This window comes from Lygodium microphyllum, chromosome 23, assembly GCF_053477565.2.
Source record: "Lygodium microphyllum isolate KBCC chromosome 23, Lygodium_microphyllum_v1.1.10, whole genome shotgun sequence".
Taxonomy (NCBI): Eukaryota; Viridiplantae; Streptophyta; class Polypodiopsida; order Schizaeales; family Lygodiaceae; genus Lygodium; species Lygodium microphyllum.
This window is the reverse complement of record NC_141157.1, coordinates 58,370,486-58,442,574: the sequence shown is the minus strand read 5'-3', so window position 1 is coordinate 58,442,574 and position 72,089 is coordinate 58,370,486. Positions and strand designations below refer to the sequence as shown.

At 41.0% G+C, this 72,089-nt stretch overlaps 1 protein-coding gene across 1 annotated transcript; it reads left to right on the top strand.

Annotated features, from left to right (window-relative positions):
- The first annotated feature begins 17,840 nt into the window (after positions 1-17,840).
- Positions 17,841-36,564, top strand: LOC148016225 (uncharacterized). Its single transcript, XM_087663801.1, has 2 exons — positions 17,841-19,683; positions 35,715-36,564. The coding sequence occupies exons 1-2, from the start codon at positions 17,893-17,895 to the stop codon at positions 36,030-36,032; spliced, it is 2,109 nt and encodes a 702-aa protein (XP_087519927.1). The 5' UTR covers positions 17,841-17,892; the 3' UTR covers positions 36,033-36,564.
- Positions 36,565-72,089: the final 35,525 nt, after the last annotated feature.

Here is a 72,089-nt window from a genome sequence, read left to right as displayed (position 1 = left end):
AGGTACTCGCATAAATAGTACAATAAACTGCAATTACAACATGTTGAAGATAAAGTACATCAGTAAGAAATCAATGCGAAAGAGAGGCAATCATTGATATAAGACAAACTATGAGTTCTAGCAGTAGGGAATAGCTGCAACTAGCAGTGAATGAATATGTGACTAGCATTGAGAATTGTCAAAGAATCAATGTGTTATATTGAGACACATCCCATAGGCATAACCATCATGCATAGAGTGGGTCTCACAGGTAACGAAAGAGACCAATCAAAGGCACAATGGATTGAGCAATGTAACAAAAGCACAACACATAACCAACCAAGATGCATACATCACTGACAACATCGTGATAGAGATAGGTGCCGGCCCCAAAGTAATGTTAAATCATCCCACTAAGCATCAACTGCATACATAAAGCATGACAAGAGCATGTCCAAGTCCCATAGTCTCACTGTAAGCCCATCAAGCTCAATTGCATAACCAAATGCTCAATGTAACATCCAAGTGTCAAGAAGTGGCTCCCACTAGAACAAAAGTCGAATGCCAAATAAGTAAACAAAACTCAAAACATCATGTGGAAGGAATCCATATATCCAATATCCAAGTAGCATATATTTGGGAGCATCCAACCCAAGTAACTTGCAAATTGCTTATTGGAGCATCAAATAGCCATACATAATAGTGAATGACTATCAATGTCAAGCTTCAAAGCTCTGATCTCAGCTCAAAGGCAATCCAAAATCATAACAAAGCATGTAGCATAAACCATAAGCATCATATATCAAACCCAAGTAGTCGGTAAGAAATTGAGAGCAATAGGCACGTATTTCAGTAAAAATGAGCTTCAGTCTCCTTAGCTATTCCAATACATTGGCATAACATCCCCAAATGATCCGGCAACAAATAGACATCCCAAAAAGCATAAGTGACCTCCAGACAATAAATGAAGTGATGTCTTGAACTGTATGACAATAAATTGTCACAAATTGTGAATCAATGGCTAATCCCAAGAGCTCCAACTGATGCCCAATGTTAAATACAAGTGCCAAGAGGTTTTGCCAATGATTACGGGGGATGCGAAGAGTGTCAGGAGCTTGGGGGATGGGGCAGACTGATTAGGGAGTAGGCAATAGCAATAGACGCAATTCACATTGTTGCTGCTACTCCTGCTAATGGTAATGAGGCTTTGGAAGCAATCTAGCATGCTCAAATGAACTGAGTAATGCCCTGGAACAAGCTTCAAAAGGAGAGAATAAGCCGGGTAGAAGAGAGGGCTCAATGCATGTCTCAGGGTGAGGACTCCATGGATTCCATTGAAACTGCGAACTAAAGCTTTTCTCCACAATCTCAAGTGGGCTAAACTCCTCAATGCCAATGCAATGGCTCTAATACCAGTTGAAGGGAGTGAGCATGAAGTGGAAGCACAAAGCGAAAGTAAGAGCTATGTGGAAGGAGCAAGGGCAATAGAGAGAGAGAGAGAGAAAGACCCACACAATGTAGGAACTCCAACAGTCACAAGACCCACACAATGGTGGAAGGAGCAAGGGCAATAGAGAAAGACCCACACAATGTAGGAACTCCAACAGTCACAATGTGTGACCAACCTTCCCTTTATTCAAATCTCACTAAAAGAATGAAAAATAAAGTGACAATTATGGGCGCTTGATCACCACTTGCAGTGTATAGGTGTGCGAGTATGCAAGTATTGTCAGTGTAATTAATACATGGGTGGCTAGGCACATGCGCCTTTACCCCCAACAAAAGAGAGAGAGAGAGAGAGAGAGAGAGAGAGAGAGAGAGAATGGTGTCTATACATGTGTGTGTGTATCTGTGTTTATGTGAGGGACCAAGCTTGAAGAGCTCTTCTTACTTTTATTCTCTTCCTCTTCTTTACCTTTCCTCCATTGTATATTTGTGGTATATCCAAGGCTTCCATGCTCACTTTAGTGTGTGTGAGAGAAAAAATGATGGAGTGAAGGACCAACCAAATGAAGCTTTGTTCCTATATTGCTTTGCTACTTCTATTTTGTGACTTGGAGTGAAGCGGAGTGATTATGAACAAGTGGTTGGAGCACAAGAGGAGACACGTTCAAATTATGAGACCATCAAGCTCTCTTTCATCAACCATATTACGGTTATGAGGGGTGAGTTTGGTGAGTCTACTACAAATTTCAAATATTTTATGCTTTCTTACATTCATGGGATTAAGTGGAAAAGCATAGATGGTTCAAAAGCTAGAGTATAAGCTAACTATGTAAGTGATACACTTAGGCTATTTCAAGAAGAGGTGCTCTTAGATGAATAAGAGTTTGTCCAAAGTCCCAGTCATTTGTACATAAGCCCAATGAAGAGTCTAACACCCCTTGTAAAGAGATGACTTGGTAGTCTCTCAAGGACGAGTAACCAAAGCTATATTCGGCTCAAAGAGAGTGTGAACCAATGCATAGTTCTCTCAAGGATGAGTAACCAAAGCTATATTCGGCTCAAAGAGAGTGTGAACCAAAGCTATATTCGGCTCAAAGAGAGCGTGAACCAATGTATCAACCCCTTTGCTATAGCATAGTTACTAGCTATCAATGAATCCTTTTCTCACAAAAGAAAGTTAGTTGTCAACTACAATAGGCAATCATTAGCTCTTGTTTTTTAAACTTATACCCACTTTTATAGCCACATCATCAAGAATGTCCATTCACATAATCAAGAATGCTTATCCTAGGATACACCTAAGGGTATACCTAAGCTTTGCCTACCATACAACTAAGCCTACGCTTAGCTTAACCTACACGTAAGCATATGTGATTATGTAGGTGTCAAGGCCAACTAACCCTAATTCTAAATAAGAATGGAGAAAGCCACCTAACTAATTGGGTCTGCTTGTCATACAACACATTAATCAATCAATAGGGCACAAATATTATTTCACTGGCAAGAACAACCTTAAATTATATATTTCTAAAAGACATTTCCTAATTGGAAGTTTAGTTCACCCCATTGGCAATCGATTCTTATTTTAGTCAATAATCTAGGACTTGACCTTTTAGTCCCATCAACTATGTATGCCCTAAGAGACCATACACCTTGTCCTAAGCTAAGGCATCGAGTTGGATGATACCCACTTCAAACTCACACTTGACCCTTCTACTCCTCAAATTGATGACACATGTTAGGGTGAGCTCTAATCACCACCTAGCTCATACCCACAATGCTAGGCAACTTTATTCTCAAGAATGCTACCCAAATGGCATTTCAGTCCACCCCGCATATGATCTATTCTTATTTTCACTATCCAACCAATATATTGGTTCACCCCATTAGCAAATAATCATTATCCTCAGAGGCACAAGGGCACATTGAGTACTTCCTAATCTTAATAGATCTGTAACAACCCTTCCTAGCTCCACCAACAAAGGGGAGGAAGTTAATAAACGAAGAGGAATATTCACAAATGCACTTTTAAGCATGTTGTGAAAAGAAATAAACAATGTGTTTTGTTGCTTTTCTTGAAAGCATCATTTTCTCTAAATCTTGTTTTAATTCAACTATTATAAAGATAATCCATGCTATCAATAATCATCACAAATTTATTCATTAACATTATGAGGATAATCTCCATTGACAACCACTCAACAAACATGAGAACAAGCCTTACATACTATTTGTAAGACTTGATAGAACCATGAACATCTATATGATATTTCTCTATGATTTTAACATTAACATAATGCACAATAAGTCTCCCTTAGAGCACCTTCAAATGTTTCTCATGAAATATGGCTTTCAATATGCTTTATCAAAAAGTTGCAACAAGAACAACCACTACTACTATATTCAACTCCCACTTTGACTAGACACATGCCAACCTCTCAAAAACCGTCTATACATCCAACATATATGAAATCCATTGCTCTATTTGCATAATGATTTCCAATTTAACTTTTGACAATTTGCTTGAGGTGACCATCGAGTCTTATGGCAAAAAATAAGTAAGCCCCATAATTTCTTGAATGCAAATAGATTGATGAATAAATTTTTAATCAAGGCAAAAAGTAAAATTTGGGTGGATTATTGTTAAAAAACCTTGAGTGTTTGTTTGGGGCTAATGCTTGATCAAAATGTTTACTTTTTGAAATGTTTAGGCTATTTATTAATTTTGCAAGCCCAAAACTTTAGCCTTGGACCTTAAGAAACACCCCCCCCCCCCCAACGTGGCAAATGGTCTTAAATTAGCCCCTAAATTTTCCAATGTCATCAAATGACATGACCATTGATGCGCATGACTTGTTATACTCTAATGAAGTTCATTTAGGGAGAGCCAATGGGGTCATAACTCAATTGGATTGATTGTGGGTTGGGTATTATCCATGCATGAGTTCAATCCTATGGTTGTAGTTTGTGGATGATACCAATCTATTGGCATCTAAGTCCATCTAAGGAGATCTCATTGCATATGTGGCTAATTTTGAGTGGTATATGTAGGCATATTACCCCAAATTCCTTACATGGCTCAAATGGATACCTCATGCACATGACTTACGTGTCACATGCATCTCTTGCTTCCTGGTTCTAGATGGGCTTCCCACCTCCTATCTCCTCTAAAGACATTGCTCCTCCTCCTCCTCTCACCACCAAATAGTGGCTTGGAGAAGACAACAGCTCCTCTCCCAGTCCTCCTCCTCCTCCTCCTTCTCTTGCCACCAAACAATGGCTTGGAGATCTTCTCTGAGCAACAACTCCTCTCTTAGTTCTCCTCCCCCTCCTCCTCCTCCTTCTCCTCCCCCTAGCAAACACCCATCTCCTCTTGTTTGCAAACACCTAGCTCTTCTACTCCACCTAGCAGCAACTCCTCTTCTCTTACTCCTGCCACTAACCTATTAACAGCACTTCTTATTCATCTATGGACCCTTTGATAGCTTTCTTCTTGTTGAATTTGATGATGGAGATGGAGGACCCCTAATCCCAATTCTTTATTATAGGTTACAACGTGATGGTGGTTATGTTATTGCAAATCTTCCCTTCCCTTCTTCAAAGCCTTGTTGAGTTGTGCAGATCTCGAGAATGGTGGGTTTTCCCATAGCAACATTTATTTTGGATTAGAGTGCAACAATCTATCTAGCTACGAGAGATAGCTATGCGAGACAATTTGTATCACAAAAGATATAGGGTGAGCTTCTGTAGCTTCCAACAACTCCTTCAAGAGCTTAAACCTTTGGGCCATCCTCGGATCAACCTCAATTTTTAGTGTTGTCTCCACTCAAACCAAAGAAGTCATTGAGCTTCACATTGCTTCGGGTTGCTCAGATGACTCCACTCATCATATAGCTAACACTCATGGCGTTGGGGAGTCTAGGGTCAGAAAATATTGTTATCTTAACATGCAAATCCTTATAATGAAACCCAAACCTTGTAACGTGTCCGTTTGTCTGATTGCGGGACACGTCTTAGCAGCCCCTTGGGAGGAGGGTCTAGAAGGCTCCGCCTGGCACTCACAGGGAATGACACAGGGTTTGCGATCTAGGTCTTCTCGAGTATGCCCCGAGCGGAAGAGTCCAACCGTTCCCACTTGGGATCGACCTGAGGTCAGGGGTTCCTTTCCTATCGGCAAGTCTCTAGGTTCTCATTATCTTATCATCTCATCATTTGAGAAAAGTTCCCAGCTAACCGGGACCACCCTTTCGTAGGATAGACCTGAGTCACGTCCAACGCACTTTTCTCAGTTTGCTTTAGTTATCTAATTACCTAACACATTATGTTTTGACATGCAAAATTAGCTCCCTTAATTAAACAATTTAATCACGGGTTCCTTCACGTAACTTAGGCACTGACACAAAAACAATGTCAAGCAAAATTAGCTCCCTTAATTAAACAATTTAATCACGGGTTCCTTCACATAACTTAGGCACTGACACAAAAACAATGTCAAGCAAGTTCCTTTTTCTCAAGCATCTGTTCTTTATTTATCAAAATTCCGGATTACATCCAACATCATACCCGAAGGCCATCCCAGCAATCTACAAGATCGTTGTTCCAAGTTCCGCCCGTAGACTAGTACACGGGCCTCAAGATCCCATCTTGAATCACATTGGCCTCTTGCAGGGATCCGGAGGCAAGGGATTTACAACCAGAGCCTCCCGTGGCACTCAAGCGTCCTCCCGGTCCAAGCAGTACCCACGGAGAGACCTCTTGCGGCGGGTTAGGTCTATATACCTGGCGCAGTTAACAACCCCCTTGGATAGGGCCAGGTAGACAGCCGGAGGTAACTATTCATGCCTCTCCCTCCAGGCTTTCAATCTGAAGCATTAAGTGTTTTCCTTGAATTAGTTCATTGAGCAAAGAAATCAAATAATGTATCTAAGTACAAGCACGAACATTTCGGAGGTTGTTTGTGAGACCGACTGCTAAGCTGTGACTCCTTTTTCCCGGATGCCCAGCACTTGATCTTGGGTCTTTCCGCGACTTGGCGAAATCCCAATAATTTCAACAAGACCAAATGGTCTTGGTAAGTTGACTTATACTTGCTTAGGGTATCCTAGTCCCTAACTGAAGCACTAGCGGGTCAGTCAAGGCAATGGACATGCCTTATTCGCAACCCAACCAAGGGTCTTATAATCTCTAATTCTAGCCAAGCTCAGTTGCACACATGGCAAGACATGATTTGTCATTTAAATTTTCAAGATGCGGTCTAGATGCATGCGATCCTTCCAATTTTCTTAGGGCGGTTCTATGCAGGAGTTCCCAACCATCATGCACGTTGTGCGTTTAGTATAGTTGACCCCTAAACAGCTTTTATCTCTCTTTATTCCTGGCAATGAGTACTTATGTCTAATGCACCGGGATCGCATGTGGCTTGCGTCTATGAAAGTCCTAGGGTTTTGTTCCTAACGAAGCAAATGTATCTTATGAACAGAAATTAACATTTCATGTGTTTCTTTTAACCATAATTGCGCAATGTGAATTCTAAATGACTATTCATGCACTGAACTTGTTAAAAAGCTATCATTTTATGTGAAATAAGGCGATAACCCTATCATTTTATGTGTGTAGAAGTTATCATTTCATATGAGGTAAGGTGATAACCTTATCATTTTAGGTGAGTAAAAACTTATGCGAGTTCAACCCTACCATTGCATGCAACTTAGTTGTTTGTATAAACAAAACCTTATGCACTACATTAATCCTTCCCTGAGAACTAAGTCCTAAATTAACTTTTTTAATGCTTGGAACCTAGGCTTGATTCGTGTGTGCTGCGTTGGTTCTTCCGCTCGTCCCTCCAGCATTACTAGTGGCTTGGGCACCTATGCTTCCCACGACTTTCTTCTTGGGAGCCATTCGCCTCGCGGGGGGTTGGGCAGTCCGGTCCTTGATGGGTTTCGGGTAGATATGTTTGGGCAGTCCGGTCGGGTTTCAAGTAGATATGTTTGGTTGGGAAAAACCCACTGAATGGGGTTCGTTGTCGAGAGAGTGGTTCGGGTGACTTGTAGCGGCTACCCTCTGTCTCTCTCCTTCTTCTTTCTCTCTCCCTCTTTTCTTCTTCCTTGTTTTTCTTACTCCCCTACTCTCTCTCCCTCTCCTTCTCCCTCTCTTCTTCTTCTTCTCCCACTTTCTTTCACCTTCTGCTCCTCCCTCTTTTCCTTCTACTACTTCTCTCCTCTCTCCCTTTACCTCTTCTTCTTTTTCCTCTACCTCTTTTCCTCTTCCTGCTCTCCCTCTACTTCCTCTTCCTCCACATCTCTCCTACTCCTTCTCTTCTTCAACTACTCTCCCTCTTCTTTTCATTCTTTTTTTTCTACTAACTCCTTCTCTCCCTCTCCTCACTCCTTCTTATCCTCTCCTTCTCCTTCTCTCTCTCTCCTCCCTTCTCTTACTCCTTTTCACCTCCTCCCTCTCTCTCTCTCCTCCCTTCTCTTACTCCTTTTCACCTCCTTCTTTCTCCCTCCTCCCTCCCTTACTCCTTTTCACCTCCTCCTTCTCTCTCCCTCCTCCCTTCTTTCTCTTCCCTCACCCTTTACTTCTTATCCCCTCCTTCTTCCCTTTCTCCCCACAGCAAAAAAAACAACCGGGGGGGAACAGCTTGTCTGGGCCCAGCGGGGCAGAAGGCTGTTTATCTGGAGGGCCCAGGGGGGGTCCCGCGTCTGCAATGAAAAAGGGGGGGTTGACCAGGACCAAAGACCCCAGATGGCCTGCGCGAAGTTGACGAAGGGAAAAGTGTCACGTGGGGGAAAATTGGGTGGCGGAGCGACCGCCGCAAAGCTGCTGTTGCAGTCCTCACATGGAGAAAAAGACCCCGTTCGAAAGGACACAGGGAGGTGGCGAATGCCTGCAGTCTAGGTGATGGGGGTTGGCTGCGAACAAGGCCCCAGGGGGGGGTTTGGGGCGTAGCCTTCCTCCTGGGGAGGGGAGAAGCCCTCTCCTATATGAGGGGGGGGGGATGGTTGGCATGGCCACTCTCCACCTGGAGGGTGCATTTCTCCCCTGTCAATCCACCACTCCCACTCCCTCTCTCCTTCCCCGACTGCTGTCGGCGAGGAGAGAGGGGAGGGGAGTAAAAAAATTTGTGTTTAATGAAAGAAAAAAAATCATTTTCCTTTAATATTTAAGGGGAGGGTTCCTATGTCCCTTACATTCTCTCCCCCTTAGAGGAATCGAGATGTCCTCATCTCGAGAGGACCTAGGGGTATTGTTGGTTGAGAGTAACTTCGTCCATCCAGGTGGCATCCTCTTTAGGATAATCTTTCCACTAGATGAGGTATTCAAGGTCCTTGACCTCAAATGCCTCTCCCTGACATCTAGGACTTTATTAAGCCGTAGCTCAAGGACTCCTTGGCTAGGCATTACAACTTGCTGATCATCAAGTACATGATTTGGATTAGGTAGATACTTTTATAGGCTAACATGGAATACATTATGAACCTTTAGGGTTGCGGGCAGCTGTAGTCTATAAGCATTAGGTCCTAGGCACTTAGTGATCTTATAAGGTCCACAATACCCGGGACTTAGCTTCTTGTACTCTCCCAAGGATAGTGAACTCTTTTTAGGGCATATGCGGATAAAGACCATATCACCTTCAACGAAGGATCTGTCTTGCCGTTTCAAGTCCGCGTAAGCCTTCTATCTGTCCTGGGCGGCTTGGATGTCTTGTCTTATTGATTTGATTTGGTCATCTATGTCTTCCAGCATCTGCTTTGAAGCTTCAACCCTCAAGGTTGGATCCGAGAAGCTTTAAGGAGTACGACAATCGTGCCCATACAATGCTTGGAAGGGGGTCATCTGAATACTTTGTTGGTAAGAAGCATTGTAGGCAAACTCAACCAGTGGAAAATATTGAATCCACTTTTTGGGTTCACGGCAGTGTGCCCTAAGCATATCTTCAACGACTTGGTTGACTTGTTCCGTTTGACCATCGGCTTGGGGATGGTGGGCTGTACTGAAACAGAGTTGAGTCCCAATGCTTCCTGACTGCATTAAGGGTCTTGGCATAGCCAGGATGTCCTAAGAAAGGGGAGTCACGGGCTTTCCAAAGTATCTTCTGCTTGAGAGATTGGCTTGCGAGGATACATAATCTTGTCCTAAAGTAGACAAGTCCACTACTTTTTACAGAGAATTCTTGATACTTCATCTTTTGCTTCGGGTCTTGATCTTTGATGGGAATCTCCCTTAGTAATTTCTGATAAACTGGGTCATGACATGCCTCTTCTCTAGCTAGCTCAAGAATTGGGTTGTTTGGCATTGATACCTTTGTGGCTAGAGATCTTGCTATTGATGGATCTTGCAAAATTAGAGAATTCAGAAATGCCTTGCGAGACTAAGTGCATTGGCAACTACATTCTCCTTTCAAGGCCGGTATTTGATTTCAAAATCATATTCTTCCAGCACTTCGATCCATCGACGTTGCCTCATATTGAGCTCATTCTGAGTGAAAATCCATTTAAGACTAGTCCGTCACTAAGGCAAATTTACTACCCAACAAGTAATGTCTCCAAAGTTTGAGAGCATGGATGACAGCCAACAGCTCCAGATCGTGGGTAGCATAATTCCTTTCATGGCTCTTCAGTTTCCTCGAAGAGTATGCTATGGGATGACCTTCTTGTATAAGCACACATCCTAAGGCAAGTGCGCTAGCATCAGTTACCACTTCAAACTCCTTACTAAGATCAGGAAGTTTCAGGATGGGTGCTGATACCAAGCTTTGCTTTAGTTTGTCAAAGCTAGTGTGTTTAGCAGGTGACCATATAATTGCTGCTTGCTTCTTTAGTAGATCAATCAGAGGCATTGCAATCAAAGCATAGTTTTTGATAAAGATCCTATACCATCCTGTCAATCCAAGAAAACTATGTATTTCTTTGACAGAAGTTGGTGTTGGCCATTCGAGAACGTCTCAGATCCACTGAAATTCCTTCCGCTGATATAATGAATCCCAGATATTCAATCTGTCGCTTGAAAAATGCACACTTCTTCTTCTTGGCATAAAGCTTGTTGCTCTCATTGTTTCAAGAACAATGCAAAGCTGGGGTTCATGATCTTTTTCCTGCTTAGATTAGACTAGGTTATCGTCAAAGAAGACGAGTACGAAGTCATCAAGATAGGGCCTAAAGATATCCTGCATTAATATGTTGAAGGTAGCAGGAGCATTCGTCAGTCCGAATGACATCACTAGGAATTCAAAGTGTCCATATCTTGTGCTGAATGCAGTCTTCGGGATATCTTCTTCCTTGATCCTTATCTGATAATATCCAGACCTGAGATCTATCTTAGAGAAGATCTTCGCACCTTGAAAAGGTCAAGAAGTTCATCTATTCTTGAAATGGGATATTTGTTTTTAATGGTCGATTGATTCAACCCTCTGTAGTCAATGCATAGCCTAAGCGTTCCATCTTTTTTCTTCCAGAACAACACTGGAGCTTCCCATGGCGAACTGCTAGGACAGATGTAGCCTTGGTCTAACAGTTGCTTGAGTTTCTCCTTCAGTTCAATCACTTCCGGGATGGACATCCTATATGATCTCTTTGCGACTGGTGCAGCTCCTGGTGCCAGCTTGATTTCGTGGTCTACTTCCCTTTGAGGAGGAAGTTCTGTCAGCTCCTCAGGGAATACATCTGCGTATTCCTGTAACCAGGAGGGTTCTTCCCCAAATTCCTAATTCTGATCTAGCTTATTTAGTTTAATCAGCTAGACAGGTAGACCCTTTCTAACTCCTTTTATTATCCTTGTTGCTTTTGCTAGTTGGATTTTTGGCTTACCAAACTCTCCTTGAGTTGTAACTAGTTCCCCTTCAAATTTTCAAAAGGAGACTTGGCCCTTTCCACAATGGATGTGGGCATCATTGGGTATTAGCCAATCCATTTCGAGTAAACATTCGTGGACACCTAGGTTCATTGCCCTAAATCTCACCGAAGTCAGCTTCCCACCCAGTAGGAATTTCACCTTAGCAGTTTGCCTAGCACAAGAGATCTCACAACCATTTGCCAATTCCACAAGTAAAGTAGGTGCATCTATTGTGGCTATCCCTAGTCTTTTTGCACAGATAGGTGAAATGAATGAATGTGTACTGCCACAATCGATTAGGGTTTTGAAGCTTTTATCTTCATAATCTGATGGAGATTGGATCACCGAGAATTGGCGATTCGGTCCCTTCTTGTGAAGAGCGGCATGAACCGTTGCCCTCTCAATGTCAGCATCCATGGATGGATCTTCTTCATCACCCAACTCCTTGTTGGCAACATTAGAGGTTCTCTCTCTGGCCATGACGGTGGCTCCTTGGCCATGGGTGGCTCCTTGGCCATGAGCGGCTCCTTGGAATGGCCCTTGGCATTGTCCTTTGCTAAGCTTGGGACACAGCCTCTTGAAGTGTCCAGGCTCGTTGCAATGGAAGCAATGGAGATTGCGGCCATTACCTTGTGTAGGAACAAAGTTGTTGACAGCGTTGGTCCTAGCTTTCTTCCTTTGTCCCTGATTTTGACCTTGCGCTCTCTTAGACTGGGCCCTATACATTCCCTTGTTTTGATCCCTGTAAGGTCAAGTCGTGTTGTTCCTTGGCTTGGTCTGCACCTCATGTATTATTGGTGCAGCTCGAATGAGTGCGTCTTGTAGGTCCATTGGGCACATTGATTCCAAGCGAGTGTTTATGGGTGGATTTAACCCAACACAAAACTTTGACACCTGTTGCGTCATATCCATTTGTGGCGTGTACTTTAAGAGAGAGACGAACTTTGAATAATATGCATCAAGGGATAGTCCAAGTTGCTTCAATTCATAGAATTCGTTCATCTTCTGTGTGCGGTAGGCAGGTGGCAGATATCTCCCTCGCACATCTTCCTTAACTTCTCCCAAGTGATTGTCCCTTCCAAGATCCCTTGGTCTCTGCACCACTGTTTCCACCAAAGTCTTGCTTCGCTTGTAAGCTTAAGTTTGGCGAGCATAGCTTGGTTAGCAGATGCAGTTCCTGCTGCCTCAAAATAGTCATTCATAGACTCGATTCAGATCTCGGCATCAGTTTGAACAGTCCTTCCCTTACCATTGAATTCAAGTCCCTTGATTTGTTTGAGAAGGAACTTCTTCTCTTGAATCACAACTGTACTTAGTGCAGGGGTCAAACTTGGAACCTGCACTTGGGGTTGTACCTGGGCAATAAGATTCTTTATGTTAAAAACTTACCAAACGTTTCTCACATTACGTTAACATGACCAGCACAGCTTTTAGCCAAGTAACCTATCACTTAACTCCTTTGCCAATATTTATAGTCAGGATAGACATTTAAAAAAATCTTATTCATTCATGAGGGCATAGCCCTTTTGAGTACATTTATTTGGGAAAGTAGAACAAGCTGATTGGCACATTAATTTAGGGAAAATAGGATTGTGTTACATTCGGATACAGGGACTGAGTAATAATATGGAGAGGGGTCATGGATTTTCAGGAATCGATAAGTCATAGGAAGCTGGGGGTATCCCTTCCTTTGATACCCGTTCTTCTCATAACGCCCCAGCACTTTGATTTTGTCAGCAGGGATCACTCGAGTCACTTCTTCATACACATACTTGTTCTGCTTGACTTGCTGACCGCCAACATGCAGGGTTGCGTTTGTGTGAGCTTCGACAAAGATGAACAACTTCACGATCTTTAAATCCTCAATCCACTTGATTCTCTTCAAGTTGGTCTGAAGGTACGCAAATCGGTGGGCCGCTATATAATATATTCATGATTCTCCCGTCCATCTTCGTTCCGCATACAGGGGTGAAGGATTGTAGATGCGGTCTAGAATATTCATCATGCCTAGCCTCCGTCGATATAATCCAAAGCACGCATTGTAGTCATAAACATAACCTGGAACACTAAGAATTTGTTCCATGCTTTGTGACTCTGCAGCCCAACATCCATAAGTAAGTAAGGAAATGTTCTCAATAGCAAACATTGCTCTACTTTCCTCCATTAAGTTCCTTTGTAAATATTAGATTCCGTTGGTTCGCTCTGATACCAACTGTAACGTGCCCGTTTGTCCAATTGCGGGACACATCTTAGCAATCCATCGGGAGGAGGGTCTAGAAGGTTCCGCCTGGCATCCGTAGGGAATGACACAGGGTTTGTGATCTAGGTCTTCCCGAGTATGCTCCGAGTGGAAGAGTCCAGCCGTTTCCACTTGGGATCGACCTGAGGTCAAGGTTCATTTCCTACCAGCAAGTCTCTAGGTCCTCATTGTCTTATCATCTCATCATTTGAGAAAAGTCCCAGCTAACCGGGACCACCCTTCCGTAGGATGGACCTGAGTCACGTCCATCGCTCTTTCCTTAGTTTGCTTTAGTTATCTAATTACCTAACACATTACATTTTGACATGCAAAATCAGCTCCCTTAATTAAACAATTTAATCACAAGTTCCTTCACGTAACTTAGGCACTGACACAAAAACAATGTCAAGCAAGTTCCTTTTTCTCAAGCATCTGTTCTTTATTTATCAAAATTCTGGATTACATCCAATATCATGCCCGAAGGCCATCCCAGTATTCCAAGTTCCGCCCGTAGACAAGTACACGGGCCTCGGGATCCCATCTCGAGTCACGTCGGCCTCTTGCGCGAGATCCGGAGACAAGGGATTTATAGCCAGAGCCTCCCCTAGCACCCAAGCGTCCTCCTGCTCCAATTAGTACCCACGGAGAGACCTCTCGCGGCGGGTTAGGTCCATATACCCGACGCGGCTAACAACCCCCTTAGATAGGGCTAGGCAGATAGTCGAAGGTAACTGTTCATGCCTCTCCCTCCAGGCTTTCAACCTGAAGCATTAAGTGTTTTCCTTGAATTAGTTCCTTGAGCAAAGAAATCAAATAATGTATCTAAGTACAAGCATGAACATTTCGGAGGTCGTTTGTGCGACCGACTGCTAAGGTGTGACTCCTTTTTCTCGGATGCCCAGCACTTGATCTTGGGTCTTTCCGCGACTTGGCGAAATCCCAATAATTTCAACAAGAGCAAATGGTCTTGGTAAGTTGACTTATACTTTCTTAGGGTATCCTAGTCCCTAACTGAAGCACTAGCGGGTCAGTCAAGGCAACGGACATGCCTTATTCGCAACCCAACCAAGGGTCTTATAATCTCTAATTCTAGCCAAGCTCAGTTGCACACATGGCAAGACATGATTTGTCATTTAAATTTTCAAGATGCGGTCTAGATGCATGCGATCCTTCCAATTTTCTTAGGGCGGTTCTATGCAGGAGTTCCCAACCATCATGCACGTTGTGCGTTTAGTATAGTTGACCCCTAAACAGCTTTTATCTCTCTTTATTCCTGGCAATGAGTACTTATGTCTAATGCACCGGGATCGCATGTGGCTTGCGTCTACGAAAGTCTTAGGGTTTTGTTCCTAACGAAGCAAATGTATCTTATGAACAGAAATTAACATTTCATGTGTTTCTTTTAACCATAATTGCGCAACGTGAATTCTAAATGACTATTCATGCACTGAACTGGTTAAAAAGCTATCATTTTATGTGAAATAAGGCGATAACCCTATCATTTTATGTGTGTAGAAGTTATCATTTCATATGAGGTAAGGTGATAACCTTATCATTTTAGGTGAGTAAAAACTTATGTGAGTTCAACCCTACCGTTGCATGCAACTTAGTTGTTTGTATAAACAAAACCTTATGCACTACATTAATCCTCCCATGAGAACTAAGTCCTAAATTAACCTTTTTAATGCTTGGAACCTGGGCTTGGTTCGTGTGTGCTGCGTTCGTTGTTCTGCTCGTCCCTCCAGCATTACTGGTGGCTTGGGTGCCTATGCTTCCAGCGACTTTCTTCTTGGGAGCCATTCGCATCACAAGGGGTTGGGCAGTCCTCCGGTCCTTGACGGGTTTCGGGTAGATATGTTTGGTTGGGAAAAACCCAGTGAATGGGTTCGTTGTCGAGAGAGTGGTTCGGGTGACTTGTAGCGGCTACCCTCTATCTCTCTCTTCTTCTTCTTTCTCTCTCCCTCTTTTCTTCTTCCTTGTTTTTCTTACTCCCCTACCCTCTCTCCCTCTCCTTCTCCCTCTCTTCTTCTCCTTCTCCCACTTTCTTTCACCTTCTGCTCCTCCCTCTTTTCCTTCTTCTACTACTTCTCTCCTCTCTCCCTTTACCTCTTCTTCTTTTTCCTCCACCTCTCTTCCTCTTCCTTCTCTCCCTCTACTTCCTCTTCCTCCACCTCTCTCCTACTCCTTCTCTTCTTCAACTACTCTCCCTCTTCTTTTCATTCTTTTTTTTCTACTAACTCCTTCTCTCCCTCTCCTCACTCCTTCTTATCCTCTCCTTCTCCTTCTCTCTCTCTCCTCCCTTCTCTTACTCCTTTTCACCTCCTCCCTCTCTCTCTCTCTCCTCCCTCCCCTTACTCCTTTTCACCTCCTCCTTCTCTCTCCCTCCTCCCTTCTTTCTCTTCCCTCACCCTTTCCTTCTTATCCCCTCCTTCTTCCCTTTCTCCCCATGGCAAAAAAACAACCGGGGGGGGGGGGGGGGGGACAGCTTGTCTGGGCCCAGCGGCGGTAGGCCGTTTATCTGGAGGGCCCAAGGGGGTCCCGCGTCTGCAATAAAAAAAGGGGGGGGGGGGGGTTTGACCAGGACCAAAGGCCCCAAATGGCATGCGTGAAAATGAGGGGGGAAAAGTGTCACGTGGGGGGAAACTGGGTGGCGGAGTGGCCGCCGCAGAGCTGTTGTTGTAGTCCGTCACAAGGGGGAAAAGGCCCCGTTCGAAAGGATGCAGGGAGGTGGCGAACACTTGCAGTCCAGGCGATGGGGGTTGGCTGTGGACGAGGCCCCAAGGGGGGGTTGGCGCAATCAACCGCAAGGGGGGCTTGTGCAGTAGGATGGCGAGCTGGAGTGGGCGTAGCCTTCCTCTTGGGGAGGGGAGAAGCCATAAGGGGAGGGGAGGGGATGATTGGCATGGCCACCCTCCACCTGGAGGGTGCATGCCTCCCATGCCAATCCACCACTCCCACTCCCTCTCTCCTTCCCCGATTGCTGTCAACGGGGAGAGAGGGGAGGGGAGTATAAAAATTTGGATTTAATGAAAGAAAAAAAATCATTTTCCTTTAATATTTAAGGGGAGGGTTCCTATGCCCCTTACAAACCTAAGTACATTTATATTCCATAGGGCCAACGGCTAGCACACATAATTGTGGATTTCAAAGCTCTGACTCAATTTCCAAGTGTTTGTGGAGCTATCGATGGCAGGCACATCAAGTTGTATAGAAAGTCAGATATGCGATAGATTCCCACACAATATTGGTGCATGCATCACTTCCATTTAGTTATTCTCCAAAAAATTTGTGATGCACAAAAGTATCAACGGAATGTATGTGTTGTGGCTCCTAGAGGCACAAATGATGCCACATATTGGAAGGCCTTTGACATATACATACAAACAAATGAGAGACAAGATAGTGTTGTAGGAGCCAGTCATGCAGCTAGGTAACTTGTGTGTTACTCCTTATCTCTTGGTTGATGCAACCTATGGAGCTTGTGCCCATCTAATAAATCCCTTCGAGGAGACATATGTCCCTACCAATGGAGATTGGAACACATTGAACATGTGTTTGGTATGTTGAAGAATATATGGCACATTTTGCATGACATGAATGTTAAGTTGCATCGTGTCCCTATGTACATAGTGGCATGTTGTGTCTTGCATAACCTCCTCATGGATACTTTAGAGGAGGAACTGAGAGAGGATGACGTTGACCCTCATCCCAATGACAATGTACCAGCTCATCCCATAAGGTTAGAATGCGTTGAGGGTCAAGCTCTTAGGCAAGTAGTCTTTTAATGAGTGGACCTTGTGTATGCAAGAGGCTTGAGTTTTTTGTATACCTCTTTCTTAGCAAAGTCAAGATTATGAATTTGTATTTCTCCATTGTGCATAGCATTCAACCTTCAAGTGAATTTCTTCTTTACCTTTAACTTCAAGTGGTTCAATCAATGTGTATGTTTAAAAAGTTCAATCGATGTGTGAGCTTTCTATTCTTGGATACTTGGTTGCTTACTTAAGATACGTAGACACTTTAGATTATATCCCTACTTACTTAGTTTCACAGGTGCTTACATACCTAAGTTCTTATTGTAGATACCTAGATACTTTAGGTGCTTATGTACTTTGAAACTTTACCTACTTAGGTACTTGGGTTCTTATTGTACATACATAGTGCACATACTTAGTTAGATGCTTAGGTGTAAGGTTCTTAGTTAGATGCAAGTTATGGATACACACTTAGTTTAATGCTTAGTACATATTGAGTGAGATAGTTACTTAATGTACATACTTAGTGTGATAGTTACTGTGTACATACTTGGTTAGATACTTAGATATACCTACGTAGATAGTTACTTAGTATCTATACTTCGGAGGATTCTTAGTTAGATACAGAGCTTGCTGGCTATGGCGGCCTCGTCCTGCTGCGCTGGCCTGTTCCCCTCCTCGTCGCCGTCGTCCTCCTTGGCACGGCCCTTGGCGTCCACCCTCAGGCCGCGGAGCCAGCAGCCCACTCTCCGCCTCCATCGCTCCTTCTCTTCCTCCTGCTCTATCAGAGCCCGCTTCTCTGATTCCTCTTACCAGGCTAGCAGCGGCTACGGCGACGAGTCCAACGGTGGCTATGACTCTAGCGGCTATGGCAGCTCCAGTGAGACCCCGGATAAACCCCACCAAAGCCCTGCCTATTCGAGCCCTCCGTCCCCCTATCAGCCGCCACCGCCTCCCTCAAGTGCTCCCGGTGGTTTTCGGAGCCCGTCCCCACCTCCCCCTCCCCCTCCCCCTCAGTCTGGTTATGGCAATCGACCTCCCCAGCAACAGCCTTATGATAGCGGGTTTAGCAGACAGAGGCCTCCATCCCCTCAGCCTTACAATACTGGCTATGGCAATCAACCCCGCCCGGCCAAGCCCTATGACACCGGGAATCAACGCCGGACGGCCCAACCCTACGAAGGCAGCAATCAACCCCAGCCGGCCCAGACCTACGACAGTAGCAATCAATCCCGATCACCCTCGCCCTTCAATGGTGGCAATCAACCCCGGCCAGGCCAGACCTTTGACAATGGCAACCAAACTCGCCCGCCTTCCCCCTACAGCAGTGGTCGCAATCAACCCGAACGGACCCAGGCATTCGACGGTAGTGACCCATCCCGCCCCCCTTCACCCTACAGCAGTGGTGGCAATCAACCCCAGCGGGCCCAGGCATTTGACAGCAACAACCCATCCCGCCCGCCTTCCTCCTACAGTGTTGGCAATCAGCCCCGCCCTGCTCAGCCATATGAAGGTAGTTTTGGGCGCCAGTCACCTTCTGCACAGCCTTATGGAGGCGGTTCAATGAGCCAACCTCGACTGGCTCAGCCCTATGAAGGTGGCCCTGGGAGTCCTCCTCAGCCCGTGCAACCTGGATTTGGAAGTCAGCCCCGGCCGGCTCAGCCTAACCAAGGTGGCTTTGTTGGTGGCCCGCCCCAACCTGCTCAGCCTTACCAAGGTGGATATGGGGGCCAGCCCCAACCAGTTCAGCCTTACGGTAGTGGGTATGGGGGTCAGCCCCATCCGAATCAGCCTTACGGTGGTGGATATGGTGGCCAGCCCCGTCCGTCTCAGCCTTATGATGGTGGATATGGTGGCCAGCCTAGGCCGAATCAACCATATGGCCAGCCCCGTCCGACTCAGCCCTATGGCCAGCCCCACCCATCACAGCCATATCAAGGTGGTTTTGAGAGCCAGCCTAGCCCTTCTCAGCCTTATCAGAGTCATCCTCCACCCGCACAGCCCTATGGAGGTGGCTATATGAGCCAGCCCAACCCTTCTCAGCCATATGCAGGCCAGGCCAACCCTGTGCAGCCTTATGTAGGCCAGCCTAATCCTGCTCAGACATATCCAGGCCAGGCCAGTCCTGTTCAGGCTTACACGGGACAGCCTCCTCTTCCTCAGCCTTATGCAGGTGGTTTTGGCGGTCCCCCCCAACCTGCTCAGCCTTATGGAAGTGGTCCCGGGATCCAGCCTAATGCAGCTGTGTCTTATGATACTGGTTTCAGAAGCCAACCCCAGCCAGTTCAGCGTTATGAAAGCAGACAGCCCCTCCAAACTCAGCCCTATGATGGTGGCATTGTGCAACCACAGACATATAGTCCTCCTTTTGGGAAACCGATAGTTGGTGATTATCGTCCGGCCTCTCCATATGGTCCTGAAGCTCCCGAGGTATGTAAATGTATAACCAATTATTGTCACCTGTCTGTTAAGTAGAGTGTGCACTCTTTAACTGGAAATTCTCTTAAGGCCATGCCAGTCTATTGGAAAGTCTTGCTGGGTCGTCTAACATATAAAGGTTCAAGCTGTGTTTGGTTAAACAAAATAACATTAATATGGATGTTAGAGACATAGACACAAGAAGAGATCACATGTTTAAAAAAGCACAATCAATCCTTGTACTACTATGGTGACTACATAATTCACATAGGACTTCGTGTTACAAACCATGGTCTACAAAGATGTGTTCTTGCACCTCCTATATATTCCCTATGTGTGATTTGCATATATTTGAGACTTAGCTGATCTATCATGAAGCCAGCCTTTCTTCTTCGAAAGGGTGGTCAATGACCTGATTATATACTAATCACAGCAAGCAATAAATTCATATAAACTCAAATACAAATGTTACCAATTAATATTTGGCAATTGGCTCTGAAAATTGGTGCCCCTTGTGGTGTTTCTTTAACTTGTATTTCAATTGGAAGAAGTACACTAAGATTGCTCCAATCTCCTTTGAAATCTAATGTTTCTTGTTGTCATAAGTGATGAGTGAGTCTTCAAACTAATTTGTCCCTTGAGTTGAGAGGGGATTGGCCTTCAATCGACCCTTGGCTAGTTAAATCTAGGCCCAAATTCTATTGGGATGGGCTGGCCTCTTAGAATCTCTGAAAATGCCCAATTTCCAGTAGCTGATTCCAAGTGTAAGGTCTTCAATTCTTGGGCATGGGACTTGAGATGGTTGGTGAACCCTAAATTTTGCCATATATTATGGTTTACAGCAGCAAAACACAACTGCTCTTTGCTAGGGCTTGAGAATGACTGCAAATTTATGAGAATTGGTTGGAGAATGGAAGACAATGCTGATGAAAGAGAACATTCAGAAGTTAGCTGCCAAAAATTGGCCGAGATGGCAGCTAGCACTAAAGATAGGCCGAAATTGGCGGTCATCTCCTCCTTGCAACCATCGATATGCTATTGCTTGCATCAGATAATGTTCCCTGGCTGAAAACAGCCTTCCTAGGCTTTTGCTTGATGCTAGAGGAGCTCTGGTCGCTTGTTGTAGATGGGTGCTCAGCTGGTCAGTATTCCCCTAGAATGATTGGCAATAGTAGCCAACTTGTTGTCCTCCTCTCCCACACAGCCCAATTCTCCAGCCTTCAACCAGCCTCTTCTCACTTGAATGGGAAAATTTTGCTAAGTGGCAGCCTTTGTCCATTTTCAACCATTTTTAATTAATTTTTAGAATTAATGATTTGGCCCTTTGTCTACGTGTAGAAAATTAGCAATGCTCATCCACAATTATATTGGCTAGGCTATTTTAACCCTTAAGTGGTCTTGTATATTATTGGTCCTTGGCATTAATTTATCAATTAATGCCTAGAGTTTAATGTCACCATTGACATTTGTTGACTAATTAAATATCTTAGGTCAAAATTGAGACCATGCATGTACTAATATCTGACCAATATAAGGTATTACCCTCCACTGCAAACTTAGGGTCCTTGGCCCACCAGTGTGACTTATTTGACTTGCACACAAATCCAGCCTTTCTTCTTGGTAAGGGTGGTGATGAACTCATTCAACTCAAATTATAGCAAACATTAAATATACAACTTGGGAAACACACACTTTACCACAATCTTGGATAGTCAACAATGGATTGGTCTCAACAATTGGTATCCCTTGAGGTTTGTGGCATTTTTTCATCTTGTATTGCTTTATAGCTGAAGTACTTTGAGATATGGGTTGATGTCCTTCAATCTTCAATACAATAATTGCTATGAATGACCATTACTTCTTGGGCATAATTTGCCCCTTGATTGTACAATAATCCGAGCTTAGTTTGGGTCTACAATCTCTTGCATATGGGCTCAATAATTTAAGAATGGGCTATCCCTTGGATTAGCTGCAAATTAATGCCTTCAACTACTACACTGAGTCATTGGCTTTGTTACACTTAGTGTTCCTCCTAAGTTTTGGTGTAAATGCTCCCTTATTCCACTAACATATTTAACCTTCTAGTTGGAGAAGGGTTTTTTCCTTGTGTGTGTAAGAAGCTGGGAAGAACAAGGATTTAGTGTGTAAATAATATTGATGCCATGTCACACTGACATTGGTATAAAAGGAGAAAACATGTAATTTTTCTCATCTTTTGATACATAAATACATTATTGTCCTTCTTCTCATTACCTTGCTCTAAGCTTCGATGGCTTCTTTCTCTCTCCTATTCTAGTCTTTCTCTCACCTTGTGGCTCTCTCTCTCACTTTTGCATCTCTCTTTTGCATTCTCTTCTCTCTCTCTCTAGTTCACTTCTTGACAAGTGGTATTAGAGCATTGGTCTTTGATCCATTTTTCCTTTTATTTCAATCAAAATTTTCACCATAAAAACCAATTTTAGACAAGTACTATAGGTACTTGACATAGACAGTGACTAGCAGAGGTTTGTAGATCATTTGTGGTTAGCAGGAGACTATATTTGGAGATCTTTAAGGACAGATATGGCGGTGGAAGGCTAAATAACAAGTTGTTACCAAATTTTCATGCAATCTGGAGGTAACTAGGTTAAATGGGAGTTAACCGGACTTAGAAGGGAAATAAACTATGCTTACTTTTTAAGTGGAGTTTCTCTTTCTCTCTCTTCCAAGCTTTTGGTTGAAGCTTCAATTGTGGTTGCCAATAAATCCTTCAAGCTTGTGTTAGCAGTTAGCTCCTTGCCACATGGCAGGTTTGCCACGTGGCAGTAGTCGGACTGTCCGATTGTAGTCGACTGCATTACCTGCCTATTTTGGTATTTTACGAGGCATTCTTTTTAGCCTTTTAAAGGTTGAGTTTCCAGCAGTTTTGATCACTTGTATGTGATAGACTTCAGCCGGTTGGTGACGGAGACAGTACTCGGGCTGATGGAGATCAAGGTCCTCAAGGTAGAGACATACGCATATATTCTCTCTGTACCCGTGTATAATTCTGCATTCTTATACAACATTTTTCATTGTAGATTTTCTGCATTTCATTGTCTCTTTCTCTCTCTCTTCTCTCTCCGTTCACTCTTTGTCATAGTCATTCGCTTCCGCATTGCTTCACTCCGACATGGTATTAGAGCATCGGAGGACTTTGACCTAGGGTGGATCTCTCTAAAAAGGAGTTTTCAGTGTGACATGAGACTGCGTTTTCAGCGTTCAAGTCCGAGCAGGTGGGTTGTGCATCAAAACAAGGCTGAGACGAGCGTGGGCGTGCGAGAAAAGAGAAGATATGTTGAAGCTATTGATGTTTTTCTGCTGTTAGAGAAGAAAGAAGATTGTGTTTTTTGCCTTTAAGTGCAGATTTTATATTTTCATCGCTTCCGACTGCTGAAGAAGGTTCAGGAATCAAAGACGAGCCCTAGCAAGCTAGGTTTTTATAGTCAGAGGGGGTTTCTTTTGTGTTTGTGCAGGCATTGCAGGTGAAGATGTCTGCAGAGATTGACATGGAGTTCCAGGCGATCATGGACCGGAAGGTGCTTGTCCTACTAGCTCTTTCATTAGATCAGAAGCTTGATGGCGACAATTACCGTATCTAGTGAGTGATGATGTTGGCCATATTGGAGTCTTATGATTTGGCGGAGCTTGTGATGGAGATTAACCAACCCTCAGTGAGAGATGAGTCCAAACTCTCTTCCAGTGCTCGTACGGAGTTAGACCAAAGCTCAGTCTCATTGGGACAAATTGAATGCCAGGATTTGTTCTTTTCTCTTTCTGTCTTCTACAACAGTCGTGATAGCCCATATCGAGCACTTGACGGTGGCTTGGGAGATATGGTTGGAACTTGACTAGATGTACAATCGGATGACCCTTATGAAGAGGGTTTCTTTGGAGGTGCAGATGTGGACCTTGTCCGTGAATAAGTCTTCTTCACTTCGGGAACACATCAACAAGCTTCGGTAGCTTCAGCTGCAGGTTCAAAATGCGGGAAAGTCCATTTCCTCTGAAGACATGGCGATCACTTTATTGTCTCAATTGCTGTCACGATTCGATACTTTTTATTCCACTTTGCTTCAAGGCGAGAGTCGACTCTTCGATGGGAAGAGTTGGTTTCTATGGTCTTGGACCTAGAGAAACAATTGAAGGACCAAAATGCTTCCAAATCGGAGGCATTGGTTGGTCAAGCCTCTCAAAAGAAGTGGAAGGACTAAAAGGAGGAGGAGGAGAACAACAAATCCAAGAAGGACAAAGAGAAAGAATCGACATGCCATATTTGTGGTAAGACCGGCCATTGGTAGAACGATTGCCCCGACAAGGACAAGGACACCAAGAAGAAGGACACGAAGGATTTTGGAGCGGTGGTTGCACCCTCATCAGTTGCTTTTCTACACTTAGCGGTCATTGAGGACCCCACATTGAAGATTTCTGATGCTGTGATCACATCTCCCCAGGCTCGAGAGTGGATCGTGGACAGTGGTTCCTCACGGCACATGACTTCTTTACAGTAGGTGTTGCCCATTTGCAACCCTTTTGTGGACAGATTCTCATAGGAGATAGCTCTTCTGTGCCTATTGCTGCTCGGGGTGAGATGCAGCTGATTCTAGGGGGACATGGTGGTACCCACACTTCCGAGGTGTTGCATGTGCCAGGTTTAGGGTATCATTTACTTTCGGTATATAAGATTTATTCTCTTGGTCTCTTGGTGGAGTTTGACAGTGATACTATTTGCGTTCTTGATCGTGGATCAAGGAAGGTTCTCTCTCAAGGGTATGAGGAGAATGACATCTACAAATTGAAGTCTTCTTCCACTCTTACCTCTCAGACATAGTCCGAGCTATGGCATGCTCGGATTGGCCACATGAACTATGAGCATCTTCGGAAGGCGTCATGAGGCTCGCTTGTTTGAGGTTTGCCGGATATAGTGGTGAGCCAGTAGCCATGTGTCTCCTGTATTTGTGGGAAGCAACATAGGGATGCGATTCCCAACAAAGCTTCGAGGCGGTCTACTTCACCTATGGAGCTTGTATCTACGGATCTTTGTGGCCCGACAAGGAATGAGTCCTTGAAGGGGAGCTTGTACTTCATGTTGATCGTAGATGACTACAGTAGGATGACATTGTCAAAAGTGGTGCAGCAATGGAAGCATAAACATAAGCTGTAATAAACTGCTGAAACACAAGAGAAAAGAAAAAGGGAAAGAAAGAACACAATACAAATGATAACTCAGATGTATGCTCGGGAAACGGAATCCATATATCAGACACGAGACTGTCACATACAACGGTGAGTCATTGGTTGCATGGGCACCCTGGCACTGGCTCCTGTCTCCTCGGGAACTCCAGGTGGTGAACTAATCAACTAAGGAGGAGCCTAGAATAAATAGGCACAAATAATGCCATAAAATATGTCAATGCTGGTCGGCCAACAATAAATGTCCAATATGACCCTATGAATGACACAATAAAAAATACCTAAATAACCTAAATAATGTGTCCAAGCCTTTGCAGCTCAGACTTACACATGAGCTGACATATCTGCTAACACCCTCTCTCAGATCATGGGTGATTCGATACAATACAATGGTACAATGAGAATGAATCATAAACCATACAACATAGAACCACCAAGTAGAACCATGGATACCCAAGTAGTGGGTGATCAAGCCACCACCAAGGTGCCTCGGAGAGAACGTGATGTCGATGTCGATCGTACCAACTTCGGAAAATAGAGAAGATCATAGTAGCTTTCAATGTTTGTCAACAATGCCTCCGATGTAGCACACGTGACCATGCTGTCACCAATGCCGCAGCGCATAAGTGACCATGGATTCTCCTTCTTTGGCCAAACTACCAAAGTGTCCCCCCATGTGAGCTCCAGACGAAAGTGTCTTGCTCTCTATCAAGTAACCAGCCCATCATGAACCTGGATGTCAATCCTAGCTTTAGGATTTGTACCTGCCAGACTTCGGTTGATGCGTTAAGGATGTCCCTCTCTGGATCCTGTGCATCTGTATAGAAATATAGATGAGGCGCGATTGCCCCATCTCACCACCCTCTCACACTTCCTCTTTGGCACTGGAGAGTCTTGAGGGATGACCTCATCACCACCACTAGAAAGCAGCTGAGGAAGGGGCTATCAAGCCCTTTCCACGATTCGAAGACGAGGATCCCTTCCATGCCTTGGACTTCGCCTTGGCTGGAGGATCGGAATTGGAATTTGAGGCAGATGATGACTCGTCGGAGGAGTCCGCATCCCTCTTCGTCTTCTGCTCCCTCTTTCTAGAAGCCTTCAACTCTTTGCAATCCTTCCTTAAATGACCCTTCTTGCCATAGTGGTAACATTGGGCCTTCGACTTCTTCATCTTCAAACCCCTCTCTGAAGTTGCAAGAGCCTCACTTGAACCTCCATAGTGTGATGGAAGCCTCCCATGTAGTCGCAAAGTAGCCTCATGCTCAAGGAGCATCGAGGACATATGAAGAAAACTGACATGAGTGCTACATGTTTGCACCCGTAAAGCATTCGCCACTCCATCATACTCCTGAGGAAGCTTGTAGAGTACCGTACCAACAAGATGTGCCTTTGATAGGGCAGATTGCATAGTGAAAGCTGGTCCTGGAGTTGAGTAACACGAAGTAGGAAGGATTGAATCGTATCTTTGGATTCAAACTTCAGTTGTTGGAGCTAGCCATAGAGAGTAACGGCCCGCATGGTGGAAGAAGCCTCGTACATCAACTGTAACTTCGACCATATGTCCGAAGCTGTTGTACAGGAGGTGACTGCCGATAGGACTTCTTTGGAAATACACCGAAGTAATGTTGAATAAGCACGGGCATCATCCGAATTCCATGTAAGCATAGCCTCCTCATGGTTATCTTCATCAAAATCAGATGGAACAAGAGAAGGCTGTTGAGGACGTGCCATAGCTCCACTAACCATGTACCATAACCGCTTCTGAATAAACCAAGCCTTCATCACCGCACTCCACATGTAATAATCAGGTCCATGGAGCTTGTCATTAATGGATGTGCATGGAGGAGCCATTTGGAGAGGATTCAGAAAAGAAGTAGAGAAAAGAAGGGATTGGGAGAGGGAACACAGCCAAACCACAAGTACAGACTGCAAAAAGCAAGAGTTCACGTGTAGTAGTATAACCCAAAATCTGATCAAAATAAGCCAAAATCTGCTGCACAAAGTCAAAAAATCAGTCAAAAACTGTAAAAAACAGCAAAAACGGCTTGACAATGTAAGCACCCAGCCAAGAGGAGATGCAGAAATACCAAAACGCAGGCTGAAATGAATGCGCAGGCTATATGGAAGCTGACTACAGCAAGAAAACGCAAGCAAAAGTGGTCCTTGATTGGAGCAGCAGCTGCCTGATCAGCAAAGGGGAAACAGTCCTGAAATCAGCAATAAAACACAGCAGAAACACAAATCCTGAAATCTGATACCATGTCAGAAGTGGTGCAGCAATGGAAGCGTAAACATAAGCTGTAATAAAGTGCTGAAACACAAGACAAAAGAAAAAGGGAAAGAAAGAACACAATACAAATGAGAACTCAGATGTATGCTTGGGAAATGGAATCCATATATTAGACACGAGACTGTCACATACAACAGTGAGTCACTGGCTGCGTGGGCACCCTGGCACCGGCTCCTCTCTCCCCGAGAACTCCAGGTGGTGAACTGACCAACTGAGGAGGAGGAGCCTAGAATAAATAGGCACAAATAATGCCATAAAATATGTTAGGTCGGCCAGCAATAAATGCCCAATATGACCATAGAATGATATAATAAAAAATACCTAAATAACCTAAATAGTGTGTCCAAGCCTCTGCAGCTCAGACTTACACATGAGCTGACATATCTGCTAACAGACATGGGCCTACTTCTTGATGTTGAAGTTGGAGGCTTTCTCCCACTTCAAGGATTGGCTTCTCTTTGAGGAGAACCAATCTGGCCGGAGATTGAAGACCTTGCGATCAGACAAGGGTGGTGAATTTGTTTCTAATGAGTTTGCTCGTTTGAATGCAGATAAAGGCATTCACCAGGAGTTTACTAATATCAACACTCAAGAGAATGGCATTTTGGGGCGGAAAAACCAAAGTGTGATCAAGATGGCATGCACCATGATGGAGCATTGACAGACTTCTTAGTTTCTGTGGGCCGAAGCAGTGGCTACGGCAGTCCACATCCTAAATCGATTTCCCACTTCGGCCGTTGATAGGATGACACCTTTTAAGGCTTACTTTGGGACTAAGCGTGATGCCTCTTATTTCAGTTTTGGGTGTGATCATTGATGCCTATCTGCACATCCCGAAGATGCAGTGTGACAAGTTTGAGGCGGCTTTCCGATGATAGGTATTTGTTGGCTATAGCTCCCAGATCCAAGGTTATCGCTTATATGATCTCGTGAAGCGGGATGCCTACATGAGTAGATACGTGAGGTTTGTGGAAGTTCCGGCCATAGATGGGGGTGAGGAGCACCTTGTACTTGGAGATCTAGGGGAGAGTTGGGCTCCCGCGACAGTTTCTTTGGAGCCAGAGCCTCTTGATGGAAATTCTTCTTCAGATTTAGAGTCTTCTTTTCCACCGGCCACCCTAGTGGATATCCCACCGATGGATGTATCCTAGTCTTCAGTGGATGGCGAGTGTCGAGGAGAGATCCAGCCTCCTCGTTGGGCTTGTGACACCCTCTGAGATTCAGGGATCGAGGGGGTCATTGAGGAGTGGGAACCGCTAGATGGATCGCGGAGGTCACGGAGGCTTCAGGCATATACTACGGAGCTTGTTTGCTGTAATTACTGTTCGATGTCCCATGTTATGCAAGATAGAGAGCCTACATTAGAGGAGGAGGCTTTACAGTTTGATCATTGGCAGAAGGCGATGGAAGCCGAGTTGGAGGCTGTTGAGCAAAATGGCACTTGGTTCCTTGTGCCTCGTCCCTCTCATAAGAAGGTGATTGGTGTCAAATGGATCTTCAAGACCAAGTACCATAGTGATGGCTCCTTGGACAAGCACAAGGCTTGCCTTGTTGCTAAAGGTTTTGCACAACACCCAAGTGTTGATTTCCATGATACTTTTGCCCCTACAACTCGCATGGCGACTATTTGTACTGTTCTTGGCTTGGCTGGCCATAGGAGATGGCTTGTTTTTCAATGCACTTAAGATTGTAAATGCTAAAGTCTAAATTGTAAACTATAAACTTTAAAGTTTAAAGTTTAAAACAACAAATTTTAAATTTTATGGTTAAGTGTTTAAACTTTGCTTGCTTCAGACTATCCATGCTCATCATAGCCCTCATCATGTGTAAGTTAGTGTGTAATAGATTAGCTGCTCTAATTGTTGTGTGCTAAGCTGATTGCGAATCTTTATGTGAATGAGAGAATAGACACTCCAGTTTCTCTCACACGCACTTGAAGAGCAATCCTGGGCAAAGGACCCTCATGGCTAAGGGCTGAAGGGTCTCCAATGTGTATTCAAAGTTTTGCCAACAAAATAAAGGCTTCACAAGTGACTCTCTCCTCCAACAAGTGGGAGGAGCAAAAGTCAGATGCCCTCTCTGATTTGCATAGTATCCTAGCTCCTCTAGCATTGCATTTTGGTTATCCACAGGGAACCACACGAGCCAAATAAGCAAGCTGGCCCGAATAGAACTCTCTATCATCCATGACTACTGACGACTTGTAGGCTGGATGTACCAATGCAGCAAAACCATGGATGGGCTTATGCATCCATGCTCATCTCCTCTTGGCTATCTCTAAAACACGTGTACGCTGTGTCTTTGTGATCACTGTACAAGCATGTGCCTTTTTGTTAATGCCACTCTAAAGAAGTGAATGAGAAGGCCTATGGTGGACCCCTCGCAATCATTCATACATAGCATCTTATAAAAAGGAGTCATGACAATGACAACAACATGGAGTTTTTGCCAAAACTGCTCATTAAGGCACAAGCGCGGCATGGCTTTGGCCTCCTTTGTCTCATTCTCATCCCACTCATTCTATAGAGTAGACATCATTGTTCCGACGCAAGGACCGTACCTCATAAAGGCACTCTAGCAATAATTTGGCCTCAAACCTAGAGTGTAGGTTTATTGACTCTCAAAGTACTAGATGAGGACCCAGAGATGGTACTTTGGTATGACTTGCACATGGAGTCCACACAATCTTGGGAAACTCGGCCTCAAACAAATGATCCATGCGTCGACAATTTGATATATTGTCGGTAGCAACTTGCACCACATTCAAGAGGTCCACCTACAACCACAATTTACAAATTACAAGTATACTAACAATACTTGGAGGTTAGAGAGAGAAAGAGAAACTCGAGAGTTAATCCTTTTAAGTTTCAACTTTCAAGATTCAAGAATAAAGAGAGATGGGGTTGGGGCTTGGGGGGGAAAGAGAGAATCGAGATAGATATTAGAGAGAGACAAATGTATACCTCAATGATAGCTTGTCGAATGTGACGGTAGATGAATGCGGCCATCATTTTTATCCCCCTCTTGCCAGTATCTACGGCTTGCAAAAAGTACGTGCTGAGTGGACATGAGACGAGTATGTTGATGTTGCCCCGCTTCTTATGATCACTCCATTCGTCGCTGAGAATGGAGTAACCATATTTTATCCATGTGGCCCGAATAGGATCAAGGGCTCTATCAATCCTCTCCTTATCTTCATCAATCTTTTTAGTTCTCATGTCGTTGTATGTGACACTAGTCCATTCTTAACATGGATCCACATTGGCAATGGCTTTAACCATCTTCTTCCATTGCTTTGCTTTAGAACATTGAATGCAAGTTTGCACTCAATCACCGTGTGTGCAATTTCAATGCACACAAGGTGTTGCCTTTCTCTAAGGAAGGCAATCGATCCATGCACATGATTGTGAGCTTGAGAGAGAGGATTGTCTCTTGGACATCGCATGAGCCTTTACTCTTTGTCTTTTAGTGGAGACGGATGTGGATGTGGAGCCCTTATCACCAATGGCTGAGGCCTCTCTCACATGGGTTGAAGATACGCCCACATTCGATGCTTCCTCATTAGTAGGCATAGGAGTTGGTGCCGATAAGCCACTTCCTCCTCCTCTTATGGATTCTCCTCTCATATTGGAGAGAATCTCCTCCGCGATGTTTTGAGGGATCAACTTGCATGGAGCAACTTGTCTCCCTTGTCTTGGAAAGATGTTGGAGAAGTGGAGTTGTACCACTTGTATAGTGCTTCCCGCAATACTTGCATGTTCAATGGTAGGAGTTGGATTTCTTTGTATCTCTCTCCGCATGGATCGCGCGCAAATTGAAGGCCTCGTGCTTCTCATGAGTCATGGTGCTGATGACAGATGAAGAGGCCACAGAGAGAGAGAGAGAGAGAGAGAGAGAGAGAGAGAGAGAGAGAGAGAGAGATGCTTGAGTCTCAACTATTGAAACTTGAAACTTGAAAGAGAGGGAGAGGCCCAAGGGTTGGGGTAAAGTTGAAAGAGCAAGAGTGAGAGAGTGGGGATGAGAGATGAGAATGGCAAATGCTTTGATAGGGTGCAGGATAGAGGGGATGGGAGATGAGATTTGAGAATGGCAAATGCTTTCATAGGATGCAAGAAAGAGCGGATAGGAGATGAGAATGACAAATCACAAGTCCATTCAAGATCTAAGAAAGGAAGATGAGAATGGTAAATGCTTTTTGAATTGGTGTGGAAGCATGGAGAAGAGGAGCACATTTTGTAAACGAGAGAAGGGTTAAAGTTCAATTAGTGAAAGAGGGGTCAACAATCAAAGAGAGTTGCTAGTTGGATGGATTCCAAGGAGGGCTGGGGGGAGGCGGGGAGTGCATAGCTGGAAAAGGGGGTGAGGTGAGGTATCCAAGGCTTTCCACCCCCCCAAAAAGTGCCACGTAGGCGGAATGTGCCAGATTTAAGGCAATAGAACGTAGGAGGACGCGCAGACTTGGCGGCAAAAGTGGCTCCGTTTTAACGCATGAATCTATACGGATATGTACCGTACGGTATCGTACGGATCATACGGTACGATGTACAGAGACAACTATGCTACAAAGTTGGCTGAAGCATCACCATCATTAAATTTGTTGGCTAATGTCTCTTGGATAGCCGAATATATTTCATGTTGATTCTAAGGTCTTACAAGACCGGATGTGTGGAATGATCGATCTTTTCCTTAACAAGGCAATCAAAGAAAGTGCTTGTGTATCTTTTGAGTTCCATCTCCTTTGACTCTCGATAGGAGGGGGAGAGGCAGCAGCACTAATATCCTGTCCTCTAGCGTTACGCCGAGGTGTTTGAGGCGCAATACCTCTTGGTCGCTGCAAATCACCTGTAGCATAGTCTCACAAGTCCTTCGCTACAAGAAGGTTGCAGACCATAAAACTCTACAACAGGTAGTTTGATCCATCAAGTTTGTCCTCTTGAGTGAGGACACCAAGGATGTTGCTCTGACCATTAGTCCCCTGATGTGCCATGCTATTAGTAATGGACAAAAATTTGCAGCCAAATACTTCTCTGTTGAAGTGTAGATTGTACTCAGAGTACCAAAATCACCCTCAAGATTATGCAACAAGTACCAAACTGTCACACAAATGTCAAAGTGTGTACAATTCGACCCAAATCAGCGCAGCCAAGAAATAACAGCAATGCATTGTTTTACCACATCTTTCTCGTAATGCGTGCCCTCAAAAGTACAAATTATTGCAAATTAATGTCGATTATTATAAAAATTTATTGAAAATTTTTGAAATTTTCCGCTCAATTTGATTGTAACAGCAATTAAATGCTGCTTTACTGCTTGTTTGCTGCCTTAGAATGTGTGTCAGGCAAAAGCTCCAAATTTCTTCCTAAAATTTCAAAGAAATTGAATAAATTTGTTACTTATAGCTTGAATTTTTGCAATAATGTCACCTTGGGGTGTGTGCCAACAACGAACAACAATTGGAATTTGCCTTGTAATGTGTGCTAGAGCCTCTAGGACAAAAGGCCCCAAATTTCTTGAACAAATGTTGATGAAATTGTGCAATGTCGGTGTTTCAAATGAAGATTTGCATGTGGGATTGCAAATTGGGCAAAAGCCCCAAAATTTTTGGCGGGAATGTGAAAGAAATTGTGAATTTCTTTAAATTGGTTGTTAAATTTTTTTGTGGGAGTGAAAATTGACAAAAGCTCGAAATTTTGTGTGGCACAAGCTGAGATGGCCAAAAGGGAAAAAATTTCAGAAATTAAAAAAAAAACCCCAAATTTGAAAATTAGGGTTTTCGCACTTTTTAGGAACTGTAGAAAATCGTAGACAAGGCTGAGAACACGGTGGGCAGAGGTGAGAAAATAAGGGGCAAAGCTGAAAACAGCAGTAGCTCCTCCAAAACAGTAGCTCCTCAGGCTGTGTGCAGGCTGCGTACGGGACTTAGAGCTGCGCGTAGGGTGAAAACAACAACAGCTCGTTGTTCTCTTTGTTCTCTTCCTTGGGCAGAGAGCTGGCTGACAGCAATAGGACCTTAGGTGGGGCAACATTGGTTGCCAGGGGAGTGAATTGAATTTGTGCATATTGGAGAATGATTGCTAGCTATGGAGGAGAGAAAAGAGAGACAATGTGAGTGTGTTGAAGCAAAAGAGTAGTGTTCTTGCTGAATTGAAAGAATGAGAATGAAAGGTACAAGATAGGTCTAAGATAGACTTGGCTTTAGCTCAACCAAAGTTAATTGACTTTGACTCTAACTCTAAGAGTGGTGACACAACTTATAACTTTAGTTGTGTTCATACTAAGATCTGAAAAAGAACTAAATACAAAAATGTTGGGCATTGCCCATAGAATTGGCACATTGTTTTGGGGCTGTTTTAAAGAGCTAATCAGAATGTAATGAATTTTTCACTCATCACGTGGTTGGAAATTGGATGATCTTGTCCATCATTCACTTAAACGTGGCTGGACCATTTGTAAGCCCAAAGGGCATCACCAAGAACTCATATAAGCCAAATGAGACTTGCAGGCTGTTTTATGTACATCCTCAAGCCTAATGCATATGTCACGTTACCCACTTTTCAAGCCAATGTGATTGAATATAGCAGAATCTTGTAATCTGTCCATCACATCTTCGATTCTAGGAATTGGAAATCGACTCTTAATTGTGATATATTCGAGGCATGATAATATATGCACATATGCCATGAACCATCCTTTTGCATAAGCAATACATGAATAGGAATGAGTGAAGAAAATGATGCGAATGTGATGCCCAAGGTGCAAGGTGTCCAATAAACACCGATTCTTGCGAGAGCCAGCTGAGGTAGAGTGCTGAAGAATGACGTCCTTTGTGTATGGATCCTGTTGCTGAAGGTGTCCAATAACTGCAGACTCTTGTGGGAGTGGGCTGAGGTAGAGTGCTGAAGAATGATGTCCTTTTTGTTTGGACCCTGAGTGCAGCAATACCACCAATTCTGAAGAATGACGTCCTTTGTGTATGGATCCTGTTGCTGAAGGTGTCCAATAACTGCAGACTCTTGTGGGAGTGGGCTGAGGTAGAGTGCTGAAGAATGATGTCCTTTTTGTTTGGACCCTGAGTGCAGCAATACCACCAATTCTGATGAAGATGCAGCCGACTAGTGCTGAGGGTGATGTCATGCAGCAGTCGCGAGTGCTAGTTGGGGATGCCAGAGACTGAATCTTCATTGGTGTTTCATGATAAACTTGCTGTGAAGGAACAAGATATGTTTACTATCAATAATCAATAAGGTTTACTAATACTGATCCATTGTAATAGTATCATTAAGCATATCAATATTCATATTGTAAAGTATAATAGGTATAAAATTTGAGTTCGCACATGTTTTAGTATTCAGCCGGAGATGCAACTAAATCAGGCTGATGATAATGCTAGTAGAAGGCAGCATATCACTCAAAACACAGAGTAGAATCAGGTTGCTGAGCTGTGGAGAGGTCAGCTAGGCCGAATATGTTGTCGCCTGCTGGTTTGGAGTGTAGACAATGATCTAGATGATGCCCATGCAACTGCATTAGGGTAGGAAAACCTCAGAATAGCAACAGACCAGGTCAAGATGGCTGGCAGCAATCATGTTCAGCTGATGACACACTAGGAGAGTGTGTTCACAAACAAGCTGATAGCAGCCAAGATGCTGATGTAGATGGCTAGCAGCAAGGGCAGCACCCTGTAAATGGTGTGGGTGAAGGTAGATGACATGGCTATAACTTCAGGAGATGGGAATAGGTAAATAGATGACAGGAAATCCTGCACTTGAAATTTGAATCACAGTGTTGGAGTGCACAAGATCTTAAGCAAGTGGAAAAGGCAGATAAGCTATTAAGGAACGTGCACTAATGGAAGTGAAAAGAGTAAAACAAGGTGCATTTAAAGAGGCAAACACTGACCACAGATTCAAAAAACCCTGTAAATGTGAGGACATTATAAGGGTGATAAGAGTCCCTAGAGGAGATTCTCACGCCCAAAGAAAGCTGGGAATTGCAATGTCACTACTGAAACTCTAGGCTGGCTTTCATGGGGACATGCTCTTCGTTATTTGAATAAATCTTGACTTCTGAAGGTGTAGATTTACTATTCCTTTTGAATCATGACAGTATCCCCTTATCATAATTGTATCACTTTTTTTGAGAGAGAGCTTATTGAAGTGAGCATCTGCAAGTTATGCTTTATATTTGCTAGGAGGTCCCCAAGGCCAAGGAAGGCTAGGGCATCGTGATGTCACTTTTGAGACTCTAGTCTCACTTTCATGTGGGCTTGGATTATTTAGATAAAAACTTCTGAAGGTGTAAATGGCTGTTTGCTTCAAATCATGAAACACTTCACCATCATAAATTTTGAGTAGTGAGCATGTGCAAGGTAGAGCTTATATTTGCTTTCTTAAAATTTGAACTTCTGAAGGTGTAAACATTTGTTTTGAATCATGAAAGACTTCACCATCATAAATTTTAAGTAGTGAGCATGTGCAAGGTAGAGTTTATATTTACTTTTTTTACTGAATATATTTTCTGACATATGTAAGTGGTGTCACAGGAGCCTAAGTACACTTTTGGTGAAATTGTGAAGAACACAGGTAAAGAGCAGCCTGTTATGCTAAGATGTATATGGTTTGAAAAGTCTTTAGGGTTAGGCCTGGATAATGTTGTTCCTGGATACGGGGCCCTCCCAATGACACCATATTACTTCTTCCCTGAGAAAGATGCCTTTGGAGAGATTAAGAAGTATCTGGAGAGTCAAAAGTGGATCTCAGAGCAGCGCATGAAGTCCCTCCTAAATCAGGCTGAACGGGCTATAGGCTTGTGGCAGAAAACTAGTAGTCCTCAACAGGTCTCCCAACAGGTGTCTGTCTGATTTTTCTCTTCAACGTTCTACCATTCTCAGACAGGGTATGACTTACTGAAGATCCACAGAAAGCTCAGATTACATGTTCTACTTGTAGTACAAGCCAGCATCTCAGCATTTTGGAGCTAAACCCATTTATAGCCCTCTACTGTTTAGCAGGTACTCCACTTATCATTTTCTCAGAGGGCTGGCTTAGATAACTCTGTCTCTGTCTGTCTATCTCTGTCTCTGTCTCTCTGTCTCTCTCTCTCCCCCTCAAAATCGGGTGGCCCCAACTTGAGCCTACTTTTGGTCGGAGGTGATCTTATTAACCAACAAAGATTTTTGGCTGCACAGGGTAAAACTATCTTTTTCTTTTCAGCATCAGCAATGACAGATAGATCTATCAGGTGGAAATAGCTTATTTAACTGGAGTATATGCTGTTCTACCATATAAAATTTCACTCATTGTGTTTTTGCCACAATTGTGTGTATCCATTGTAATCACAAATTCATTCAAGGTTGCATTAGTATTGAATGTGTTCAACTCTTCAGGCAATTATTTCCACTGTCCGATTGCTTTATTACCTGTGGGTAGAATTATGATCCCTTCGACTATGAGTGAAGTTAAGTTAGCCATGAAATTACATATGTGATGCTCTTGATAAAGACAAACACAAAATAATAGGTGCGTTATAGAGGACTAAGGTCAGGACTTGGCAAGGTGGGTGTCATTGCAAATCTCATGAGGTCATGCATCGCTTGTTTCGTGTTTTTGTGAGTCCATTGCTTATATTTGCCCAACAAAAGGATAGATAGCGTTCTTCGGATGCAAGAAATGGTGTGTTTTTGTGTGGAACCCTAACAATCTAACAATTCTATATAGCCTTTGCAAGAATCCATCATTACGATGGTTGGAAATGATGAAGAATACTAAGGGCAGAAGTGCTATTTCCTTTGTTGCAAATGGTAACCTCAAAATGCTTTCAAATGTGTGGTATGTTTTAGAGATTAATAGAAATCTGTGTTAGTTGCTTCCTTAATTCATTTGGTCATGAAGTAAGGTTCACAAAGAAAGGTAAATAAATTCTTTGAAGTTGCTTTCATAATTGATCTTAGTCATGTAGTGAGGTTCACCATGATAAGTGTAGAAATTCTTGATAGTGTTTTCAAAGTTGTCACCAAAGAAGAAAGAGGGAACAACTTGTATGAGCTGAGTGTACCACACCCTTAAAAAGCCACCGGTGTTTACAAAATATCCGTTCCAACAACAAAGAAATACAATTTATTTTTATATAATTGATATTTATCACAAATTCATCTTAGGTGCACATATATATAGATGATCGCTAAAGGAAAGTAAATTATTCAAAGTTTTTTAGTATAATAATCAAAATATATGTTTGGATGCTTGCTTTGAATCTAGTATATGCCTATGCAATTACTTAGAAAAGTATTAGAATCTCTCTATTTATGTGTGCACAATGTTTGGACATTGTTGCTCATCATATGTTATGTTACATTTAAAGTAGATTAGACCAATTGTTCAACTTAAAATAGTAAAAGATTCAATTGTGTAGAAGTTTCCCTCTCAATTGTTTATTATATTAGGAGCATTAGGTACGCATTGTTACTAGGATTAGTAGACATGTACGTGATTAAGTATTGCTTTCATTAACAGTAGCAATAGGAATTAGTAGTAGGCATATACATTGGCAATTTAGAGTATTAAAGAGCGAACAAATATCGTGAATGAGATCTAGGATCCTTTAAAAATGTGAAGGTAAAAAGTAACATGAAAAAGAGGGGAGCAAGAAAGTAAATAAGATCTTTATATATAAGAGGATTAATTTGACAAAAACCTTGGCATCCCATTAAATAGCTAATAAAGTAATTTGGGGGAAGAAAAGGCTTGAAATAGTTTATAGTACTAGGATGTAGAGATCTATATTGTTAATAGTTAACCATAACCATCCAAGTCTTATTATGTTAGCAAAGTAACACTAAACTTGTTAGCCTTGATACATGTGAGAAAGAGGAAGATCACAAAGTAAGAATGGGAAAATGAATTTGGCATGTGTGACAAGTGCTTTATTGTTCTTGAAATTCTTGTAGCATATTAAATTCTCTATTACTTGAAGTCCTTGTACTAATGTGCATGTATGGGAACTAAGTATACATTAGATGGATCTTTGGAAAAGTATAAGGCTCGATGGATAGCACAAGGCTGCTCACATACAAAAGGCTTTGATTTTTAGAAAACATTTGCATATGTAGCTAGTATGACCACTACTTGTGTGGTACTATCCTTGGCTACTCACAAGTAGGTAGTCTTTTAAATAGATGTGAAATGTGCATTCTTGAATGGACACCTCAATGAGGAGGTGTGTGTGGTCCAACCACTAGGATTTGAGGTGCTTGATCAAGAAAATATGATTTGCGAGCTTAGAAAGGCAGTGCATGGATTGAAACACGCCCCAAAGGTGTGATGTTAGGCAATAGATGGATTCTTAAAAAGCATCGAGTCTATTAAAGTGGTTCTGATGCTAACTTCTACGCGTTTGGCTAGAATGACAATTATGTAATAATACTTTTGTATGTAGATTATCACAAATATGCTTCAAAAGACTAGGGAGATACTAAGTCATGAATTTTGAATGACAAACTTGGGGCTTATGCATTTTTGCTTGGAAATTTAGGTATCTCAAGAACGTGGCAAAATATTCATTTTTTGATGAAGGTATGTTGGAAGATTCTAAAGGCATTTTGGACGACCAAGTGTAAGGTAATGGTTTTACCAATGGAACTAAATGCGAATCTCTCATAAGAGGATATATCACCACTTGTGGACACAAGCAAATATCGGGAGCTTGTGGGAAGTCTGATCTTTCTACACAATATTAGGCTAGATCTTAGTTATGTGATTAGAGTCATAAGAAGGTTCTCAAATGAGCTTTGAGAGAACCATTGGAGAGTAGGGATATAGGTGTTTAAGTACTTAAAGGGGGCGATGGGCTATGGAATCACCTACAAATCAAGCAAGATCTTTGTTGGATACTATGATTGACATTGGGTAGGAGATGATTCTAGAAAATCAATGACTAGATATTGCTTTTCACTTAGATCATGAGTTTTCTCTTAGATCTATATGAAGCAATCCATAGTGGCATTATCTTCACTAGAGGTTGAATATAAGGCGGTATGCTTTAGTGCTTGTAAAGTAGTTTGGCTAAGGAGGATTTTAGGAGATATCGAAGTTCTAGCCAAAGAGGCAAAAATCATGAAGTGTGACAATTAGAGTTTCATGGTGATTACAAAGGACTTTGCATTTCATGCTTATACAAAACATATGGAGATTCAATATCACTATTTGCGAGAGCTCATTGAGAATGGAGTTGTGGAGATTGAATATTATTCTACAAAGCAAAATTGTCTTGATATATTTACCAAGGCTCTTGGGAGTGATTAGCTAGCCCCAACATCTTCATTGACTTGGTGTTGGGCAAAACAAGTAGTTCAATTTTGGCTAGACATTTTCGGTGACATTGAGGGGGAAGGGTGTTTGAAGCCCCTCAAATGCCCATCTCCCATTTACTTGCGAATGCTCCAAGTACCAAACATTATAAGGCCGCCAAATGAGGAGAAGCAATGATGGGCACTGGGCATTGGCAAGGCTCCTAGTTTAGACATTGAAGGGGTCTAACATTGAAAACTAGATGGTTATGAGATGGTCCATGTAAACTAAACCATTGAGTCAAGTGGAAAAAAGTAAATAAAGGTGGCGGTATACATTGAGTAATAAGTAATAAGTATACTTCTTTACAAGGTTCATGTGTATATAAATATAACATAGCTATTGAGCACATTGTGAGAGTATTGCATAAGATGAAATTGTAGATTACCATGTTATGTAGGTAGATGAAAAGAATGGTACCTTGACAAGTAAAGGGAATGAGATAGTTAATACAAGTGAAGTAGAATTAGAGTTATTTAAGGCCATCATTGAGAAAGTTCATTCCTAGGTGCAAAAAGCATCTACCAATAACTCATGGGTGTGCCTAGTGGTGCCCCCCATCACACGACCACAACAAGAAAGGTTTATACACATCTATGCAACCTCTACAAGAACCCATCATTGTGATGATTAGAGACAATGCAAATATCTTGGTAAAGGCATAGATACTATTTCCTATGTTGTTGTTAATGCTGAAGTAAAGATAAATCTTTTATTAATTGCTTCCCTAACTAGCATTGTACATGAAGTGAGATTCAATAAGATAGGTGTAAAACTTCTTAATAGTGATAGTAAGATTATTGGTAAAGGAGAAAGAAGGACCAACTCGTATGAGCTAAGTGCTCTTATAGACATTGCTAGAGTGGGAAAATCAAAATTTGGCATGAAAGATTTGGCCACATTGGATTTGTAGTGCTATAGGAAATGTAGAAGAAAGGTATGATTTCTTGCTTATGTGTAATGATAGAAACAAAGGAACCATGTGAAGCTACTATAATAGGCAAGCAACAAAGAAAGGCATTTTTGCAAGAAAGCAAGAACATAGCAAAAGCCCCTGTAGAGTTGGTGCATGATGACTTGTGCAATAAGATATTTATATAAACATCAAGGGGATTTTCTTATTTCATGTTGATCATTGAGGATACGATAAGAAGATATGGGTGCACTTTTTTCGTGAATAAGGTTTAAGCTTTTGCGCAATTTATGGAACAACTACAACTTGTTGAAAATGAAACAAAAAAAACTATAAGAAATTTAGAATAGATGGTGGTGGTGAGTTCAACACAAAGGAGTTTGAAGATTTTTGCAAGAGCAAAGAGATCAATAATCAACTAAAGTCGCATCATATACCCTAACAGAATGGTTTTGTTGAGTGGTGTAGTTGCAACATTATGGAAATGGCAAAATGCATTTTTAAGGGAAAGATATTGACGAACTAGTTTGGGTCAAAGCTATTAATATTATAGTTTACATGCTTAATTGGAGCTACATCAATGCATTCAAAGGAAAGAAATCACACAAATTCTACATTTTGAGAAACCATATGTCTCTCATTTAAGAACTTTTAGATGTGAATGTTATGCACATGTTCCAAATAAAAAATAAAACAACTTACAATCAAAAGGCAAAAAATGTATCTTCTTGGATTCAATAGTGATAAGAAAAAGGCTTACAAATTGTATGAGAAATGACATATGGTTCATGGAGAGGCATGTCCTTCCACTCAATCAAGTGAAGAAATGTTTCACTTTAGCAAGGCGAGTATGAGAGCATAATGAATAGTGAAACTTGGTACTTAGTAGATTGGCCATTCAAAAGGAAGATTATTGGTTCTAAGTGGGTATGGAATGTAAAGTATAAGCTCAATGGGACCTTAGAAAAGTAGAAAGCTAGACTAATTGCACATGGATTTTCATAGGTTAAAGGGTTTGATTTTCCAGAATCATTTGCATCAACTACCAAAATGACCACTATTTGCATAGTACTTGCAATGGTTATTGATCAATTTACCAAATGGATGTTAAATGAATGTTTTTAAATGGGGATCTCAAGGAGGAGATGTTTGTGGCTTAGTCACCAAGATTCAAGGTTCTCCATTTTAAGAACAGAGCTGTAAGCTAAAAATGGCATCATATGGGCTAAAACAAGCTCCTAGAGCATGGTAGAGTGGATAGATAAGTTTTTAACAAGCTTAAACTTCAAATGATGTGTCTTATATGCTAACTTGTATGTTTATAAGGATAGTGAAATTGTATAGTGCTTGTCCTTTATTTGGATGATTTTCTCATTATAAGTAAAGATATAATCCATTAGACTCAAAGGGCCTTGAAATTTGAGTTTAAATGATAGATTTGGGCTTGATGTACTACTATTTAGGGATTGAAGTTTGGTAAGATCCAGTAAAGACCCTCATATCTCAATAAAAGTATGGATGGGAGATCTTGAAAGCATTTAGCATGGTCAATTGCAAAGAGAGAGCTCATGTGATGTTATATGTTGATGATATATCACCATCACTAGTAAACCTTGGGAAGTAGAGGTTGGTTAGCAGTCTCATCTATTTGTGTAACACTAGGCTAGATATAAGTTTTGTTATTGGTGTTTTGAGCAAGTTCTCAAACAAACCATGTAAGAGTCATTGAAAACCTTGGATGTGAGTGCTTAGATACTTCAAGGGAACACTTAACCATGATATCACATACAACAATAGAACTTATTTGGTTTGGAAAAATGACATAGATTAGGTGGGAGATAGAGATTCCCAAAAAGTAGTTTTCTTGGTTATTTTTTCCATTGGATCTAGGAATTTTCTCTTGGATGATCAAGAAGAAGCCAATAGTGACATTGTCTTCTACCAAGGCAGAGAACAAGACAATTTGTTTTATTGCATGTGGGGTTGTAGATTAGGACCCATGACTTGCCAAACTTAGATGAAAATATGCACATTGGTCATACAATCCCTTTGGTTGATTTTCTCATAGTCTCTCACATTATGAGATCTCCTTCCACTAATTCCCACTCACTTAAGCTATTGTAGGCAAAGCTCGTGACTTTCCAAAGAAAGCAAAAATATTCTAAACTATAGATAAAGCAAGAGAGGACTCACTTGATGGGATTCAACGATGATCTCCCAAGCTCTACCGATTTCGTTGCAACCACAAGGCTCCACAATCTTGATCCCATGAGGTTGCATGAGAGTGTGCCACCTTGCTTGAACCTCCATTCCATGCTAATGTACCTCTCTCTCTCTCTCTCTCTCTCTCTCTCTCTCTGTGTGTCTCAATATTCTTCTCTCCCTCTCCCTATCACTCAACCTCTTAGGTCGTGGTTCTCTGTTATACAAGTCTCAACAACTCTGCTTCTCAAACTTGAGTTGAGCTAAAAAAGATGAGGAGAAGAGATGAAGATGCTTGCGATAGAGAGAAGGGACACCAAGAAGAGAGCTAAGCTATGGCATCGTCACAGAGCTCCTCTTCCCAAGCTTACATGCGATGGCTCAATTATCAGGATAGAACAGAGAGTGTGTCAATAGAGCCAAAGAGAAAAGATAAGCCTTTGATTAGAAAACCATGGAATGAATTATACTATGGTTTTCTGACCTTAAATATGAGGCTTCTCTTTTACAAATGGATTGGGTCTAATTTTTGAAGGTGCCCGTGATTGGGAATTTCATGCATGCACATCCTCAAGGCCCCTAATGACTTGGTAGACCTTCTCATTAAAATTCATGATTCACTCCTTTCACACACTTTTAAATACACATTAAATTGTATTACAATTTGCATGGGAGCATGCCCGACACTTAAAAATAATTTATAAGTTTCCAAAATTTTAACCACTCAAATTTAGAATTCAGCATGTTTCCAAGATCTTTGCTATTTTTGGTATTTTTCGATTCTTTTCAGCAACTCTCACATCTTTTGGTTCTTTGACTTTGGATTTTATGATATTTTTCCATCTTCACTCCCGCTTCCGTGATCATCATATACATATTTTTTTAAATTTTTGTATAGCCTCTTGATTGCCCGTGCCTTGCCTTGAACTTGCATAGGGTTAATATTCCCCTCCTCACTATTCAATGCCAAAATCCATGGCACTTTTAGGATGCTTGGGACTTGCATGGAATGGCGAAAGGGAGGGTAAGAGTTTATGTGATGTCAAAGAATGGGTGTAGGTTGAAGATTTTTCTTAGCTCTTGAGTGTATATGTTGAGGAAAAGTTGTGTGTGGTGCATGAGGTGCAAGTGGGTGAGAGGTGTGATTGGGAGATAGGTCTACACTAGGGAAGCCAAGGCCTCTTAGGTCTGTCCCATACTTGAGGACCCAATCAGTGGAGGGTTGTTTGTTTAGTATTGTGATATGGTATTCAGGGTGATAGGTCTGCTAATTTCTTGGGATGCCTTGCCATTGAGGACCCTAAAAAAATTGTGGGGGAAGGGGCTATGGGATTGAAGATGGAGTGAGCGGATCAAAATCAATGGGTATCCTAAACATGGGGACCCCTAGGTGTTGTGTATAGGCAAGTTTTTTTTTTTGGTGGTGGAACAACTATTCCTTTTCTTTTCCTTTTCCTTGAGATGGTGGAAATAGGGGCTTAATAAAGCACTCCAAGTAGGTCTTGCTCTTAGATAGCTCTTCATTGCCAATCAAGTTACTAATGGAGTAGTTGGCACAAAGCAATGGTTGCATCTCGTGAAGCAACTCTCATTCATATCTTCCAATAAGTTTAGATAGTAGCCTAGCAACATATTGGCACGAAGGATGAGTTGGGCCATGGCGTACTTGTCTATGCTTGTGTTTATGTCAAACAATAGAGAGTGGAGCCCTTCATCCTCTATGATTCTCTTTTGATTCAGTAGCACAATGAGGCAAAGTAACAATGAAGGATGGATCTAGGTTGTTCAAGAAGTCATCTAAGAATCTCCTGAATGATGGCTCCAAATCCTGTTCTTGGAATTTGAGACTATATTTTGGGTTTTTGGCTTTGATGTTGAAGATGAGAGGGAAATCATATCTACCATGTGCATTTGGATTATAATCTACACCACGCCTTTGAGGCTAAGGTAGATGAGCGGGATTTCCTCTTTCCATGGAAGGGGCACTATAAAGTGCCATCTACATTTTGTTGTTAGATTCCAAGATAGATTTTCTCCAAGTAGGTTGTGCCTTGAACTCACAAACCTTATTAGGCACCTCTAGGACATTGTTGTGCCAATAATCCTCCTCCTCCTCCTCTGCCCCAGAAGCCATGGTTTTGTATTTTATGGTCTAGCCAACAAGGTGTGATGTGTCTCGATTACCTATTGCACAACACTCTTGATGAGCACCGTCTTGAGTTTTTAGGGTAGGGTAAAGGTAAAGGTCATGGGTGCATCTTGCAATTCTCACTTTCCCAAAACCAAAACTTTCTCTTCCCAACAAATAGTCACAACTTCTTTTTCTTTCAAGAATGGCACATCGAGCACATGCTAGGGCGGCACCTTGAAGTTTTTCTTCACCGCATTCAATTGTTTTCCCTCTTGTGGTTGGGATCCATGTTTGTATCAAAAGAGGTAGATTCATCAAGAGAGCGTTCAATGTGCAATGGTTTTAGGGGTGTAGATTCTAGAGCATCGGTCGTATCCCACTCCCCTTCTTCAAGTTGTGGTGGTAATAAGGCATGCTCTCTTAGATTTATGAATCCTAACTTGGTTAGTTGCTCCCTTGCAATCCACTCTTTGATGAGTTGTAGCACCACATCCTCCCACAAGAGTTTATTCTCGAGTTGCTATGGCAGAAGCACTAGGATATTGCGGAGAGCCTCCTTGGTGATATGTAGTTTCCTCTTTAGCTCCTCCATAGTGTTCACTTCACTTGGATTTGTGATTTATTGCTAATGTCCTGGTGAATCTTCATTATTGGATTTTCAAGGGCCCTTCCATTACTTTGGCCCTATCTAGAGCTAAGTTCTTTTCTAGGTGGGTTTTGGCTAACTTGTGCAATTAAGGTTTTGAATGGTTTTTGTGCCTCTCTCTTCCATTTGATCAATTTTTCTTTTGGTATATTCTAGCCCTTTATCTTGCCATTTTGCAAAGTCGTCAAAGGTTGTGAGGCTTTTCCGTTTGGCACAGTGTAGCTCCTCATTCTCATTGGTTAATTCTTCTACATTTGCCAGTAACACTCCATGGTTTCTTTTGCTCCTTCCCATTGTTCAATTGCCTTCTACAGTCTTTCTCTTGTTTGTGCCGCCTCTTTCTCATCCCGTTTTGATTGCTCAATTTGGAGAGTTTGTTTGTGTTTCTTCAACACCTCTTGCGATTGGGGCTATGATTTTCAAGGGTTTCTCTTGTTGTGCCTCTAGTTTTCTTAGTTTTTCTTTTCTTGTTGGTATTTATGCAACACTTCCTTCTACACACTCTCAATGCCCTTCTTCACCATGGCAGTTATTTCTAGTTTGAGATTGTACAAGTCCTTGGTATGTTGTCTTTGGAAAACCACATAGGATTATTTCTCTTTCTCTTAGGCTAGTAACCACTTTCTTTCTCTCATCCCTCTGATGATCCCTCTACTCCTCTAGGGTTTTGAGTAGGTCATCAAAATCTTGAGTGGGTCCTTCAGTGAGGAGGGGCATGTGGGTGGATGTGCCTTTTGTTATGGATAGCTTCTCTGCTCTATTTCCTAACTTTGCCTCTTGAGTTGCCAACCTCTTTGACCTTGTAAGTGTCACTCCCTCTATCTTTTCCCTAACACATGGCTATGAACATGGTCTCCAATCGGTGGAACCTTTTCTCCCATGTTAGTTGATTGCCTCCCTCTGTTAGGTTAGGTGGCTATCGTGGTTGAGTGGTGATCAATGCCAATTGCCTTTGTGGAGAGGTGGATAGTGTTTAGATGGGTTGCTTTCCCTTGATGTCCCCTTGCTTGCTTGTGAGCATCTATGTTGGTATTGATTCGACTCTTCCTAGTGATCTTACTTTAGTCCACTTCAGGTAAGGAAGGGTGTGGTGGATCTATGCTAATTAGCTGTGTTTCTCTACTTTGCTACTCCATTGATATAACCAAGTTGTAGTCCTCCTTAGCTTCTCTTCATCTTTTTGGAGTCTAGATTGCCATTCGGTCTTTGTTCTTTTGGAATCTTCCAAGGTATTTTCTATAGAATCTCCTTCTTCAGATGTTGTCTTCTCCTCCCCCTATCTTCCTTAGAAATGCCTTTCTCTTTGCTACTCTTAATGGAGGTCTTGCTTTTGACATTTTCCTTCTTATCTTCCTAAGGGGTCTCTCTTGGCTGTGCTTTTTCAATGTTTTGGTTGTGTATGGCCTCTAACTCAGCTTGTTGAGCCTCCTCAACTCTTTTCCTTCTTTCCTCCTTTGTCTTCCTCTATCTTTGGGTTTGCACTCTCTCTTTAGCTTCTACTGTTTAGGAGACCTCACCTTCTTGTGTTTGATCCTATTGGGCAGATGCACTAGATGTTGTCTTACTAGCCTCCCTGTGATTGGCCAATATTCTTTGAGATTCCTTGAATTGTCTCTTTACAACTTTTGCTGCCTTTTGCAAATTTTCTTCATCATTTTCCTTGTCACTTGTTGCATGTGGTTCTTCTTCTATGATTGTTGGCTCGTTTGATTTTGAGGTTACTTTTCTTGGGCTAATGCATTGTTGTTCTCTCACCAACACATGCGATTTTTCCCTCACTATATTAGGGTCCTTAAGTGCTTCTTTGAAGATGGTAGTGAGCACTTCTCCAAATCCAGCCATGGTTTCCTTCCTTGCTACTTTTCTCTTGTGGGCTTCTTGCTTCCTATCATGATATCCTCAAAATCTTCTTGATTTTGGGTGTTAGAGTTTAGCACTTTTGTTACAGCATGTATGGTGTCTCTAGTATCTGTATTGAGATCCACATTTTTAACATGTCATGTCTCATGAAGTCTTCAAACAACCCCACATGGATCTTGTTCATGGTGGAGTTCTATCTCGTGATAGAAAACAAGGTGTGTATTAACTTAGCATGCATCCTCGAGCTTGGGTCATTGCCTTGATCTTAATTCTATAATTGCCCATTTCTTTCTTGGTGAATTTAAATTTTTCTCCCACATCAATCCTTTCTGTAGTCGCCTCCTCTATAAGCACTCTGGTAGGCCCAACCCTTGGTACTACCTCTACACATAGGGGAATCTCTACTCGTTGCAAGCCTTCTCCTCTTCATAGTGACTATGCTTATCTTTTTGATGTGGTCGTAAGTGGTCAGAAACTTAGTGCACCTTGGATGGTTCACTCTTCCCTTAGATTTCTTGACATATTTTTTGAGAAAGCAATGTTCCACCAACTCATGAGCTTCTCGTTTGTCTTCTATGATCTATCTTATGTTTTGGATTTTTTTGTACCTTAGGTTCTTGTTTCTCAGTATATTTGAGTTCATATTGTACTTTGCCTATTCATCCTTAGTGAAGGGAATTGGGGTCTTGCCTAGCCTCTTGTAGACAACGTTGTCATTGCCCATTCCACCTATTATCCTAGTGTATTTGCATAGAACAAAACCATAATAAAAAAAAGTACATCATTTGAGTACATTACTTTAGATGCTAGTGCCTTCAATGCACAAGATTTTTTGAAAAGATTTGACTCTTTCAACGCATGAAATTTCAAAAAATTGGACATGTTTTCATTTTTTGTTGCTTTGCTCCCCTTTCCTAAAGATCTGCAATGCTTCCTTGCTTGGAGAGGGTTAACTAGTGGGGCAGATAGTTCTTCCATGGTAAGTAATTTCTACCCTATGCTTTTGAAAAAATGAGAATAAATTTGAATGTAATTATTTACATGGATTGGGGGGGGGGGGGGGGGTTTGTGTTGTTGGCCTTGGCTCCCACTACAATAGCTATGCATAAAAGCAAGGGTTGTATTCCATTGTCATGTAATGATCCATGTCACATGGTTCGATGCTTAGATGTGTAATGTAGGTGAAGGCATTGGTGAGGAAATATCCTGATCCTATGCGACTGTGACATGAAGCTCTTCCTCAACACCCGGTGCAAATAGGGATGAAGCATAATGTGGTCCTCTAATGGTCAATTCTAAGTGAGAGCCAAGACTGGAAATGATGTAGAAGCAACATAGGTGGGATTGTACTAAGCTATTAGTATGACATGTCATTGCTTAGCATTAGTAATGATTTAGCATAGCGAATCCTTTCCCATTGAGCTCATAGAGTAAACCAGTTTTGCAAAAAGAGGGACTTAGATTTAGTTAAGGTGTCTAAGTGATGTGGGTCCTCCTGTGTGGGCTCTACACAACTACATTTGAAAGAGGTGATCAAGCATTAGTTGAGAGATTGCTTTCTAGTCACTCGAATAGCTATTAGCTCTTTCAAGTTGATGGGTTTGTGAAAATCAATACATATTCTTCCCACGATCATGGAAAGATCTTGACAACTATAGCTGTACCATCATTTAGAAGTCCTAGGTCTAAACATTCATAGGAGGTATTGTCAAGATGTCAAATGCTATTGACAATGATTTCACCTATATCTATAGCTATGTTTGTAACAAGTTCTACTATGGAGGGTCATTGGTATGAAGGATACAATCTTGGAGGTAGTTTAGGTGTAGTGTTGCATACTTGGTGTATACCATTATGTGACCTCATAAGAGGATTTTCCTAGGGGCCACTTGTGGGCTCCACAAGATTGGTTGTGCTCTTTGATGTTGTGTCACTGGTGTTAGTTGATGGTTTCTCTTCGGATGAAAGCTAATTTGAGAGCTAATTGTAGGTGGGGTTGGTGGAGGAGTTAGATGCGCTAGCACCAAGGATTGGCTCTTCAGTGTTTTTGTTGATATTTTTGGTGGAGTCTCTTGTTGTTGGGATTGCAATCTCCTTCCTTTTGGGTTCCACCTCTTATTCATTTTTCCATTAGCAATAGATGGTAGTAGTTGATGGGGCTTTTGATTCTTTGGCTTGGTTGGTCATGGTGAAGTTACCTTAGTGGTTTGCACCCAAAGGTAGTGCTGAAGTCGTTGGTGCACACAACTCTACTCTACCATATGGAAGCAAGTGGTTCTGAACAATGGAAGATTCATATTTTGTTTCATTTTGTCCCCCAATCACTTTTGAGGTCATGGTTTTGGTTGTTTCAAAATTAGAATCTCCTGAATTCTTTGGTAGTAGAGCCACATCCACTTGTTGCCTTCGTAGTGTCCTTATGCATGCAATAGGGTTTTGGGAAACCATCATGGCTTGGCACTAGTTCATTTTCTGTAATTCTTATTGGGGGTAAAGGTGCATGTGCCTAGCCATTGAGTGTATTAATTACACTAATAGTACCCACATACCTACATACATGTACACTGTAGGTATATCAAGCATCCATTCATTGTCACTTTATTCTTTATTCTTTCAGTGACATTTCAATAAAGGGAAAGCTAGTCACACATGGTGACTATTGGAGTTCCCACATCTTGTGTTTCTCTCTCTCGTGCTCTTGCTCCTTCCACCATAGCTCTCGCTTTCGCTCCCTGACTTCACTTCAAGGCTCACTTCCTTCAATAGGTATCAGAGCCATTGCACTGACATTGAGAAGCACTTACCCTTCAATTTATTTCAGCTCGAGAAATGCTTCAGCTTGAAGTTTCCATGGCAATTCAACCCTCTTTTTCTCGAGGTACGAATCTTGCTCCCGCTTCTTTCTTAGTTGCTCCCTCCACTTGAGACTTGTTTCAAAGCTTCAAGACAATTTTCCAAGCCTCAATAAGTACTCAATAGCACTCACTACCATCATCAAATGTAGTAGGATTGGCCAGCAATTCATTGTGAATTGCACATGTTTGTTGCTCCTCATTCTTGATCAGTCTACCCCATCCGCCAGCTCTTAGCACTTGGCAAACTTTGGAATCTTCCCCGATATCAATCTTGTCATCTCACATATCATTTTAAGTTCCCAAGATCAGGCATTGATTTACAATTTGTAACAAGTTGATGTCATACAATTCATGACAACCCTTCACTCATTGTCTGGAGGTCATTTATGCCTTTCTAGGAGGCCTATTTTATGCCAGATTATTTGAGGATGTTATAAAAATATATTGGAATGCTATGGGACTGATTCGAGCACTCTATTGCTCAATTTCACATAGGTTTTTTATTGTTATAATAAGTAGGGTGCTGAATGTTGTTTTATTGGTGAAAGCATATGCCTATTGCTCCCTGGTGCTTATCGATTATTCTGGGTGATGTACCGATGCTTATGGTTCATGTTAGATACTCGGTTATGCTCCCAGATTACTTTTGAGCTGAGATTGGAGCTTTGAATCTTGACATTGACTGTCATTCACTATTACATATGATTATTGATGCTCTACTAAGCGCTTTGCAAGTTACTTGGGTCGAATGCTCTCGGATATATGGTAATTGGATCTTGGATGTATGGATGCCTTCTACATGATGTTTTTAGCTTTATTTGCTCCTCTTGCATTTGACTTTTGTTGTAGTGGGAGCCACTACTTAACACTTGGATATTACATTGAGCATTTGGTTACGTATGAAGTTGATGCTTAATGGGATGATCTAACATTTCTCTTAGGTCAGCACCTATCTCTATCATGATGTTGTTAGTGATGTATGCATCTTGGTTGGATATGTATTGAGCTTCCATTACATTGCTTAGTCTATTGTGCCTTTAATTGATCTCTTTTATTACCCATGAGACCCACTCTATGGATGGTGGTTATACCTATGGGATGTCTAACACATTGTTTCTTTGATAGTTCTCAGTTTTGATCACATATTCACTCACTACTAGTTAGAGCTATTCCCTAACAGTTTGCAGTTTGTCTTATATCAATGATTGTGTATCCTTGGCATTGATCTTTTATTGTTATACTTCATTTTTGGCATGATGTAATTGCAATCACCTTCATTTGATAGTTTTTTGCATTGAGTTTGTGGACAATTCATTAGTTGGTCAGTTCCCCTTTGTTTTTGGCTTGATTTGGTAGTGGTTTTAGGGCTATTAGTAGTAATTACAGCAACCTACCACGTTGAAATTTTGTACACTTATTTTCCTTCATTATGGTTGGCCGCTCGATTGATAGTACTATCTTTAATATTGATAAGCTAGATGGTACCAATTACAACTATTGGAAGGCCCAAATTTGGTAAGTTTTAGTGTAGAAAATGCAGGTTAGGCCCTTGAAACATAAGGGTCTCAAGCTTGAACTTATTGATACAGATGATTGGACCGAATTAAATGAGCTATTTAAGTCCACAATCATATTATCCGTCTCTAAACAGGTGTTCTATATTGTTGTCTCTGATGGGTAGTTGGCATGGGAATTATGGGAGAAGATTTGCAATGTCTATGACAAACAGAGCCTTGCTTCTCAAGTGTATTGGTTGAAGCAACTCATGGACCTTTGCATGAAGGAGGACACTTCTATGTCATCTCACTTAAATTCTTTTCATTCTAGTATTAGTCATTTGTCTTCGTAGGGGATTGAATTCAAGGGCACTATTCTTCTCTTATTGCTCTTAGTTACACTTCCTGAATCATGGGATACCTTTTGTACTACTAGGTATGCCAACATACCTAATGATGGGTTATAGTTGGTAGGATGTAGAGGGTGCACTCTTGACTGAAAAGGTTAACAAAAAGAATATTGATGCTTTTTGCACCTCTCATGCTTTGTTAGTTAGATGCAATAATGGTAGGGGTGGTAATGACCACCATGGGAGAGACTCTCAATAGTGTCTCTTTGAGTCACGTGGACAGTCTTGCAAGTAAGGCATATAGTTGTAAGTTCTCATTGACTTGTCATTATTGTGGAAAAGTAGGGCATATTTAGCCATTCACAATATCTATGACAAATAGAGCCTTGCTTCTTACATGTATAGGTTGAAGCAACTCATGGATCTTTGCATGAATGAGGGCACTTTTATGTTAGCTCACTCAAATGAGTTTCATTCCAATATTAATCATTTCTCTTTGTAGGGATTGAATTCAAGGACACTCTTCTTCCCTTATTCCTCTTAGCTACATTGCTTGAATCATGGGATACCTTTCATACTACTATTAAGTATAACACCATACTTAATGATGGGTTATAGTTGGTAGGATGTAGAGGGTGCACTCTTGACTAAAGAGGTTAATGAAAAGACTATTGATGCTTCCCTCACCTCTTATGCTTTGGCAGTTAGTGGCAATAATGGTAGGGGTGGTAACGATTGCCATGGGAGAAACTCTCAATAGTCTCTCTCTCAGTCACGTGGACATTCTTGCAGTAAGTCCCATAGTTGTAAGTCCTCACTAACTTGTCATTACTATGGAAAAGTATGGCATATTTGGCCACAATGCCAAAATATGCACGAGGACAAGCACAAAGAAAAGGGCAAGGGTAAAGCGTAGGACAAAAATGACAATTGCAATATTGTTTCTAGCAAGTTCATTGTTAAGATTGAAGAGATTAACATCATACAGATTGATTTTGATGATGACATATTGTAGCTTCTTTTCTTGATACTTCACAGCTCAATTGATGCTTTCTTAGGGTATACTAAGTATTGACTGATAGATTCAAGGGCTTCTTTTCATGACCCCTCATAGAGAGTGATTTCTATCCTATCGTAGTATGATTGGATTAGTCCATTTGGGTAATGACCTGGCATTAGAGATAGTTGGTATTGGTGATGTCCTTGGTTTAGGTTGCATGTTTCCTCTTCATGATGCATGTCATGTAAATTGACTCTCACAAAGAGCCTTATCTTTGCTGGCACTTCGGATGATGCATGTTATGTAGTTTCTTTTTTGGTGATTCCTCATGGAAGATTACCCGTAGGAATTTTATCATTGCATGTGGTACTAAGTCCAATACTCTCTATCCCTTGCTTGTATCTAGGTTAGTTAATCATATTTTGGTAGTGGATGCAAGTCCACACATATCTCTTTGGCATCGTCACCTTGGACACATGTCCTTGAAAGGAATGAAAATGCTTACTCATTTGCAATATCTTTTTCCCCTTGACTATAAGTGCTTTGAGTCCTATGATCATTGTTTATATGGCACTCAGACACATAATATACACAAAAATTTTGGTATGACACACATGGATGAGCCATTGGCTCTTATTCATTTGGATGTATGTGGTCCCATGCCCTCTAAATCATTAGATGGCACAAAGTACTTTTTTCCCTTCATTGATAACTATATACGCATAAGGTTTGGGCATTTCCCATCAAGCAAAAATTAGATGCCTTGGCTACATTTCAATATTGGCTTAATTTGGTTAAGAACCAGTCTTTGCATAAGCTGAAATGCCTAAGGTCAAGTAATGGGGATGAGTATGTCTCTAAATCCTTAAAGCATTTTTGTGATGAGAGGGGTATTAAGTATCAATTGACCTCCTCGTACACGCCACCCAAAAATGGTATGGCTAAGCACATGAATAGAATAATTCAGGAGCAAGTTCATAGTATGCTTAGCTAGGCAGGCTTGCCATAGCATTTTTGGGTTGAGGCAATTACTACTGATGTACACTTGATCAATAGATCCCCATGTATTGCTCTTGACTATTAGGTTGTAGAGAAGATAAGGTCTAAACAACCTCCCTCATATGCTCATTTTCATATATTTGGTTGTGAGGCTTTTTTCCATGTACCCAAGGGCAAGTGCAATAAGCTGGATCCTAAGTCTCGGAAATGCATCTTTCTTGGTTATGGGAATGTAAGTGAGATGGGCTATTGCCTATGGGATCTGTAGGCTCAAAGGGTTATCCACATCCATGATGTTATTTTTCATGAGGAGAGAATACATACATAGCTTGACCATGGCGTTGAGGTATGCAGGGTGATATTTTCGGAGAAGCCTCCTGCTACCATATAGCGAGCTAGACAGCCTGCAACAACAACAACTGATGCCCCAGTCACCTAGGTCCCTGATGCTCCATAGGATGTCTTGCCCCCGACCTTTTTTGAGGCGATCTACTAAATATAGACAATAGCCCCTACACTGTTTGAGCCCTCTATGGATTATGTTATAGTGACAGATGATGGTGAGTCTCTTACTTATGATGAGGCCATATGCATAGGTGATAGTCACTCTTGGGAGAGGGCCATATAGTCCGAGTATAACTCATTGTAGAAAAATCATATGTCAAAGTTGGTTCATTTTCTTAGTGGAAAGCGTACTTTGCCTTGCAAGTGGATGTACAAGTTGAAAAGTACCCCTGGATGCCCCAAGCCAACATACAAGGCTAGATTGGTTGCTAAGGGTTTTAAGCAAGAGCATGATGTGGACTTTGATGAAGTATCTTATTGTAAAGATGACTATCTTACGTTTGCTTGATTTGGATCTTTATCAGATGGATGTCAAGATGGCTTTTCTTCATGGGGACTTGCATGATGAGATTTACATGGAGCAACTTAAGGGCTTTGTAGAACTAGTAGGGACCACCTACTATGTAGATTAAAAAAGAGTCTTTATGGCCTTAGACAGGCACCTAGGGAATGGTACCACAAGTTTGATGCTTTTATACATTCATAGGGATATTCCCTTAGTGATATGGATCCATGTTTATACAAGAAGAAAGCTCATGATGGTATCCTTATGATTTTCATCCTTTATGTGGATGATATATTGATTTCTAGGAGTGCTCATGATGAGTTAGATGCCTTGAAAGGTTAGCTCAAGAAGAGCTTTCAGATGAAGGATATAGGATTGGCCTCCCATATTTTTGGGATGTGCATTACGCATGATGGCTCCTCCAAGGGACTCCTCTACTTATCATAAAAGAAGTACATCCAGAAGGTCTTCGAGCGATTTCATATGGAGGTAGTAAGTCTATTGCTTGTCTTTTACCTTCTCACATAAAGGTTAGTCAGATCAATGGTCCACATTTGATGAGAAGAAGGTCGAGATAGCCAAGATCCCTTATACATTTGTAGTGGGCAGTTTGATATATGCCATGATAGCCATTTTTCCTAACATAGCATTTGCAATGGGAGTTGTGGCACGCCATATGGCTACACATGGAAAATGGCATTGGGATGCTATTAAGGGTATCGTGAGGTACTTGAAGAGCACAACAACTATGTGCATCTGTTATGTTGGCTAGGATACAGGAGTCATGGGATACACTAACTCTGATTATGCAAGACATATAGACAATAGGAAGCCCACCTCAGGCTATGTCTTCATCTTTGCTAGAGGTGTTGTTTCTTGGATGTCCAGGGTGCAAAAATGCATAGCCCTCTCTACGACAGAGGCAGAGTATGTTGCAACCATTTAGGCTTGCAAGGAGGCTCTTTAGTTAGGCCCCATTTGGTGGTAGACCTTGGCATTATTGATGCGGTCCCTACACTCCATTTAGATTCTATGAGTGCTATTCAGTTGGCCAAGAATCCAATCTTCCATGCAAAGACAAAGCACATTGAGGTGCATTACCTCTTTATTCAAGAGGTCATTGAGAGGACAAGTCCATTGATTGTGTCAAGATCTCAATTGATCAAAATCTTGCAGATCTGCTCACTAAAAGTCTCTTAGCAGAGTGTTTTCCTTCCTTAGGAAGTCGATGGGCGTTGGATGAGATGGCGTCTTTCCTCATCCTATTGTGCTTATGTACATTTGTACTTTGTTACCTTTTTCTTGTTCTCTCTCACTAGGGGCACATTCTCCCTTTAAGTGGGAGGTTGTTGGGGATAGAGGTACTTGTGTCTAACTACCCATGTATTAATTACACTAATAGTACTTGCATAACCACACGCATGTACACTGCAAGTGGCAAGCATCCATCATTGTTACTTCATTCTTTATTCTTTTAGTGACATTTGAATAAAGGGAAGGCATGTCACACATTGTGATTGTTTGAGTTTCCATATCTTGTATGTCTTTCTCTCTTGCTCTTGCCCCTTCCACTATAGCTCTTGCTTCCACATGCTTCCACTTCAGGGCTCACTCCCTTCAATTTTAGCTTTTGGGCCGTCTTGGTTTATCGTAAGTAGATCTAGATATGTGCTTTGTAGTCAATGCTAATACTTGAGGAGAAGGACCCTGGCTTGGATTCCTCTTCTTCTCATAGTAAAAATATGTTTGAATATGTATTTAATGCTATTGGTAGAGGTAGAGGTCATGGTAGAGGCCAAGGTGGTGGTCATGGTCAAGGTTATGATGCACAAAAAAAAAGAGGAGAACAGACCCGAGGAAGGGGGATTTAAAGAGAACAAGTTAGGCAATATAATTTTTGTGATAGTAGAGAGTTGGATTATGTATCTCTCTAAATCACTCTCCATGAGAAGTCATGTGGTTAAAGGCATTTGAATCTATATACCATACATCATTCTTTGATGAACCATCAACAATCATAGTATTCATAAAGTGCTGCACAATAAACAATCGTTCACTTCTATCACCATTGCTTTTGCTATTGGATGCATAATTACCTTGTTGATTTTTTTCATTTCTAAATTTAGCCTTATTTTTAGAAATGTGGCTTTTTTTACCACAATGCTAGAGTCTCTAGGCTATGTGGAGACATGGGATGATACAACTTCCTTTTAGTATGTAGGATGGCAAAACTAAGTACTTAGTTGATAAGTTGCATGTACCAAATATTACAAAAAACTTGGTTTCTCTTGGTTAGATTGTAGAACATGGATTGTAAGTTAATCATTACTATATAGAAGATCTAAAAAATGATTGTACATTGATTGAAAAAGGAGAATGTATTGGAAGATTGTTTACTCTTGATGTAAGTCTATCTAAAATGTATGTTGCCATATTTGCACAAGGTTCAGGTGTTGTAATTGATATTGAAATTTGGCATAAGAGAACTAATCATGTGAACGTGGAGTGGTTGAAAGACATGCAATAAAAATAGATTGTGGATGGCTTGCCCAAGTTTAGGGTTGATGGAATGTATAAAGTATGTGAAGCATGTCAATTTGGAAAGCAAGTAAGGCATGCATTTCCACATGAAAAGCATGTATGGAAGAAGCCAATTGTATTGATACATTCTGATGTGTAGGGTCTTACAAAGATTGCAACTATAAGTGGTTGCAATTATTTTGTTTCCTTTATTCATGATCATACTTGCAAAATATTGTTGGGGGTAAAAGTGTCTATGCCTAGCCACCCATGTATTACTATAGTGAGAGTACTTGCACACCTGTATACTATAGGTGGTGAATGCCTATCATTCTCACTTTATTCTTTATTATTTTAGCGACATTTGAATAAAGGAAAGGCTGGTTACATATAGTGACTCTTGGAGTTCTCACATTTTGTGTGTGTGTGTGTGTGTGTATCTCTCGCTCCTTTCACCGCATATATATATATATATATATATATGTATATATATATATATATGTATATATATGTATATATATATATATATGTATATATATATATATCTCTCTCTCTCTCTCTCGCTCCTTTCACCGTAGCTCTTGCTTCCTCTTGCATACTTTCACTCTAGGCTCACTCCCTTCAATTGGTATCAGAGCCAACCATTCAAGGAGTTTCTTAATCCCTTGCTTCAACCCAAATTCAAAGCTTCAACTCAAGGTTTTATGGTAGCCATTATTTCTTTCTCTTGAGGTATGCCTTGAGTCTTTTATTCTTTCAGTTTGTTCTAGCTTACTCTGTGCTTGTTGAGAAGCTTCCTACGGCTTAATCTTGTTGAGTAGTTATTGAGATGATGAGCAGTCATTTTATCCATTTTTGAGTGCATACAGAGCATGCCATAGAAATTGTGTGGACAACTATGGTAGCTTGATAGCATTGTTGTATTTTGGCCATAACTTTTGCATACAATATCAGATTTAGGTATTCTATAGCTAGAAATAAAGAGCACAACCAGATCTAATAATTTGGAAACTCAAAGAGTTTATTTTGTGTAGTTTTATATTCTTTATTTCATATACAACAAAACAATTTTGATTTAGACAACAAACAATATATTCCATAATATATGTTTGATACTTTGGGGATGCTATTTTGGTGTACATTTCTTAGCATGCTTTTGGGCTTCAATTGAGCTCCCATTCACTCAATTTTGACTATCATATCCCTACTATTCATAGCGGATAGCAAGTAGTTGTTTGATAAAGATTATGCTCATTATGCTTTAAAGCTACTCGGGTACCACATATTGGATGTACCAGTACTCTGATTGTCATGAATACCTATAGATATGTTTATTCCATGCTTCTAAGCTGAGGCTGGAGCTTGGATGCTTTGATATTGGATGCCATTCTTGTGCTTGGATGCTATAGTCAGAGTCTTATATACTACTTGGAATCAATAGTTTCAGACGTATGCTCTATGGATCTTGGATACTCAAATACTATTCACATGTCGTTTTGAGATTTGCTTGCTCATTTGACATTCAACTTTTGCTTTAGTGGGAGCTACTCGGCTTTATATACAAAGTCACATTGACACTTGGATGTACTACAGAGCATTTGGTTTATGTAGTTGAGCTTCAGCTTATTACAGTAAGATACTAGAATTTATATGATTCTAGGTTATGTATTGAGCTTTGCTCAGTGGGTTATGCATTTGGCCCTTTTTTTCATTTACCTTTGAGACCTACCCTTTGCATGATGTCTATGCCTATTGCATGTATGGTTTCTAACACATGGTAGTTGTGATAGTCTTCAGTGCTAGTTGTTCCTAGCTTCTTCCTTTTTGGTTGCTCATAGTTGATTGTTGGTATATTACTACAATTTATTACAACAACCTATCATTTCAGTTCTATGCATTTTGTTTGAGAGTAGTCACTTGGACTTGATAGTCTTTTTTGCTTACAGTTTTGTGGACGGCTCATTACATTACTTTGGTAGCATTTTCTATTTATTGCTTGATTTAGTAGTAGTTTTGGGATTAATTTGTAAAGTATTATAACAACCCGTCTTGCCCTTCTATGTACTTGCTTGGTCTCATTATGACCAATGATTTTCACAATAGTGCCATCTTCAATATCAAGAAAATGGATGGGACCAATTATAGCTATTAGAAGACCTAGATATGGGAGGTTTTAGTGTAGAGATTGCAAGTTAGACCACTCAAAAATTGGGGTGCCAAACACAAAAACATTGTAATCAAGGATTGGGATGAATTAGATAAGCTATGTAAGTCTACAATCATTTTATCATTGTTTAAGCAAGTTCATTACAGTGTTATAATTGGAAGTCAAATTGTATATGAGCTTTGGACACAGATTAAGAATCTTTATGACAAGTAGAGTCTTGCAGCATCTCAAATGTATTGGTTGAAATAGTTGATGGACCTTTGCATGAAGGAAGGGACTTCTATGTCTGCACACTTCAATGAGTTTCACTCCATCATCAGCCATTTAGCTTTATAGGAGATTGAGTTCAAGGATACTTTGCATCCTTTATTTTTTCTTGTACTCAACTTGAGTTGTGGGACACTTTTTGTATAGCTCTTTGTGCTAAGGATGCATTGAAATTGTAGGATATTGAGTGTGCCTCTTGGAACAAGAGGTGAATGAAAAGAATATGGATGCTTCCTTATGTCACATGCATTGACCGTGAGAGGCCAGTAGGATAGAAATGGCCATGGAAGAGACTCTAAGAGGTCTTAGTCAAGGACACATGGATAGTCTCGCAGTAAGTCATGTGGTCGTAAGTCCAGTCTTGCTTGTCATTATTGTGGAAAAGAAGGTCATATTTGGCCACAGTGCCATAAATTGCATGAAGACAAGCACAAGGAAAAGGGAAACGGTAATGTGCAAGACAAGAATGATGATCGCAACACATTGTGCCTAGCAAATCTAGTATCAAGATCGAGGAGATTAATGTGGTGTAGCCTGATGTATTTGATGATTTTATCTTAACAGCTTCTTCTTTGGATGCTTCACACAATTGATTGATGCTTTGTTAGGATATACTAAATATTGGTTGATAGATTCAAGGGCTTCCTTTCATGTGACCCCTCATAGAGAGTGGTTTCACTTCTATTGCAGTATGATTGGATCTGTTCATTTGGATAATGACCTAGCATTAGAGAGAGATGGTATTGGTGATGTCAAGCTACATTTTGGTTTGGGCAGCATGTTCACACTTCATCATGTACATCATGTACCAGCTCTCACTCCTTACGAAGAGCCTTGTGTTTGTTGGCACCTTGGATGATGCAAGTTATGTTGTCTCTTTTAGTGAATCCTCATGGAAGATTTCCTGTGAAAATGTTATTATTGCATATGGTGTTAAGTCTACTACCCTCTATTGTTTGCTTGTTTTTGGGTTAGTTGACCATGTTTTGGTTGTGGCTATAATCCCACATGTATCTATTTGGCATCATTGCCTTGGACACATATCTTTGAAAGAAATAAAAATGCTTACTAGTTTGTATCTTTTGACCCTAGACTTTAAGTGTTTTGAGTCTTGTGATCATTATTTTATGGCACACAAACATATAGTACACATTAGAAGTCTAGTATGAAATGTATGGGTGAGCCTTTGGCTCTTATTCATTTATATGTATGTGGTCCCATGCCCTATCAGGTGGTAGGTGGTGCAAAATACTTTGTCACATTCATTGATGATTACTCAAATGAGGTATGGGCTTACCCTATTAAGGAAATATTGGATGTCTTATCTACCTTTCAACACTAGCTTACTCTTGTTGAGGATTAGTTTGGGTATAGGCTGAAACGATTTGATAAAGGGAGGTGAGTATATCTCAAAAGATTTTGAATAATTTTGCACAATGAGCAGGGTATTAAGCATCAATTGACTACCCTTTACACCCCTCCCTAGAATGGTATTGCCAAATGCATGAGTATGACAATTTAGGAGAAAGTCCACAATATGCTTAGTCAGATAGGCTTACCACAGTACTTATGGACTAAGGTCGTTACTACTATTGTACACTTGATTAATCAATCCTCTTGCATTGGTATTGATTGCTAGGTTATAGAGGAGGTTTGGATTGGGAAACCTCCATCATATGCTCATTTGCATGTCTTTGGTTGTGAGGCATTTTGCCATGTTCTCACAAAGATAAGCACAATAAATTGGATCCTGAGTTCGTGAAATGCATCTTTCTTGGTTATGGAGATCCAGGTGAGATGGGCTATCGACCATGGGATTCGTAGGTTGGAAAGGTTATTCGTACCCATAATGTTATGTTCCATGAGGAAAAGATGCATAAGTAGCCCGAGCAGGTAGTTGAGGTACGTAGGGTGATCTTTTAGGAGGAGCTTCCTACTCTTATACATCTAGTGAGATAGCCTATAACAAGTGATGCTCTAGTGGTCCAGGCCCTTCATGTAGTGTAGGATCAGCTTGTTTTGAGATGCTCTACTAGAGCTAGATGTTTGCCTGCTGAGCACTTTATGCTCTCCATGGATTTTATTATGTTGACAGATGCAAGTGAGCCACTCTCTCATGATGAGGCCATGCATAGAGATGATAGTTACTCATGGGACATGGCTATGTAATTGGAGTTTGATTCATTTGCCCGACTAACCATACATGGGATTTGGTTCCTTTGCCTAATGGTAAGAAGGCATTGCCATGCAAGTGGCTAAAGCTGAAAAGTATCCATGGATGCCCTAAGCTTGCTTCAAGCAGGAATCTAGTGTTGACTTTTATGAAGTATTTTCTTTTGTGGTCAAAATGACAACCCTATGCTTGGTACTAGCATTGGTTGCTTAGCTATATTTAAGCCTTTATTAGATGGATGTAAATATGGCTTTTTTACATGGGGACTTGCAATATAAGATTTATATGCAACAGTCTAAGGGCTTTAAAGAAAAAGGTAGGGAACACCTAGTGTGCAAGTTGAGAAAGAGCCTTTATGGCCTTAAGTAGACACTTAGGGAATGGTCTTATGATTTTGTTACTCTATGATGTGAATGATATGCTTATTGCTGGAAGAGCTCATGATGAGTTTGATGTCTTAAAAACTCAGCTCAAGAAGAGCTTTGAGATGAAGGACATGGCATAGGTCTCACATGTTCTTGGAATGCACATCACACACGATCACTCTAAGGGACTCCTTTATTTGTCATAGGAGTATATCCAGAAAGTCTTTGAGTGGTTTCATATGCAGGATGGTAAACCTATTGGCTATCCTTTCCATTCTCATGTGAAGGTTAGTCAAGCCAATTGTCTACAGTTTGTTGACTAGAAGGCTGAGATGGCTAAGATCCCTTATGCATCCACCATGGTAGTTTGATGTATGCCATGATAGCCACTTGTCCTAACATAGCATTTGCAGTGGGAGTTGTGGCACACTATATGGCTACACATGGAAGGCAGCATCGGGATCCCATCTCAAGGGTATCATGAGGTACCTAAAGGGCACAAGTGTTATATGTAGATGTTATGGTAGCCATGATATTAGAGTCGTGGGGTACAATGACTTTGATTATGCAGGACATGTAGATAAAAGGAAGTCTACCTCTGGCCATGTCTTCCCCTTTATTGGAGTACTGTTTCTTGGATGTGTAGAAATGCACAAATCTCTCTACAATTGAGGCAGAGTATGTTGCAGCCATTTAGACTTGCAAGGAGGCTATCTGGTTAGGCCGATCTTGGTATTTACTGATGTGGTCCCTACATTGCATTCAGATTCTATGAATGCTATTTAATTAGCCAAGAATCCGGTCTCCCATGCAAACATGAAACACATTGAGGAGTATTACCACTTTATTAGAGAGGTCATTGAGGATATGTCTGTTGACCTTATCAAGATCTCAACAGACTAAAATCCTGTAGATTTGCTCATGAAAAGTCTCTCAGTGGAGCATTTTGACTTCCTTAGGAAGTTGATGGGCATTGGATGAGATGGCGTCTTTCCTCATCATGTTCTACTTATGTACATTTGTACTTTGTCACTTTTTTTCTTATTTTCTCCTCACTAGGAGCATATTCACCCTTTAAGTGGGAGGTTATTGGGGATAAAGGCACGTGTGCCTAGCCACCTGTATATTACTATAATGATAGTACCCACACACTTGTACACTGTAGGTAGCATGTGCACATCATTGTCACTTCATTTTTAATTCTTTCAATGGAATTTGAATAAAAGGAAGGCTACTCACACATAGTGACTCTTGGATTTCTCACATCTTGTGTATGTCTCTCTCTTTTGCTCTTGCTGTTTACTTTATGCATGTGAAAAGTGAGGTGTTTACTCATTTTAAAATGTTTAAGGCTTTGGTTTGGAAGGAGATATGATTGCATATTAAATATCTAAAGTTGATAGCGAGGGAGAATATCTCTCCAATAAATTTTTTACTTTTTTGCAAAAAAATGGTATACATAAATAGTATACATATCAATATATTTTGTAGCAAAATGGTGTTGTTGAGAAAAACAACAAGCATCTTGTAGAGGTGGCTCGTGCATTGATGTCAGAAAAAAAACTTACCTCATTAATATTGGGCTGAAGCAATTGTTTTGTTACTGTTGTATACATTATGAATAAGACACCCACTATTGTTATATATGGTATGTCGCCTGAAGGAAAGTTTATGGGTAGAAATACAAATTGTTCCACATCTGAAAGTTTTTGGATGTATTTCTTAACTGTTTATCCATGATAAGTTGCACAGTAAATTGGATCTTAAAGTCGAGAAATATGTATTTGTTGGATTTTCTCTTGAGAAGAAGGGATATAGATATTATAACCCTGTTACTACATGTGAGTTGAGGGTTAGCAAGGATGTTGTCTTTGTTGATGAAATGAGTAGCTAGTATAGTAATGTGCAAAATGTAAATGGGATTGATGAGCATGATAGTATGTTTGTGTAGAAAACAAGTCAGTAGACACACAAACATTTAGTGGACCACAGAGTCTCCTACTCATGGTTCTATTGATAAACCTTAGAGTGGGAGATTGAGGTCATAGGTTACTCCACCAAGTACATCAAAAATATGAAAAAAAGGTGGAGAGAAAGTTAGGGACTCACCTATTGTGACAAATGTATCATCAAGTTTCTCTCATGTTGATCTTGATTAGATGGCTCTAAGTAGAGCTTGGATGAGGAGTTTGGGATTTTGTATATTAAAACACTTGGTGTGTGGAAGGCACAAGAGGATGCCAAAGCACCTAGTAGTGATCTAGATCCATGTAGGGCAAGTAGAGTGAGAAGGCCAACACAACGATTGACATATGATAGCTATGTAGCTCATCATAATGCATACATGGATAAGGCTATGTAGGATGTGAAACCTAATTGTTTTAAGGATGCAGTGAGTAATGAGTATTGGGATCATGCTATGGATGAAGAAATGACTGAACTTATGGATAATGACACATGGGAGTTAGTACCCTTACCTAAAGACACGAAAGATATTGGATGCAAATGGATTTACAAGGTTAAGGAGATGGATCTATTGATCACTATAAGGTATGAGTAGTTGGCAAAGGATATGCGCAAACTCATGGTATTGATTATGAGGAGACATTTGCTATACTGGCTAAAATGACCACTATAAGGGTTGTCATAGCAGTGGCTACATTAAAAAGTTGGATCATACATCAAATGGATATTAAGAATGTCTTCTTGTAGGGGAAGTTGTAAGAGAAAGTTTATGTGGAGCAACAACTTGGTTATGTGAATGAGAATCATCTAGATTATGTATGCAAGCTTCGTAAGGCCTTGTATGGGTTGAAGTAAGCACCTAGGGCATGGCATGATAGGATTGTAGAATACCTTGTTAGCATTGGATTTCGTAGAGCACTGGCTAATAATAATCACTCTATGTATGTGAGAGTGATGTAGTTATTGTAATCATTACTATATATGTGGATGACTTGATAATTGTGGATGATTTTAAGAGAGAGATTGACAATGTGAAGGGACTTCTCAAGGCTGAATTTGAGATGAAAGATTTGGGAGAGTTGCACTATTTTCTTTGTAGAGATAATAATGATTCTAGAAGGTACATGGTTGTCATAGAGATAGTGTGCATTTGATATATTGAAGAAATATAGTATGGTTGATTGCAACCCTATTTCTATACCTTTGGATATTAATGCTAAGCTTAGTACACATGAGGGTGGCTTGATTGAGGATGTCACTATGTATTAGAAGATTGTGGGCAACATTCTCTATTTGATGATAGTCACACTAGACCAGATCTAAATTACACAGTTGATTTGAAGAATCAGTTTATGCAACTTGTATGAAAGCCACATTTGGATACAGTGCATCGCACATTATGCTATATGAAGTCCACATTGGACTATGACTTATTCAATGGTATAGGTGTACCATTAAACTTGTATCATTATAGAGATATAGATTAGGATGGTAGTACTTCAGATAGGAGATCCACAAATGGTTTTATGTTTTCCTTTGAGAGTGTAGCCATGTTACTTGGAGCAGCAAGAAAAAATGATAGTTACCTTGTCTAGTATAGAAGCAGAGTATAGAGGTGCTGTAATTGTAGCATGTGAGCACAAGCTACTTGGTGATTTGGGGATATAAGTGGATAAGAAGATTATCATCTATTGTGATAACCTTATTAGCATTCAATTGGCTAGGAATGGTCCATTACCATTTCATTCAAGAGCAAGTTTTAGTATGTGATATTGACTTGGTTTATGTCAGCATAGAGGATCAAGCTGCTAACATATTTAGTAAGGCCTTGGGAGCTGAGAAGCTTCAATGCTTTAGAACTATGCTTGGAGTTCACGAGCTCATGTTGAGCTCAAGGGGGAGTGTTGAGATGTTGAGCTCTACTTGAAATGGCATCCACTACATGGCTTGGTGATGTGGCATGATATTATTCACTAGCATGCTAGGTGTCTGACATAAGGATATGCTAGTGATTCTATAGCTAGACTATACCTACATAGTCCATCCTTGGTTATGGCACATTCATTGTGCCACCTCTTCTTTCCTAGTAGGTTTAGAATTAATGACCACATGTACATACATTGTGTACTCTCATATTAGTCTTTTATCATGTTGTACACTTAGTTCTTTTTGTGTGGAAGAAGAAGAAAGAGGAGAAAGAAGATTTCAGCCTTATCTTTGTGTGTGCTCTTGGTTTCTTCACCTCTCTTTCCTCTTGTTTGTTTTTAGGTTCCTCATCTTTAGAATCAATCCTTGTGATGGTGATGGCATGCATAGCCCCATTCTTCTTGACCTCTAATGTTTCCAAATCCACATTCCTTATTCTACCAATTTGGTGTACACTGAAAGGTTTAAGACCTTTGAATTTGATTTTTTGTTTTTGACCTTTGATACAGTAGCGCAATACAAGGGCACCATTTTTGAAATCCCTCTCCCAAGTTCCATTATCAAATTAGAAATAAACATTTGACCATGTGGCTAAATCTTAATTCCTTTTTTGAAGCTAGAACTTGGTACTATCATCTATATAGTATCTAAAAAAATTTTCATCTTCAAGGAAGGGAGTAACAGTTTGAACATGTGACCAAATATTGACCATCCTATAAATTCCCAAAGTATATGAAAATTCCCAAACTCCCTAATACAGTATTCTAGTTTGCAAACACATCCCAAATTCTCTAATGTAGTGTTCTAGGCCTTTCTTCTTGCTTTCTCATAGATGAGCATGTGGATGTCAGTCAATCATGTTTACCTGGGAGGTATTGTAGTTTCACTAGGTAGTTGGTCTAGGCTTCCTTGCCTTCCCAACATTCTTCAATGTTGGCAGTGCAAATGCCAGTAACAAAAAATTAAACTAGCAAGACAACTTCTGTTCTATAGGTAAGCTTGAAGAAGTCTATACCATGACTATTTTGTAGGTTTTCCGATATGCCCAAAAAGAAAATATCAATTTATTATCCCAGTTGTTATGGGGGGCTGAGATTATCTTTGTCCATATATTAACTAGGATTGTGTTTATCACTTTTGCTTTACCATTAATCCATGGATATTATGGTGATGATTTTTGATGGATTACTAGGAAGCTAGACATTAGATGAGTGATGACTTTGTTAATGAAGTGGGTTACTTGTGTAAAAATGTTGGATCTAGAGCATGGCTATGGAGGTTTAAAGAGGAAGAGTGAGCTCATGAGGTAACAGACATCAATACCAAATGTCACACAAGTGAATTAGGTTCCAAGATGGAAGCTTGGACTCATAAACACATTCTTGTGTGTTGACAATGACACAGACACTTTGCTGGAAGTACAAAAGTACAATGACATTGCATTCAAAATGAGAGCAAGTACAATGCTGAAATGAGAGCAAGTACAATGCTTTATAGGAATAGACTAGGCTGCATTTTCCACCACTATGTGTATGGGATTCCCTATCCTGATCCCACACTACTCCATACAAAGAGGCTAAGTTGGGTGTGATTTCCAATATCTCAACACCCCTCCTCAATCACAACCACAGAAGTACAAAGTGTGTAGAGGCTTTAATGAGCAACCACCTGCAAAGTGTGGGCACACCACAAACATGGTAAACACCAAAGGCTATCGGAGAAAAGGCTAAGTGTGGGTTCCAAAGACGTGGTGGACATCCAGAGGCTACAGTACAAGGTTACATGATGAGTTTACAAGCTTATGTCATAAGCATTAGGGCTAGGCAATACAAGGCTAAAAATAGGCAATACAAGGCTAAAAAAGTCTATCAGAAAAGATGGACTGATGAGGCTTGTCCTTCTCTTGGTGGTCTTCTTCTTCTTCTTTTGCTCCATGGTCTTCTTCTTCTTTAACATCAACTAGATAGGCCTTTTGGGACCTCTTCCTAGCATGAAAGAATTTATTTGTGTGTCCGATCCTTTTGCAGAAGTCACATATCAATTGATCTCTCTTGCCCTTGTACCTGGTACCTACATATAACATTTGTTCATCTTTAGAGGTGCTTGGTTCTTCTTTGGATTTTACCTTTTTTTCTTCTTCTGATAGGGAGGCCTTAATGTCAACCAGTTTAGGACTAGGCGTGTTGATCAATGTAGCTGACACATTATTATAGTCAGGAGGGAGGCATGCTTTTTAACAACACACCAATATAAATATCTTCATCCATCTTGAGATCAATTCTTGTAAGTTGAGTTAGGGGACTTTCCATGTAGTTTAAGTGAGTTGCAAGAGATGTGTTTGATTTCATATCTAGCCTAAAAAATTCAATCAGTAATCCATATTTAGATGACTTTGATTGTGCACCAAACAAAGTATCTAATCTCTTCCATATATCATTAGAGGTTTCACAAGTATCCACATGGTGGATGTAGCTGTCATCCAATTCTAGCTTAATGATGACTTGGCCAAGTAACTACAAGGTCCACATCTTGATGCTTCTTCTCCTTGCCATTCGTAATGGCCTAAAGACCCTTCTTCATCAAGATGAGCTTGATGCGGGTTTGCGAGGTGTGGAGCTTGACCCCTTTGAATTGAAAAATTGGAGAGTCTTTGCCCATGTTGGAGCAGCAAATCAGCACCAAAACTCTCATATTTGAGCAGCATAAGATTTAATTGTGTCAAGAGACATAAGGAATGTAGTGTCAAATAACACTTGATAACTATCAATAGATACTATGCTTTAAGGCACTTGAGTTTGATGCTTTGATGCTAGGATTTCTCCCCTCCTTGTTGATTTGATGGGAAATGATTTTTGAGAACTTAAGATCAGAGTGGCCTTGGCTTGGTTTAAGTGGCAAGAGAGAGAAAATGAAGGAAAAAATGAGCTTGAAGGTAAGTGGCTATGGCTGCTAGTTACAGTTTCTGGACAATAGCATGATATTTTGGCTGTAGTAGCTCACCCAGTGGACCATTTGAGTTGAAATTTTGTTATGAGGTATCCCGTATGATAAAATTCAAAAGCACTAAGGTAGCCCTTGAAATTGTGAGGTGTGGTGATGGCGCTATCAGTTGAACACGTAGGCTCTGGCTATGGCTTCCTGCAGTACCACCTCTGAGTAATCTTCTAATATCTCTTTGGTGGAGTGGAATTTTCTCAAGCACTCTTAGCTAAAGTAAATTACCTATATGACCAACAAATGCCCTTAGATAACTTATGGAATAATGCTCATAGTAGGGAGAGAGAACATGTCCAATTTACATCAGTGAAATTTGCACAAGATCTGTGTTTTTCAACAATGTTAGGCTGTATGTTGCACAATGTCAGGAAATTTTGAGCTGGAAAGATGCAACTTGATCTAAGGAACAACTCTCAAGAAGAAGGCTTGAAGAGAGATGGCATGGTTGAAGAGATATGGTTGCTCCAATAGAGGTAGGTAGTTGTTGTCTATGGCAGCCAAGAGAGATAGAGTGAAGATGGAGGTGGAAGATGAAAGGTTTATGTTAAGCTGAGCTAACCAAAGGTTGAGAGGAGCTGGAAGAGTGATTTGTAGAGCTAAGCCATACCCGATTGGGGTGCTCTGATACCATGTAAAAATGTCAGATCTAGAGCCTGGCTATGGAGGTTGAAAGAGAAAGAGTGAGCTCATGAGGTAATAGACATGAAGACCAAATGTCACACAAGTGAATTAGGTTCCAACTTGATGAAATATTGGACTCATAAACATAGTCTTGTATGTTGAGAATGACATAGAAACTTTGCTAGAAGTACAGGAGTACTATGACATTGCATTCAAAATGAGAGCAAGTACAATGCTTTATAGGAATAGACTAGGCTGCACTTTCCACCACTATGTGTATGGGATTCTATATCCTGAGCCCACATTGCTCCATACAAAGAGGCTAAGCTGGGTGTGATTGCCAATATCTCAACACCTTGGTCACTCACAGTTCAATAGGGCGGCCAAGATCACTTGCTCCCAAAGAAACTCTGATGTTGTCCTAACATCATTCTTTTTAGTTGCTCATGCCTTAGCCCACTCTGTGACACAGTCTATTGCCATAATTATGTATTTGACTTGAGTGTACTAGGATGCAGGGCTGATTGGACCAATGAAGTCAACACCCCATTTCTAAAGTGGTTGGCATGAAATTATGAGCATCAATTCTATTTTCTCTTTTTGAATAGGCACTTTTGTATGTTGTCACTCATTAAAATGTTTGATAGACTTACATGCATCGTGAAAAAGTGTAGGCTACCATAATTGAGAACGAAGGACTTTTCTCACAATTGTGTCTCCATTGAAATGCCCTCATGTAATTCCCCCATGCGCTTCTCTGAGCATCTCATGCATTTCATATTTGTAGATGCATATTCTCAACAATCCATCTTGTCCCAACCGATAAAGTTGACCAGCCACATTAGGTGATAGGGTTGAACCTTAAGAACGAGTCATCTAAGTTGACCCTTCCTAATTGGATGGTACACGATTCCTTTTTCAAGAATTTGAACTATGACATCTACCTGGTAAGGTGTGAGGTCTACTTTATACTCACTTTATACAACTCTTCTTTGCTAGAGACTTTGAATAGATGAGCATCATTCAAGTTGCCCATGATGCCATTTTCAATAGGATCACTAGTGGGTTTTTGAGACAAATGTTTTGCCATGTAGTTTGCCATTGCAAACAACTACTTAAAAATCAGACTCTAGAAAAAGTAGTAGCCATTTGGTAATGCACCCTATTGCACATGTTTTGTTAACAAGATAGAGCAATGCTTGATGATCTACATAGAAGGTGAATGGCATTGCTAAAAGACAATGTCTAAATTTCTTAACTGCAAATACCATTGCCAACCTTTCTCTCTTAATTGCGGAATAGTTCATTTCCACATTAATGAGTGGCCTACTTGCAAAACTCAAAAGGAAATCCATGTTATGCTCTTGAGGTTAGCACAACATTGCTCCCATAAAAAACTTGGATGCATCAATATGCACACAAAAGATTATAGACTAGTTAAAATTGGTGTAGTGGAGAGAGCCTTCTTCAAGGCTTGATGATCATCGATTACTTGATGTAGGCTTGCATGATGCAATCTATTATTGTTACAAAGAATCTATGGAATATTGTCTTTGACATCAAGAAAAGGCTAGCTTCTCATACACTGGCACCACCTTCTAGCTCCTCCGTGTCAAGAAGTGGCTCTCATGATGCTTAGTCATCTTCATCCTCTATGTTATCTCTTAGTCAAAAGCAAATATGATGGGATGGCGTTGATGCCCAAGTGCATACCTTAATTACCTTGTCAATGAATGAGGCATCCATTCCCTACATTTGATCATGCAAGATAGCCAATCAAGCTTGGTAACATCATGCTTCCTTATACCAAGTACACATTGAAGTGCATGTTGCCTACTTGTGTAAGGAACATGAAGATGTTCACATGGATATAGAGGGCAATATGGATGGTTATCTCACTAGCATCAAAGATCTTTGAGAGAAAGCATTAAACATTGATGAATTGGTCCTATGTAGTCAACTTGTTTCTATGACTCTTAATGGTCTATTTGTGTCATATCAAGGTTTTGCAACTACTTTGTAGTTGCTAACTATGGAAAACCAAGTTAACTATACTTTTAACTAGCTTGTGTCTCTTTTTTGTTGCTAGAAGAAAAAAGTTGTCAAGCCACCATGCTACTCTCATGATAGAATATGCCTTTTCCACCCACCATCATGGAAAGAGTAAGAATCAAGCAAGAAATAAGCTTGCTAGTCAAAAACCAACAAGCACTTACATTGGTCATACATTTTCTTTCACACAATCTACCTTGAAGACCTCCTTTTCCCAT

Coding starts and splice junctions, on each gene's coding strand:
- LOC148016225 (XM_087663801.1), top strand. CDS start 17,893: ATGGCGGCCTCGTCCTGCTGCGCTGGCCTGTTCCCCTCCTCGTCGCCG. Junction 19,684..35,714: donor ATGGTCCTGAAGCTCCCGAG/GTATGTAAATGT, acceptor GTGGTGTCACAG/GAGCCTAAGTACACTTTTGG.